The following is a 54,517-nucleotide window of genomic DNA, read 5'->3' as shown; positions in this document are numbered from 1 at the left end:
AAGGTGAAGGAGTATAGAGTTCTTGAGACATTGCCTTAGGTGTAGTTTGAAAACAAGAATTGTACCTAAGGTAATGTCTTTGAACCTCTTTTCTCATGGGGGACAAAAGCTTTCCTTTTAAAAGCGCTAGAGTTTTATCAACTCTAATTTGACCCATGAGTTCTCCTTTATGAAGAGTTTTTCTTTTATGTGTGAAGGTAGTCTCGTTGATACAACCATTATTCATGAAAATTTTAATGCTTTGCAAGGGTTGTCTCAATAAGACATGACAAGTTTCTTTAGGTACTACCTCACATAAAAAATTGGTTTGGTAGTTACCTATAGATAACTTGACCTTCACTTGGGGATATCTTGGTATATATGTAAAATAATCTATGCAAGCCTCTTTTAAGGATTCTTCTTTTTTTTCTATGCTTACAAGTGTTCCTTTACAAAATGTAAGGCTTTGAGGTTGTTCAACAAGACACATATTTTCAAAGGTATTTTTAAATCTTTTGTCTTGTTGAATGACCTTGTGGGAAGGAACACTCTTTTCCCACGCCTTTTGTTTCTCAAGGGTCTTCTCATGCTTTTCTTTTTCTTTTTCTTTTTCTTTAGCTTCCCTTTCGACTTCCTCTCTTTTCTTTTGTATTTTTCTTTCCTTTCTTTCTTTATGGGAAGCAAACAATTTTTCTACCCTCATTTCCCAATCTAGGCAAGCTTCTATACTTTCTTTTCCATGGAAATGGGGTTGGTCCACCCTAACCTCTCTTGGGTTTTCTTGTTCTTTTCTATCTCTTCTATGTCTTCTAGGGGGTGCTTGATAATAATCATTTATTCTAAGGCTTCCCTCCCAAAAAGAATCATGATCTTTAGAGATAGATGCATGAGAAGGTAATTTTTTTAAAATGTGAGACTTCTCATCCTTTGCTTTAGTCAATTCATTAGTTTAGCCTCATTCTCCAATTGTTTAGATGAAATTGATTCCATATCCTTGGAAAGTTGTTTCAAAAGAGATTTCAAGGATTTCACCTCACTTTTAAGAGATTTAGAGGAGTGAGAAGACATGACTAAAGCTTTGTGTTTAGAAATGTTTTACTTTTAAGAAAGAGGAGGGAAGCTAATGAAGGTAGTTTTCCAGGTAAGAGAGGTGAGTCACAATGGACTACTTAAATACCAAGTCTTTGCCTTAGCCAAAAACTATCCCTCAAGACCTTCACACAAATCTTTCTTTAGGTAAATCACTTGAAACACAATGAAGATGTGAAAATCAAATTTTGAATGCAAGAAAACAATGCAAACTATTTAACAAACAAAACAAATAATCAAAGCTTTAAACAAGACTAAACAAAAGCAATTAACAAAACAATTAACAATTGCTAAGCTAGAAAGTTCTAAACTAATCGGCCCTAGGTGAGGCTTCTTGGACACTTGGAGCCCTTGAAGACACACTCACCGTCTAATTGCGTAATTAAACAGGTAATTAACAAGAGTTAAGTAGAAAGAAATTAGATGAACTCCCTTTTGTTGATTTTTCTATTTGCACTTCTTTTTGTTGTCTCTTCTTGGTTGGGCCTTCCAATGTATGTGGTGTATTTATAAGGTGTTTGTTTCTACCCCTTGCCTTTGTTCCTCTTGGAATTAGGTAATTAATTCTTCAATCCAGCACCTATTAAGCAAACTAGACTCCCCTCGAGTCAAATCCCACTCAATCAAGCACCAATTGATAATTAATTCCACCACCAAGCTTAGAGGTCAAAAAATTAAAGCAAGAAACAAATTAATTTGAAAAACAGTACCACACAAAAGGAATTAAATGTGACAACTAGAAAGAGTTCAAAAGAAATTAGACAAGCAAATCAAAGGTACTCAAAGAAAGATGGCACACAAAATGGAACCTAAAGAATAGCACTAGATTTGATTTCAAAATCAAAAACAGCACCACTGAAATAATTGTTGTGGTCCAGAGAGCGTGGTTTTCACTGATTTATGCTGAGCTGGCCTTTTAGAATTTGCTTCTGAAATTTTATATGAAAATAATTCAAGATCTTAACAAAATTCTGGCGTTGATTTCACTCCAAACGCATGCACCATTGTTTTTTAATAAATTTTCTAAAATCAGTGCTCAGTTACGCCAGTTGTAGCGTCAGGATTGCACACTGTTTTTATAATATTTATCATTTTTTTTCTATTTGTTTTTTTGAACTGATTCTTTCTTTTTCCTTTCTCTAACACCTCAATCTTGCAAAATCCAGAGGCTCAGAATTTTATTATGTGGGAAAATAATTTTCTTAAGCAAAACAGCCAGCACAGAGTTATGCAAAACAGGGGATTCTGTAAATTTGGAAAAAACTGCAAGATATACCAAAAGAAAAACACAATGGAATTGGTGAAATGGAATTTGTGTAGATCTAAATACAAATATGAACTCAAGCTAAAAATAAAAAGCACCAAAGGATAAAAAAACACAGCAGATTTAGATCAAGCATTTATACCAAAAACAAGAAACAAATAAGCCAAACAAAGTACTACTATGATTTGATGACATTTTTGGAAGAAACATGACTAGACAAAACACATATAGATTCAGAAATTAAAAGACTCAAATGAACACAATATGAACCAATTAAAATTGCAAAAAGGACTCAAATACCTAAAATAAAACAGCAACACAAACTATATGGAATCCTGCCAAAAATTGCACAAAGATTGCTCAAGAACAATTGAACAAGATGCACCGATTGGAATTTCCAAACAGCACACCAATTCAAAACAAAAATTAAAAAACAGCAAGACAATATGGAAGATGAAGAACAACACGGATTTAAGAAGAACTCAAAAAGAAAATGACAAAGAGATACTCATCTTTGAAGAACCATAGCTCATGATACCAAATGATGGCATTCTCATGGAGCTCTTCTTGGATGTTGTGAAAAATGGTGCAGAAGCTATGGATTGAGGTGTGCAAGATCCTCCTAGGAGTTGTGGTGATCTTGAAGGTGCATGATGAGTATGGAAGAAGGGAACAACACGGATTTAAGAAGAACTCAAAAAGAAAATGACAAAGAGATACTCATCTTTGAAGAACCATAGCTCTGATACCAAATGATGGATTTCGTATGAGCTCTTCTTGGATGTTTGTGGAAGATGGTGCGGAAGATTAATTGAATAGTGAAATGCTGCCAAAATTGTGCCATTCTCACTCCTTGCCTAAAATCTCTTAGGAATAGGCTTTTAATCTTCATTTCACACCTTCAAAGGGGTTGGCCAAACCTCCCTATTTCCACACTCTTCATGCACCTTCGAGGTCACCACACCTCTTAGGAGGACCTTGTTCATCTCTTCCATTAAGCTTCCGCACCATCTTCCACAAACATCTAAGAAGAGCTCATAGGAAATCCATCAGTTTATACTGGTTCACTCTTTCAACAAGAGCTACATCCAGTTCCCAGAAACCACTGGTAATCCACTAAGCAATCAAACCAAATTACAAACACCACACACCAAAGTAATGACCTTGAACCCCTCAAGAAACACACTACCTTTGGCAAACCACACCAAGAGTATTGATCTTGAACACCTCAAGAACACACAACACTCCTTGGCAATACAACAACAGAAATACAGAAGATTGAGAAAAGGATTACACCTTATCAAAGTACAACTGAAAAGAATACAATTGCAATCCTATTCCACTCTCACTTGAAAATCCAAATCTTGATGTGAATCTTGAAAAATTGAGATCAAATATGTCAAACTGAATTTCTCAAAACTTTTTCTTACCCTTCAGAAACATATAACAAACTATTTATATTTTCCAAAGATTGGTTAAAACATTTAATGAAGGAGCGTATTCAGTTAGAAATCATTTAAGACAGATTCACCATTCAAAACTGAATTTTGTTAGGATTTTCAAAGAAACAATCGGTTGAAAACACGAAACAACCGATTGATTTGGTTTGACAGTTAAGTCAACAAAGTCAAACATCTTTCAAACTTTTTCAAAACCTCTAAGAGCAAAACAACCGGTTGATTCGACAAAATAACAGGTTGTTTTTCACTTAGTTGGAAAAACATCTAATTTAAAAGAGGTTTCAATTCACATCAGTTTTAGATTCAGCAAAAGAGTGGATCACACTTTAATCTACCCGGATCACACTTTAATCTACCCAGATCCCACCCACACAGCAGCAACCCCAGCCTTTCATCAAACACCTTGGATTTGGATTCTTCAAAGCTCTTGATCACTCTTGATCAACATTGATGAGAATCAACTAAAGCTGGCTTTTTATAATGAAGAACAAGATCATTCGCCTTCACATTTAAAGTTTTTCTTGTTAATCTTTGCAAAAGATAAAGCCCAAGCCCAAACCCAAGAAGGCCAAAGCCCACAAAAGCCTAAAGACCATCCCATGAAGGGCAAAGCCAAGTTTTAAATGAATATTGTTTAGAAAGGTGCTTAGAGGGAAACATTAGAAACCTCTATTGTTAAAGCATCTTTTAGTCTTTAGTTAAGAGTCTTAGGGGGGGTGTGTTAGTAGATAGGTGTAGGAGTAAATAAGGAGGTGCCAAAGTGAGAGAAGGGATCACACCTTCCTCATGCTTTGTTTTAGGCGCAAATTCTAGAAGCTTTTTAGGAGGGAGTTTTTGAATTTGTGTAGCTTACTTTTCAGCACCTTAGGCTATAAATAGAGGTGCTCTCTTTGTAAAATTCAGATTGGAATTAATCTAAGAAAACTCTACTCAAATTTTGAGTGAACTTTGGAGAGCTTTTGGAGCCTTCTTCTCTAGTCTTATCTTGATGGATCAATGGAGTCCTCAAGTGGTGGCATCACTCTTATCTAGGAGCATTCCACACTTCTAGTGGCGAGATCATCCAACATTCTTCCATCTTCATGAGCACTATCTTCTCCTTCCTTCCTTCTCTTTCAATTGCTTTTGTTGTCTTGTGTTTTTGAGTATTTTGGTTCGGTTTTTTTGTTTTTCCAGCACCTATTGTTTCTGTTCTTGCCTTTTAATTTCAATTTTGTTCGGTTCATTTGTGTGCTTAATCATTTCTGTTCGGTTCCTTTTAATTTCACCTCTTTTGTTCGGTTCAATTTGACTAAAATTGGTTCATCCAATGAGTTTGGGTTTTGATACTAGTTTTTGGTGAGTTCTTGTCTTAGAACAATGATCCAACTCTAAGAAAAGTGCCTCTATCATGTCCAACTCAAGGTGATTCCTAAGAAGGTCAAGAACCTTTCTCTATATGGCTAGTGGAATCACATCAAACATGCTCGATGACAACCTCACAGCCCACCAAGAGAGCTTGGGCAGCCTCACCCTTGTAGACTTCGACCTCGTCAGCAAAGAACTTATCCTTCTGGACAAGCTCTTGTTGCAAGCGGGACAGATCCTCTTGCTCGGCCAGACGAGTCGCTTTCTTAGCGGCCTCCTTAGTCTTGGCCTCCAAGAGCTGCTCAGTTTTCTGGTGAAGGGCTCGGAGGTTTCAGATTTCTTGTTCCAAGTCTCCCATCTTCTGTTGAGAATCTGGTTTCTCTTGTTCGATGGCGACCTCTCGACACCGCATCTTCTTCACGGCCACGTAGCTTGTGGCCAGAGCCTGTCCAAGCTGTTTCATAACCTCTTGCAGCAGGTGTTGGCCGTTGTGGACATCCATTCGTTCCTCGTCCTCAGGGCGCAATAAGGCATCCTCTAGGAGGGAGGCAACGTCGACACCCTGGTCCCAAAGACCTTTTCGCCTCGAGCTCTCCGCACCCACCTCAAGAAGGCACGACGTGATAACAAAAGTGTGCGGAGGCTGCTGTGATGGAGGAGCAGCGTTCGAGGCTACCTGGCCTCGGGAGGGTGAGGGTGAGGGCTAGTGGCTTGAGCCCTCCTCCTCTTTCTGGTAAAGACGAAGCCCGAGGCGGTGTCCTCGTCGTCTTTAGAGGAGGTGGGCGTGACCACCACCTTCGGTGCAACACGGCTGGCCATTTTTGCCTTCCCGGCCAACCTCAGCAGGTCTTCCTTGTTCCAGCAGGTCTTCCTTGTTCAAGCAGGCCAACATGCTATCTGCAAGAAAGATACAAGCAGGGACATGTTATATTTCACAGGAAACGATCTTAATCTTTAAGGTTAGGGTTAAAAGGTGTACCGGTGTAACTTTTTAAAAGGTATGGGTCATACTCGTGGGCCAACAGGTAAGCTGTATTGAAGGCAATGGGAAGGCTTGTGAAGAATTTGCAAACCTCCTGGTCGGCAGGGGCTAATTTGTCTAAACACCAGGTAACTTTCGAGTTAGGCTTTTCAGTCCAGTATAAGGGGAACCCGTCCAGGAGGTCATGGTGTTTTTTGTTAGCTCAGATTTTTAGAAAATGGCCTTTAAAATTCTTGTAAGAGGATTGGAAGAGGGTAAGGATCCCTCTTCCAAGAATGCTGTTTACGGAGACCCAAAGCTAACGCTATAGTTTCTTCACCTCGAAGAGGTAAAGAAACGCATCGAGGGAAGGTTGGACACTGAGTTGATCGCATAAGATGGCAAAGGCATGAGCAAATGCCCAGTTGTTAGGATGCAGCTGAGCTGGGGCTATGTTCAGCTCGGTCAGAAGTTCTTTTTCAAAAACTGACAAGGGAAGACGGAGGTGGACTCTTTGAAAAATGGTGGCGTAAACATAGCAAAAAGGTTTGCCTGGGGATATGGTTTCATCACAACATACGGGTTCATCGGGTGAGCAAGGGTCCAGGAAAATCCAATTGTCCTCCCTGCCAAAGCGACATTTTTTCTTCCTTAGGGCCACTATTTTTTCGTGAGATATGTAGGAGGAGGTTTCAAAAATATGGCTTGGGAGAGGCCAAGGATAAAAGGTTTTATAATCCATAAGGACTCGCAGCTAAGGACAGTCACATGAAGAAAGCAAGATAGTTCAGACCCAACACAATGCAAAACAAGTATGAATTCAAACAGAAGAACAAGGAAACAAAACCTAGCTACGCATTCCAAGGTTCATACAATAACATGCTAATAAACGGGGTTGAAGCATATATCATATATAAATGAAAATAGGGTAATCCTAGGCAAAGCAGGCAAAGGATGAATGATCGGGAGGAAAAGGGAAAAGAAGTACCTTTCGTGATTGATGAAGGGAAGCTCGAAGGAATGAGTAGAATATTTATGCTCGGTTCTCTTTTACCACGAGGTCTGCTCGGTTCTATTACGCCATGAGAGACCTGCTCGGTGTTTGGTCCTATGTAAACCTGGGCCAATCACTTTGGTCAGGTTAGGCCAAAAGCACAAGATGGGTACACGAAGTAATTTCATTGTTGCACCTGTTAAAAGATATATTTGTATGGTAAATATAATCTCGTTATTTCTTTTACAATATTTTCTCTGTTATAAATTTGTTGCATGTTTCTGTTGCATATCAGTTACACGTGGCTAGTTGCTATTAACCCTAGTAATATAGGGAGATGTCAGGTAACAGAAAGTGGACCTACGGATAGCACCCGAAGATCATTGGTGCCCGCGGCAGGTGGTTTTCTGTTACGAAAAAAAGATTAACTATTTTTTAAGTTTCGCTGAGCTCCAGGGGGAGTGGTTGCATGTTGCATGAGTAGTGATAAAAAGGAGAATAGGTCTCCAAGAAAGGTACACTATTTTTGGCACATCTTACTAAATTGTTGCTTTTCAGTGAGCCCTAACTGACTTTATCGTCGGAGTGCAATCAATAGGTAGGGCACCCTCTGTCCCAACGGAGCCTTATTCTAACCGCAACCAGGAGACGTGATTATAATTTTAGAGAAGATAGACCCAAGAGGACGCGTTCAACCTGAAGTCAACTGGTAGTGCAGTAAACCGGCAAGAACACCAATGACTTTAATTTGAGAATTAAATTTAAAATGAGTTTATTTGAAAAATTTAAAAAATTCTATTCAAACGCAGTAGGATACTTAATGCTACAAAAGTGTCAGTTATTTTTGGTTTGAACAATTTATACCAGGGTATTTCTTCTTGCACCCTACATTTTTCTTTCTGCACTTCTACATTTTTTAAAGTACCTAAATTACCCTTGAGAGTTTTGGGTAATTCTAGAATCAGGATGTTCTATAAGCAAAAGTGTTTCTGGAATAGAAAATTCTAAAGACAAAAAATTCATTATAGAGTATTTTTTTGGGAACAATTTTTTTAACTTCCAAAATAATAAATCAAGAATTCACAAAATGTGTTCTGGAAGGTATGTTCTGGAAACATTCTGAACAAATAATCCAAAAATCATATTTAAAAGGGATCAAATAGTCTTTTCCAAAAATAATGGAGTGCAAGGAGAAAATTGTTGGAGGTGCATGAAGAAACACCCTTTAAAGCAGCTCTTTATTCCGATAAAACAAAATCGATGAATACCTTCGAACACAACTCGCAAAAGAAGTATCCGTTGTTGCTGAAAGATGGATCATAAAGAAAGAATATATTATTTTTTCCCCATGTTCAATCCTCAAGTTTCTATTTTTGGTATGAGTGGTTTGGTGTTACAATTAAATTTGTTCATATTTATGTATCTCAGATGAGTGTATATTTAAACTTAGTAAAACATATTTAACACTTAGTCATGATCACTAATTTATGCATATAATCATATTTTCCATTTTTTTATTTATTTTCTTTATTAAATTAATTATTTAAGTCATTTTTTAATATGCATGTTATTTATAGAATTTTGGGTGTCATGGAAATAATTATTCCGCAAGTGTAATGCTGAATGGCAAACCAATCAAAGGTTCAAAATATTAAAATAAAGACAAGAACAACAAAGTTCGTTCTAAAATTATCAGGTATATTAAGCTTTTAACCAGTTGTGCTTACATGCATTATACTCCTTCGAGAATTATCTAGAGCATGCTTTTAATCAAATACTAAAGGGATGATTCAATAAATTCCAATTCTCAACAAATATGTAAACTTGTAAGACCAGATACAAAACATTCTGTGAAAGCTAAAATAAAGTGAAAATGCAAATTTAGTTAACTTTTTGTATCTTTCGGCACATGGGTGCTCTCTTGCACCCATCCTTTTCAAATTTAGAAGATTAATGTAGTGACATGTTAGTAGCATTTCTTGGATAAGGAATTTCTGCATACTTGGAGAATGCAAGAGAGGTAAAGAGGTAACATCATCTGAATAAAAAGTGAATCTCAATGTAATACCAAACCCTTTTCATCAACGCTAGCAGTTATTATACTGATATAAATCATACTACAAAACCAGATGACCAATATAAAAAGAACGCCATAAAACCAACCCATGCATGAATATATTTTGACTATTAGAAAAATTATTATCCATTCCTTATTCTGTCAAGCCCATCAACACTCTTCCTTGCTTTCTCTAATTGATGGTCAATGTTTTTCCGAGACTTCTCATCCACACTTCTCCGAGATCTTTCCTTATTATCAAAAGTCATTCTCAATTTCTCTAACATATCAGCATTATTAGACAGGTTTTTCAGCTTTTCTGGCCTGTCTATGCTCTTCCTTGGCTTTTCTCTACGATCAGTGCTCTTTCTACTTACTTCGTAAAAATCCGTACTCTTTCGAGGCTGCTCAAACTGGTCTGTGCTCCGCCGGAAACTGTATCGTTGCGAAGGAGACTTCTCAACTGTTGTTATAAACTTCTTCAGATGCCTAATATACTCAGGAAAGAGCTCCAAATCACAGTGGTTACCTCCTTTGAGCCACAGTGGTTCGTACTTCTCATTACACAGTTCCCAGAGTTGCTTGCCATGGGAGCAATCTACAATTTCATCTGAAGTACCCTACACAATAACAAAAAGGACTAAATGACATGTGCTTGGTCATCGCTATTGAAAGATTTTAATTTTTAAAAGGATTGGTTATTATCGTTTCTTTGGTTGGACCATGTATGCATTGTAATTTGAACTTCAAATGCTCTTACCATCCTAATTACATGGCAGCACCTTCCATGATCTACACCGGAATTATTACCTCAACTAATCCATTAGGTTCAAAAACATAGCAGAAAAGCACGTAGTAATAAGAGAAACGTGAAGAGTCTGAAGGTATTTCATTTAATTTAGGAATTATGAAATGGTCTGAAATATGGAAAGTATTTAATCAGGAGAATTGACAAATCTTACACTTGAAATGTTCCCTAAAAAGTTTACACTGTCTGCTTGACACGCGTAGACAATCTCAATAATGTCTGATATAGCAATCAAGGCTGAAGACTAGAGGAGTATTCAACAGTCCACCATCAGGCATACACTGTTGATTTTGGCTTAATCCACCAGATATCAGACATAGGTTCAATCATAGGCTTAATCCACCTGATACCATAGGTTCAATCAAGCTGCGGAATCATGATGGATCCACTAGAATTTTGCGGGATGTACGGTACATGCCAAAGTTGAAGAAGAATCTCATCTCATTGGGGGCTTTAGAATCTAAAGGCCTAGTTGTGACGATGCGAGATGGAATTCTTGAAGCAACTTCAGGAGCACTGGTGATGTTGAAAGGCGTGATGAAGAACAATTTGTATTACTATCAAGGTAGTACAGTGGTGGGGACAGTAGCGGCAGCAACTTCTAGCTCTAAGAAGGATGCTGAGGCAACGAAGTTGTGGCATATGAGGTTGGGACATGCTGGAGAGAAATCCTTGCAAATTCTTACCAAGCAAGGATTGTTGAAAGGTACGAAGGTTTGCAAGCTTGAATTTTGTGAGCATTGTGTTCTGGGAAAACAACGAAGAGTGAAGTTTGGCACTGCAATTCACAATACCAAGGGTATTCTGGATTATGTGCATTCAGATGTGTGGGGACCTGCCAAGACTCCGTCAATCGAAGGTAGGCATTATTTTGTCACTTTTGTGGATGATTTTTCCAGGAGAGTTTGGGTGTTTACTATGAAGAACAAAAATGATGTGCTTGAAATTTTCCTTAAGTGGAAAGCTGAAGTTGAAAACCAGACAGGAAGGAAGATTAAGGTTCTCCGAACAGACAATGGAGGAGAATACAAAAGTGATCCGTTCCTGAAGGTATGTCAAGATTGTGGCATAGTTCGGCACTTCACTGTTAGAAAAACACCACAGCAGAATGGGGTGTCAGAGCGTATGAACAAGATACTTGTGGAGAAAGTTCGTTGTATGTTGTCTAATGCTGAGTTAGGCAGAGAGTTTTGGGTTGAGGCTGTGACATACGCTCAACATCTCGTCAATCGTTTGCCATCATCTGCTATAGATGGCAAAACCCCGTTAGAGGTATGGTCTGGAAAACCTGCAACTGATTATGATTCTTTGCATGTTTTTGGTTCTATTGCATATTATCATGTGATTGAATCAAAGTTGGATCCACGGGCAAAGAAGGCTCTTTTCATGGGCTTTAGTCCTGGAGTGAAGGGATACCGTTTGTGGTGTCTAGAGGCAAAGAAGACGATTATCAGCAGGGATGTTACCTTTGATGAATCTGCCATGTTAAAGAAGGTAAATCCAGAAGGAGCTGATAGTACTCCGCAACAGGTGGAGTGTGCCCGGAAGCAGGTGGAGTTTGAGCCGACAGTGGTGATCCCAACACGAAATACCACAAGTGACTCTCCTATGGCAGAAGAAGAGTCAGATGAGGAAGAGGTTCCTACCCAAGAATCTCAACAACAATCAGCGCCAATTGCAGTTAGAAGACAGAGACGAGATATTCAGAAGCCTACTCGTTTTATGGATATGGTTGCCTATGCACTTCCAGTTGTTGATGACATTCCATCCACTTACCCAGAAGCCATTCTGAGTTCAGAGAGTGGTAATTGGGCGGGTGCGATGGAAGAGGAGATGCAGTCTTTGAAGAAGAACAAGACGTGGAAGTTGGCACAATTACCAAAAGGTAAGAAGGCAATTGGGTGCAAATGGGTATTTGCAAAGAAAGAAGAATTTTCTAATAAAGAAGATGTTCGCTACAAGGCAAGGTGGTTACAAGGGCCAAGTTTGAATATTGTTTAGACTTGGTTAATATTTTGCACATTTGAAGTTGGCGCCCGGATGCGCAAATTTGAAGCACTGTAAAGTTTGTTTTTGTTATGTTGTGAGAAGATTTGTTTTAGGTGGGACTTGAAATTAACAATTTTCGGGTGTGTTCTTTCCTCTTTATCTCTTTTATTATTCCGCTTTATTTATTCAATATTATTTGTCGGGTAGCTCTGTTAGGATTTTGTTTTAGTGGGAAAATTGCCCGTTTTTCCCAACATACACATCTAGTACTTGGAACTACATATTTGTGGATTGACAGCGACCTGATAGTGAGTAACACAATAAATCCTACAAACAACAAATTTTGATAGGAGACTCTAAATCTTATACCATATTAAAAAGTGAGTTGAAACTTATCCTTATAAATTCAACTTGTAAAGTGAGATTATCTTTAGTTAATATAGGATAAAAAAAAACTCTTGGCCATTAGCATAGGTGTCAGACTCACTCTCTAATTAAACTCTTCCTGAATAATTTATCTGTACTGGGAAGTTATGTAACATGTTATACTCAAAGTGCTTGGCCCCTAAGAGCCTATCATACATGCCTTACAAAATTTCAATCAGTAAATAATCAAGTGCATTTGATATAATAATTAAGCACATCATCCATATCGAAGTAAACGGAAGAAGAATTCCATGCTTTTCACTGAGAAAAAAAAAACAAAAGGGAAAACAGAAGTAGAAGAGAGAGTATGATGCTGAGAAAATGAAGAAAAAAAGAAGTCGCCCGGTTCACCAGCAAGTGACGCATCAATTAAGAAAATGGTGGCTGAAGGGTTTTTATATAGCAAGTGATTATATATGTTTTTAATAGAGTATTTCTATCATCCTTTCACATTTCTGAACAACAAAAGAAAAGGTGTTTGGTATACTGTGCTGATTCTTTTCTGCCAAATAGAGGAATGAAAATTATTTTTAAATGGTAAAGTCTAGATATATTTAAGAAAAAAATAATAATAGAAGGGATACTAGATTCGGGGTGTGAAGAATAAATAACCAAGGATTAAAAACAAAAGGACGCAGTCAAGTATCCTTGGATGTATAGCAAAGAAAAATGTCAGAAGAATTCAACTAATCCAGAAGCCAAGTCTATACAATTAAATTGACAGATGCAGGTATATAGCACAAGAAATATCTTTGATGAGAACTTACATGAATTATGAGAACTGGACAATTAACGTGAGGAATTTTGTCGATATTCTGTATTAACATAAAGAAACATGTTATTAGATTAAGGAATTCACGTATATGATAAGTAAAAACAGCATGCTACCTTATATATGTCAAACCAGTATGTACGCTTTACTGGATACATGACCCTTAAGCCAGAAAGTATGGGACTGTGCAGAACAACGGCTCTTAATTGAGGCAACCTAGCTGCAAGATCCAAAGTTGGGCCACTGCCAACAGATTGTCCATACAGGATTATATCTTCCTGCTTGGCACCATAACTTTCTTCTAGACACTTGTATGCAGCCTCAATATCTGAATATGTATTCTGCTCACTTGGCTACAGTTCAGGGAAAACAATGTTGTTCATCAGCATGGACGTTTATAATTACAAAACTACCACCATCCAAAATGCACAACACAATATGACATGAACTACCATTTCATGTTAACTAAACACAAACCTTCCCAGACGACTGGCCGTACCCAGAATAGTCATACCTGTATAACATCACAGATTATCGTGAGAAAACCTCCCATTTCACAATATTCACTTTAAACAATTGGTCTACATATAAATTACAAGTATTTTTCAGAATTTTTCACCACATAAATTACAAAATAAATCAATTTCATAAAGTTACAACAATAAGTTATTCTGCTGGTGTTACTCTAGTGCGATGATTCGGAACTTAGATGGCAACACAAAACTGCAGAGCAAGACCGTCCACTGGTCAACTTCTTAAGAAACATTTATAAGAGAAAAAATTAAAAAATAAAAAAGAAATAAGTTATTTTCTATCAATTAAATTTAACATTTTAAAACCTAGTTCTAATTTATATATCAATTTAAATTTATAGAAAAAGTTTAATCTATTATACCTTATGAATAATGAAAATTCTGTCGAAACAGAATCTTATTTCATTTCATTTTATGTCCTTTAATAAGTGTTCATGAAGAAACTTATTCATCCAGAGAAACTCTTAGTTCTCTTATAAACATGTTTATCCAAACAAAGTGTGGCACATGCCATGAGAAACTGAAAGGTAATCTACTCACAACAACCTTACAAACACCTTACATTAAGGTGATTTCCATATACGCAATTCAACCAAGTCCAATAATTGATTTCTTAAAGTAAATTTTTCTAAACACTTTTAAGAGAAAAATAAAATAAAAAAGTTCTTGCATAAAATTAAAATTAGGTTAGGAATAAATTACATATGTTCCAGTAAGTTTAACAGTTTCACATTGTTTAAGAATCGATGCAATTTAAATACATCTTCTCCCCTTAATACTCTGAAGATGTCTTTTAAGAATAAAACTGTGACAGAGTTCTAGCTCCAAAGTGGACAATACATCGGATATGGTAATTGACCCTAATGATGTTATTTAAACTAATTTGAGGTCGGAACATTGACGTCATATGTATGGAAAAGTGGTTCCAAAGACGAACCCCCGTTATCTTAGTCCTCGACTAAAGGCCCTTGTTCCACTACGCGCAATAGTCTTACATGGCTTAGGAGTCTAGGCCAAAGGCAATTTAAATACATCTTACTCCCTTAACTCTCTGAAACACCTTTTAAGGACAAAACAGTGACTAAGCCATAATGGAAAATACCTTAAATGCGGTGATTGATCATAACTGTGTTATCTCAAAGTTTGGAACAATGTATTTTTTAGGGAAGCTAGTATGAAAGAACTTCAATGAATTAATTTATGTACAACTATATTTTAGTTTGTGGAGTAAGTTGATTAATTTTTCACTCCATCTATTGAGTGAGGTTTACACAACAGAACCTTGGTCAAGTATGGAGGAGATTCGGAAAAACCTTTGTTGAGAAAGAAAAACATATTAAGTTATCCTTGTATCTGGAAGGTAATTAGACTCAGTCTAGTTGAAGAATATTCTTGGTGAAACCCAATTTTCCCCTATATGCAACGAAAGCATGAGTGTAAATGGTTAAAAATAAAGACTAACAAGTAATATGGTTGGACATATTTCTCGCAAATTACTTATAGGAAAAATAATACAAAAAAAATAGATAAGTTCGTGTTTAAAAAATTAGTTTATGAATAACTAATCTCAATACGTCTTAGTATTTTCTCAATTTATATTTTTTAATTTGTGGTTAAATTAAGTTTTTTTTTCTCTTCCTTACTTTGAGGATTTGTGAAGAAGATTTTGTGTCTACGTTAAGATATTCAAAAGTAACATCACCCGTCCTAGTATATCCTACACCCACAAATCAGACATTCACATTCACAGACAAATCTAACAAATCACGAATTTCACCCCGTGCTTGGATTTGAAGAATAAAAATGTTGCAGAAAGGCACTGAGAGAAAATGAAAGAGGAGAGGAGTAGAAAAAGGGAGAACCCACCCCATGAGGTTAACGCGCAAGTGGATGCTGAGCTGGATGAAGAGCTCGTACATCTGGCCGAGATCGGCGGCGTTGCCGTGAGAGTAGAGGAGGGTGGAGGTGGCCATGGAGTGGCGAATGTAGAGAGCAACTATCTCCGTGCCGCGCCTCGTCGGAAGCTTCAGGATTTCCACGTTCTCGCGGTGACGGAACGGCGTCAGGAGAAGCAGCCCCGTAAGGTTGTCCGTCACGACCTTGTACGACGGAGGGTTCGGCGGGAAAAACGCGAACTTTGCCGCCATGGATGATGTTACCCCTCCCATCACGTACCACAGAAGCACGCCCGAACTCACAAGGCGCTCTGGTCCTGTTGAAATATGAATCGGATGAGATCTTCAGAGGGTTTCTATTTGCAGAGGATGGGGACGAAAAGGGAAAGGGAGGATGGTGATAGTGAAAGAGAGCTTCTTTGTGCTTGCTGTTAGTTACTTTGCTGTTATGCTGCTTCAAATTTTAATTAATTAACTAATTAATTCACGAGAAGAGAGAACTCGCGCTACCATACCAAAAACCTCGTTAAACATATCTTTTAATTACAAGTTTTTAAAATTTTAAACACTTCAGATTTTCTTTGCTTTTTAACACTAGCTTTAAGGTTAGAGCAATTCTTGGCTTTATATTTTTAACTTTTGGAATAGTGATGGAAGAGCTCACAACAACAATGAAATCAATACTAGTAGTGATGTTAATAGCTGATAACACTGGTCACAAAGTCGATGCTCAGACCAATAACGAGAATTATAACAACATGAATATAATAAAATAAAAGTTTTAACTTAACAGTATAATAATATGCTTTAAAAATAAAAATTCGATTATGAGGGACTAATCACGTTCTCAAGTACTTGTAAGTGGAATTACTCTTTATGAGATGGAAAAAATAGTAACTCAATGTATTAGCGATAGTCATCTTATCACTACACAATTTTCTTTTTATCTTGCTACAAATTTCCAGATTTAAATTACTAATTGTAGAAGAAGTTACAAATAAGAAATCATTTAATCGTAAGGGAATACCAACAATTTATACGATTAACTAATATGTTAGAATAAGTCAAATAAGGCAACAACATCGTTGTATTTCCTCTACCATTCCAACTTTTTCTTTTATTAGTGTGATAGTTTTTCTTATTGGATTTGGTGTTGGACCTTCCGATACATGGAATTTGAGTTATTGGTAAAGACTGAGCTCTTCTTTGGAAAATTTTCGAGCTTTATCATAAAATGTTGAGTGGAAGTTTACTTGTAGAAGACTTTCCAATGCTCAAGTCAGAAAGAGTATAATATGTTACAATTAGAGGCCTTAAACAAGAGGGGAGTGAATTGTTTATGAAATATTTGCAAGTATTGAAGGTAGAGTTAAAAGGTATGAAGAATTAATCAATGAAAAATCTGTTCAACCAAATAGAAAACTGTTTTTAAACTTGATCCAGAAAATCAACCTGTAGTTTTCACGAAACAACCAGTTGTTTATACCAGCGGATTTGAAAAACAAAGCTAAAATAGTTTAATGAGTGTAGGGATAGAGAGATTCGCACAAGATGTTTATACTGGTTCACTATTAACCAAGAGCTACATCTAGTTCTCAGCAAACCACTGGGAATTCACTATGTAATTGATGTGATTTGATTTTTAGATGGTTCCATTTTTGGTGACATTTTTACTTAGAGTTGGGATTTTAGCAATTTATGGTGAAACCTAAGGAAGATTCCCACTGGACATGAACTTAACCAAATGGTTAAGTAAGTGTGAAGGTTCACTTCACAAAGGCAAAGATGAAAAATCAATATAAAGTGATAGATGGAATGCAATGTGGAATGGAAATGGCAATAAGGAAAACATCAATGGTGCTCATGGTCGAACCAAGTTATGAAACATAAGCACATAACAAAAGCAAAACCAAGAGCAAGAATTCAAGACAAAGACATATATGAAATGGAAATGAATTGAAAAGAGTGGAAGAAGATTAGCTTATGGAATGATTGTGAGAGTGGTTCACGCCACTTGGGGTGTGGTAGCCACCAAGATGAGTGAAGAGTCGTCACTTGAGAGTCTCACACTACTCAAGATAAGACCTAGCCAAGAGGATTCAAACCTCACGAACTTCTCACACAATTTGTGCAGAGTAACTTTTCTATTCAAAATTAACATGTGAAATACAATGAGGTAGGCCTTCTATTTATAGTTGAAGGAGCCTTGGAGAACAAGGAGCAAAGGATAGGATGGTAAGAACACATAAAGGTGTGGCTAGGTCATTGACTAAGTCAATGTCGCACCTATAAGCCAAGTGTTCTAGAAAGTAGGTCAAAATCCTACCCTAATAGACCATGTGATAAGCACACTCCCCCCTATTATGCTAAAGACACCCTATTCTACTAAAATTAAAAATAATGACACCAACTCATGCTCAACACCCAAGGCCTGTGCTCTACTCCTCGTGATCCTCTGGGGCAAGCTAGGTGTTGAGGTAGTGGCTGGAGAATCCTGACCTAGCCCGGTGTCTTGAGTCATGCTCTTAGTCATCCTCCTAGGAGGTTGGGCTTGGTCAGTAGGCGCACTCTCTTCTAGGTCCTCATCAGTAATTGTACTATTCGTACGTGCTCGACTCCTCAACCCAAGCACTTAAGTGTAATGAGCTCAGTTAGATAAGTTATACCCAGCTTGGCCTGGGGCACGGGCCCAAAGACGTGTTGAGAGGTCGACCCAGATGTTTGGTAGTTTATACTAAGAAGATATATAATGTAAAAATAACATAAGGAATAACTAAATTAATTAAAGCATATACTTTTAAATGCGAATAAAAGTTGTTGGGAATAATGTGGCATAACACTAAAAAATAAAGGTGCACATTAACAGAATGCTTTACTGTTGAGATTATATTCTTGTTGTTGAAATTATATTCTTATTGTTGAAACAATATTCTGGTTGATGAAAGTTGTTTAAGGAATGTCTATAAAAGGGGTTTAAGACCCCGAGTAAAGGTAAGTGATTTTGAAACCTAAATTGAGATATATAGTTTGAATGCTCTCACTGACTTGATCTTCAGAGTGTGATAAATAGGTGGAGCCCCCTTCATTCCAAAGCGTCCCCAACTCGGTTCAACACCCAAGCAAGGACACTTCAGATAGGAGCTCACTCCTGAATCTGACCGAGGTGAGCAAGATGGGTGAACGGTTGAAATGGCAAGGGAGAGAGGTTGCCTAGGGTGTTGACCACGATCAAAAGCGCACCTTTAGGCATAACTTTTAGAAGGTAGGTTAAAAACCCTAATTCTAGGTGTCTTATCTTGAAAAAATGGGCTTGGTACACGCCCATTTCGCTAAGTACACTCCCTTTTATGCTATGAAGAAGACCAGAGAAAGAACATTTGATGTTCTAGTCTATCCCTAGTTCTTCTTCTGTGGAGGTTCGTCTGATATTTAGTGGGTCCTTAACTTGATTACTAAGATGACTGCTCACAGTGTGAGGGCTTCCTCTCATATATGAGGTTTTAACTGGTAACTAGTGTAATTCTGGGGCTCACCTTACGTGGCCCAATATAGTTGTTTAGACCACCGACGTTCGATCTCTCTCTCTATTGGCGAGGTTCGATGTCGATCTCTGACGTCGATGACCGAGGACTGGTTGGTACATGTCTAATGATGCAAAGACTCCTTTGTATCCTGATTCAACTAACTTCACACGATTATCAACAATATTAAGGTTGATGAATTTGAAGGTAATGAATGGATGGACTGAAAAAAGCTTTACATAATTGCTTCAATTGTTGAAGGACATGCTTCCAAAGGAAATACATTACCCAATTAAAATTACAAGGCAAAAAATACATTGTCAATTGTCATGGACTACTTCGTCATCCAGCTGATTCTTTGCAGTAGAAGAACATTGATAAAGAATTTCTTGAATTTGGAAAAGAATCAAGAAACTTAAGACTTGGATTGCCAACTGATGGAATGAATTCTTTAGGAAAATTAAGCAGTAATCATAGTTCATGACTCGTTTTCTTAGTGATTTACAATTTACCTCATCCTTTGTGTATGAAGCGCAAATACGTGATGTTATTTATGATGATCTTTGGTACAAAACAACCTGAAAATGACATAGATGTTTATCTTAATCCATTGATTGAAGATTTTGAAATTATTTTGGAATGAAGGGGTTGATGTGTTTGATGCGTTTTAAGAATGAATCTTTTCGATTACATGCAATGTTATTTTGTACTATCAATAACTTCCTTGCATATGGAAACTTGTCAGGTTATAGTGTGAAAGGTCATAGAGCATGTCCAATATGTGAAGAGAAGACATCATATGAGCAGTTCAAACACGAAAGGAAGACAATGTATCTTCGACATTGTAGATTTCTAACGAAATACCACCCTATCGTAGATTAAAAAAAATTCAATGGATACCAAGAACGTGAGATTTGTCACACTCCATTAAGTGGCCTTCAAATTCATGAAAAGATAAAATATGTTAATGTGACTTTTGGAAAAATGAAGAAGAAGAAAATTGTGATTGAAATATGGAAGAAGAGATCAATCTTTTCTTTATCTTCCATATTAGTGTAAATTAGATGTCAGACACTGTATAGTTGTAATGCACGTAGAAAAGAATCTGTGTGACAATTTAATAAGAACACTTTTGAACAGTAAAGGCAAAGAAAAAGGATGGTGTGAATGCACGTCTAGATTTGATTGAGATGAATATACAAGAGGAATTGGCACCACGAGAAGTTGGTAATACTTACCTGCAGCGTGTTACACTTCGTCCAAAATTGGTGGAAAGTGGGTTAGCAAAGGTGGTGAACATGCTAGATCATCAAGTGGAGCTAATGCTGATGATGATGGAGAAGGTGGATAATGAGGTGAAGGTGGCGGAAGCAATGAAGGCGATGGATCAAGGATGGCTCATATAGAGCTATGGATTCCTTGTAGGTGCATGAAATGTATGAAGAGTGATTGGTTGGGCTATATCACTTGAAGAAAGTTGAAGGTGAAGATCAAGATGTCTAACCTAAAATGGCTAGACAAGGGAGTAGAAGCTTGCAAAAATTTGGCAACATTTACTCATATAAATTGATCTTACAAAACATAAGCCAAGCACCCTATTATATAGGTGCAAGTGCCTTGGAGAACAAGGAGCAACGGTAGGATGGGGAATACACAAAAAAGGGGCAGCTAGGGTATTGACTAAAGTCAATGCCACATCCTAGGAGCAAAGTTCTAGAAGCTAGGTAAACTTCCTACCCTATGATAAGCACCCCCCTATTATGCTAAATGTACCTTACTCTACTGAAATTACAAAATAAAGAAACTAGACCCCATGGCTTGGGCTTTACTTGTTGTGGCCCTCTTTAAACATATAAAGAAAAGTTTCTCTGCCATCAGTAGCAGAGTCTCGATCTTCTTGAATCCTCTTTGCCATGGACCTAGCTGTTAGGCCTAAACTAGGGACTGAGCTTGGGCCTCTTCCATCATCCCCTCCCTTTTGAAGAGGATTTGATGTGATTCCACTAGCCATATAGAGAATGATTCTTGACATTCTTAGGAATCACCTTGAGCTGGACATTATTGAGACACTTTTCTTAGAGTTGGATCATTGTTCTAAGACAAGAACTCACCAAAAACTAGTACCAAATCCCAAACTCATTTGGATGTTCCACATATTGTCAAATTGAACCAACAAAAAGAGGTAAAACTAAAAAGCACCGAATAGAATTGAATAAGAACACATTTGAACCGAACAAAGTGAAATTAAAAGGCAAAGAACAGAAAAATAGGTGCTGGAAAACAAGAATAGCTGAACCAAACAACAAGACAACAAGCTAGAACAAGGAATTAACAAAGAAGAAAGGAAGGAGAGAAGAATTGCTCATGAAGATGGAAGGATGATTGATGATCTCGCCACTAGAAGTGTGGAATGCTCCTAGATGAGAGTGTTGCCGCCACTTGAGGACTCCATGGATCCATCAAGATAAGACTAGAGAAGAAGGCTCAAAAGCTCTCCAATGCTCACTCCAATTTTGAGTATAGTTTCTTTAGATAAATTCCAATCTGAAATTTACAAAGAGAGCACCTCTATTTATAGCCTAAGGTGCTGAAATATAAGCTACACAAATTCAAAAACTCCCCCCTAAAAAGCTTCTAGAATTGGCGCCTAAAACAAAGCATGAGGAAGGTGTGACCTCTTCCTTCACTTTGGCACCTCCTTTTCTACTCCTACACCTATCTACTAACACACCCCCCCTAAGACTCCTAACTAAAGACTAAAAGATGCTTTAACAATAGAGGTTTCTAATGTTTCCCTCTAAGCACCTTCAAACAAAATTCTTTATTATTTAATACATGGCCTTGCCCTTCATAGGATGGACTTGGGTTTGGGCTTGGGCTTTGGGCTTGGGCTTTGGGCTTGGGCCTCTCTTTATTTTATGTCTTCTTTTAATTTTGAGAAGACTAGAAGGAAGAACTTCAAGTGTGATGGTGAATTGCCTCTTCCTTCATTAATAAAAACCTCCTTTACTTGACTCTCATCATACTCCCCGAGTTGGAGAGAATTCGTCCACGAATTCTGAATCCCTGCATATAACAAAGTCAGTTTACTTTTACAATCAAAAGTGTAAGAAAAAGGAAAACATGACGTAGCAGATGGAACCAAAGGGATTGCAGAAAAGGAGGTCCTATAAACCGACCAAGTTGGAAAAATTTGTTTGGGAAGGATGATGTTTTTTGGAAAAAGACCTCTTAAATGGTGAAACCCATTAGGAGGTATGAAAAAATCATCCCTAACATATTTTAACCAAGGTGGTGTTGAAATAGGAACCTTGGGTAATGAAAAAGATAAAGAAGAAGAAGACCTTGGAGGGTCCATTTGAGGCATAACACGAGTCAACATGATGGATTTAGAGGAGAAAATGGTGTGACTCGGTGTAGTACTTACTTCTTTTTCTTTCTCATTTTCTCTTTTAGTTTTCATTTTTATTTGGTCCTCATGAACCTCTTTGGGTGAGAGGGGTTTTAATATAACCTTGCGCCCTAGGAAGGAAAAAGACATTGTATTGGATAGGCCATCATGTAAAACATGTCTATCATATTGCCAAGGCCTTCCTAAAAGAAGATGAGATGCTTCCATGGGCACAACATCACATAAAACCTCATCTTTATACTTTCCTATAGCAAAGTTAATGAGGACTTGTTTATTCACCATGATTTCACCTACTTCACTAAGCCATTGTAATTTGTAGGGCTTGGTATGAGAGATAGTGGGTAAGGCTAACTTCTCCACAACTCTTGTACTAGCCACATTAGTGCAACTTCCCCCATCAATAATCAAGGAACATAACTTGTTGTTGATAAGACATCGGGTGTGAAAAATATTTTCTCTTTGAGTATCATTCAAAGATTTTGGAATTGTGCCCAACATACGTCTTACCATCAATAAGTCACCTTCACAAGGACTTTCACTCTCATTTTCACTTGATGGTCTAGAAGGTGAAGAATGCCTAGGTGAATTGGAATCATGCTCACTAACTACAATGCCTTCATGCATGTACATACTACGTTTAGAAGGGAAATTAGCAGCAATGTGACCATATCCCAAACATTTAAAACACTTTTGACTAGATGATTTTATTGGGGATTTAAGCCTAGAAGTAGATGGCATAGGATCCTTGGGTTTGAAAGAAGAATCTTTGGAAGGAAATTTTGAAAAAGGCTTTTTGTTCTTCCAAGAATTGTTGTAGTAATCATCTTTGGGAATATTTTTAAAAATATTTTTCTTTGCAAGTTGGGCTTCCACCTTCATTGCAAGATGAACTAAAGAGCCCAATGATGAATACTCTTGTAATTCAACAATGTCTTGAATATCCTTCCTAAGACCACTCACAAACCTAGCAATCATAGCTTCCTCACTTTCCTCTAATTCAATTTTAAGCACAAGCGTTTCTAGCTCTTTATAATATTCATCCACATTTAGCGTGCCTTGTTGAAACCGTTGGAGTCTCAACATGAGGTCTTTCCTAAAATGTGGGGGCACAAATCTAGCGCGCATTTGATCCTTTAAAGAGTTCCAAGAGTCCACGGGAGGACCCTTGTGATAGATAATGTCCTTTACAATTCCATGCCACCATTTCATGGCATAATCACTAAACTCTAGGGTGGCTAGCTTAAGCTTATTCTCATCTTGGATCTCATGGATCTCAAATATTTGTTCACACTTAGCCTCCCAATCTAAATATACATTAGGATCACTAGAGCCATTAAAACAAGGAAGCTTGACCGAAGGTAGCCTAGCCTTTGCATCTTGGTAGTAACCATTGCCGTAGTGATGTCTTTCTCCTTGATGATGAGGTCTTTGTCCATGAAATTGTGGTGGATTCCTCCTTCTCCTATGCTCTTCTTCACGGCCAAAATCATTTGAAGTGGCTCTTGAAGATGGTCTATGAGAATGATGCCCATCATGGATAGAAGGAGATGGTCTAGCTTGTTGGACCTCCATCTTTTGCATTTTCTCCTCCAACTGTCTAATGGTTCTTTGAGCTTCATGTAATTCACCAAGGATTGAAGCTTTGGAAGGAGAATTCTGCTTGTATGATGCATCACTTGAAAATCCAGCCATTTTGGAAATAAAAAACAGCAAACACACAAAAACAGCAAACAAGTTAAGAAACAAAAATTAGCAAAAACAGTGAGTGTTTTAAGCCAAAGTGCCGAAGTGAAATTGAGGCAGAAAAATAGGTCACTCTCAAAGAAATAATGTCCTTGCACCAATCTGATCTTGAGGCCTTGGAATCCTCAAATGAAAGATGTCAAAGCAAGCACACCAATCTCAAGAGCAACCACCACAAAACCAAAGAAACAATAAAGACAAACAAGAAAAGGTATAAGCAAAGAAAGGTAATTGCAAAAGGAATACTATATGTAAGACAAACTCAAAGAGTAAGAATGAAAGACAATCAAGAAAATAAAGAACTCAATGAGAAAAGTAGGCACACAAAAGAATACTTAAGGAAAAGCACTAGAGTAGATGAAGAAAACAAAAATTTAGCTACTGGAATTTTTTTTTTAATGCAAACTGTGCTTGATATTCACTGATTTAACTGGAATGATGTAGAGCGAACTTTATTATGAAATTTAAACCACAGAAACTTCAAGATGTTAACTCAATAATGGCACTGGAATCAATTAAAAACAGCAAGCCAATTAATTGAGATAAATTTTTTAAAATCGCTGCCAGATTACCGTATTCTTTTCGGCAGAATTGTACACTTTTTTTATTTTATTTATCATTTTTTGTGTACTTTGAATTTTTGAATGATTCTTTTTTCTACTCTTTTCTAACACTTTGAATATCACAAATCCAGAATTTCAGAATTTTCCAGTGAGTAAATCAATTGCAATAAAGAAAAACAGTAAGCACTTTTTTTCAGAAACAGAGGAATCCTAATAGGAATGAAAAACAGAATTATGAACTAGCAAAGACATAATGGAAAATGATGTATTGGAACTTGTATAGGTCTAGAATACAAGTATGAACTCAATTCTAAAAAGAAAATGCACAAAGGATCAATATCAATTCAGAAATTTATATGACACCAAAGCAAGAAACAATCAAAGCAATAAAAGTACTACTAGAAGTAATGACAATTATGGAATAACATGACTAAGACAAAACTTGACATGATTACAAAATTAAAAGACACATCACAAATTTTAACAACAAGTGAAAGGAAGCTTAAGGTAAACTCTAGGAAGGATAATGCCATTCCAAAAGAGCAACCATACTCATAAGAAGAATGAGTGCCATAAACCTTTTCACAAGCACTTGGTGTAAAAGAAAAACAGCAAGAATACTCAAGTAAAAATCTAAAACAGAAACTTAAATTGCAAGAAAATTAAAGAGCTCTTGAAATTAAAGTGCACACAACTCAACAATTAAACAAGCATGAACCTAAGACTCATATGTTTCAGCCTCTTCATCTTCACTACCTGCAAAAGGTGTTAGATCCATAACATTGAAGGTAGTATGTACTCCATAATCCTCAGGCAGGTCAACTTGATATGCATTATTAGTGATTCTTTTGAGAACATGGAAGGGACCATCACCCCGGGACTAAGTTTAGACTTCCTCTGATTAGGCAATCTATCTTTTCTAAGGTGAAGCCAAACCCAGTCTCCCTCCTAAAAAATCATCTCTCTCTTCCCCTTATTTATATGTTTCATGTATTTCTCTGTTTGTTGCTGTATTTTGTTTTTAATCCTCTATTCGAAACTATGGTCTTAGGTAAACCATGTAGTCTTACCACTTTTCTAAAGAAGAGCTTAGAGATGTTGCTAGCATCATCCACTTTATGGCAGGGTATGAAATGAACCATCTTGCTAAACCTATCCACTACCACAAAGATGGAATCAAAACCTCTTTGTGTCCTAGGAAGTCCTAATATGAAATCCATGCTTATATCTTTCCATTGAGCACTTATAAAAGGTAAAGGAGTGTAGAGTCCATGATTCATTGTTTTGCTTTTAAACACGAAATGCATCTATGACAATATCTTTGGACATCTTTTCTCATGTGTGGCCAAAAGAATTTTTCATTTAAAAGCTCAAGAGTTTTGTCAACTCCAAAATGGTCCATGAGTCCTCCTTCACGTGATTCTTTTACAAGGAGTTTTCTATGTGTTCATTGGGGTATACAAAGCTTTCCTTCTTTAAATAAGTACCTCCTGATCTTCTTTATAAAGTTCTTGTATGTTTTCAAATCCAAGAATTTGGGCTCCAAGTTTAGAAAAAAGGGCATGTCTCCTTGATAGAGCATCAACCACAATGTTGGTACTGCCCTTCTTGTATTTGATAACATATGTAAATTGCTCAAGAAATTCCATCCACTTTGCATGTCTTTTGTTCAACTTGTGTTGACCCTTCAAATATTTCAAAGACTAATGATCACTATGTATGACAAGTTCCTTTGAAACTAGATAGTGTTCTCAAGTCTGCAAGGCTCTCACAAGTGCATAGAGCTCTTTGTCATAGGTGGGGTAGTTGAGGGTGGCACCATGAAGTTTTTCACTAAAATATGCGATTGGGTGGAGAAGCTAGACTTGAGAAGTCAGGAACAAATCTCCTATAAAAACTTGTTAGACCATGAAAGCTTCTAAAATCTCCTACATTTTGTGGGGTTGGCCAATCTTGGATGGCTTTGATTTTCTCAGGGTCAACATGTACCCCATTTTGTTTTACTATAAAACCTAAAAACACTACACTATCTACATAAAAAGTGTACTTATCTATATTAGCAAACAAACTATTTTTCCTAAGCACTAAAAGAACTTCCCTAAGGTGACTTAGGTGGGACTCTAGGCTTTGACTATATACTAATATATCATCAACATAAACTACTACATATTTACCTATGCAATCCCTAAGGTCATGATTCATAAGCCCTATGAAAGTGTTAGGTGCATAAGTGAGTCCAAAAGGCATCACTAACCACTCATATAGTCCAAATTTGGTCTTAAAAGCAGTTTTCCACTCATTACCTTCTTTAATTCTAATTTGGTGATATCCACTTTTAAGGTCAATCTTGGAAAATATGGTAGACCCATGCAATTCATCAAGCATATCATCAAGTCTAGGAATTTGATGCCTGTATTTGATGGTGATATTGTTGATGCTCTACAATCACAACACATTCTTCACTTGCCATCTTTCTTTGGCACCAACAAAACAGGTACAACACAAGGACTTGGGCTTTTTTTAACCCAACCCTTCTCCAACAATTCCTGAACTTATGATTCTATCTCTTAGTCTCCTCAAAATTAGTTCCATAAGCTGGTCTATTTGGTAGACTAGCTCCCGAAACTAAATCTATTTGGTGTTCTATACCCTTAGAAGGTGGATGTTGTTGCTAATGATAGTCATGTAGCTGCTGGTTTTGCTGGAGGTGAAGGTGCTGGTCCAAGTGTTGGAGAATGCATCACTTCCATGACTCCTTTTGAAAGATTGTTGCTGAGAAGGATGAACAATTTTGCTGATAATCAAAGAAGTCATCATGAATTCTTTGTGGCTCATTTTCAGAATCTGGATGAACAGATTGAAGCTATTTAGAATGAAATATTTGAGTTGTAATATGGGAAGGAAGATTAATGTTTTTTTTTCTTCTTTAAAAATTATGGACTACTTTCTTAAATTCTGTTTTTACCCTTTCTTTCACTCTATTTGTGAAGACAAATAGAAGGAGAATGGTTTGGTTTATGTGTTGAATCATCTGCTGCAAAACTCTGGGCTTAAATTTCTGCTGATGTATGCTTAAATACACTTAGTTTTTTCTGGTTTTTCTGCTCAACAGCTTATGCAGAAAACTTGGTTAAGTATGCCTTGATATCCTGCTACTTTGTATGCTCTGTATTTGCATAAAATTTGTTTAGCAGGTGCTGGATCAAATTCAAATAGGACAACACAAGTAACCAGAGATCTGTCTTCATAAAAAAGGGGGAATTGTTGAACAAGGGCTTTGATGTCTCCAAATCCATGAAGTTTGGTTTAAGGCTTAGTTGTAGCTTGTGTGTGTGGGTTCTGTGTATTTTGAATTTGTAATCCACATTGGTTAAAATCCAAATCTGATTTAAATCAAAACCTTTTGAAAAATATTGTTTTCTAATGAAGTGGAAAAACCACCAGTTGTTTTATAGTTTCAATCGGTTGTTTGACACTTGGTGGGTTTTGAAAAGGGTTTGAAACTGGTTGACTTTGCTGTCAAACCAGTTCAATCGGTTGTTTAAAAAATTCAACCGACTGTATTTTGAAAATCGATAACAGATTTCTGTTAAGTTTGGTAAATTTGCTTTAAATGTTTTAAAACTGAATTGGCTCCTGCTTTAAATGTTTTTAACAAACCTTTGGAGTATATAAATGTTGTTTTACGCTCCTAAGAGATTGAACACAGATTAGAGAATTCAGTTTGAATAAAGTGATTTCAGTTTTCAAAGATTTACTTCAAGCTTTTGGGTTTTCACAAAGAGTGGAATAAGATTGTTGTGTAATCTTTCATTTTGATATTGATCAGGTGTAATCCTTCCTCTTTCTCTCTTGTATTTCTGGAATACTTGTGGTTTGTGCAGAATCAGAGGTTGTTTTGAATTTTGTGGTGTGTTTGCTAAGAGAAGTGTGTGTTCTTGAGGTGTTCAAGATCACTTCTTTGGTGTGTGTGTGGATTGTAATCTATGATTGATTGCATAGTGGATACCCAGTGGTTTCTGGGAACTGGATGTTGCTCTTGGGATAAGAGTGAACCAGTATAAATTAGTTTGTGTTCTTATCTCTTTCCCTGAAATCTTTAATGTCTGTTTTAAGTTGTTTTTATTCACTAATGATAAAAACAACCGGTTGAATCTCAAAAGCAACCGATTGATTTTCTGGAAATCAACTTAATCAGTTTTGTTCTTTGACTTCCTTGATTTCTTTCTTTGTGATTCATCATTGGATTTCATTATACCTTCAAAGTTTGCGAAAATCGTTTATAAACAATTCATCCCCCTCTTGTTTAAGGCTATAAATTCTAACCAATCGAGCATAACATAACAAAAATTTCATATCATGGTTTAAGCAACAAATCATGAATGATCCATCAACATCTGAAACATTAACATGGCTTGCAAACGGTCTAAAGTTTGATGTTTTATGTTGTTCTGGCTATGAAGTAAATGGTTGTTTGTTTTACAGAAAGTCTCGAGATGATTAGAGTACAATGCAAAATAGTGGAGTCACTTTGGAGGCAGATTCCATGCAATTTTCAATGTCAAAAAATCAAAAATCCTATTGTGGGATGAATGCCTTATTATGGTGTCATAATAGAGATTTGAGAAGTTAATTATAACAAATTTACTATACCTGTTTGCAAATGTAAGTGGGTTGACAATAAGACTAATGTCAAAGTTGATGAATCATGAATGACTTTGTTTGACTTTCGAAAGATAGGTTGTGATGACGAACCATCCATAATGGCATATCAAGCTTCCTAAGTTTTCTATATCCAAGATCCCTTGTCTGAAAACTGGTTTGTTGTGCTTGATCCTGCCTGTTGACCAGAACGCTGGAAACTGCCTCGTCAAAGGATCGACGTGTGCACCGCTTCAAACCTCCGTCCTTCTTTGAGATCCACCTCAAGAACCTGCAAAAGAACAGAGCGGCGCCGCTGCGACCGATCGCACTCCAACGCCCAAGTCAGTGACCGAATCACCAAATACTAAGAGAAAACTAGGAACAGGAACCGTGCAAATTCTCTCTCACAGTAAGCTCTATAACTCGCAAGCGTAAAGAGTGTAATCTGAACGTGCGTACCTCAGAAAGTTCGTTGAGAACTCTTATATACCTGGTCACTTTCTCTCTCCTGGCAGTTACAGACCTGGACACGTGGCTCGCATCCAGTCGTACACGTGCCACCATCTGGAGCCTCCTTGACTTGGGCGCTGCTTCTGACTCTCTTTTTGGCTAAGTTACTTATGCATGGTACTGCCCAGTGCATAGCTAACTTGGGAGCGCGATCTCTATTGGAATTGGCGAGTTAGGGTGCTCTCGTACACCTTCCCTGTGGTCTCGCCGGCCGCCTTCATAATCTGCACCACCTTCATCTTCGGCGATGTGCTTGTTCTGGCGATCTCCAATCACTTGGTCGCCTGAGTTTACCATCTGGCGATTTCATCTTCAACTGGGCGATCGCCTGGTATGCTGGAGATCGGAGCACGCCAACTTAATAACTGGCGATTACACGAACCCCCCGACTTCCTTCCCTTCTGCAACTCTGGCGCCTTGTCCACACGCCTACTCTGTGGCTTGGTGCCACGTCATCACTTCCAACTACCAGGGCGGTACAATGCTATATGGAAAAAAACAACATAATGACTGTTCCTGCCGGTTGACTCGATGGCCTTCGTACTTCTAACGACGATCACACGCCCAATTCTCTCTGCCTTCGTTCGTGCTTTCCTTCGATCAAACACCTGAACCTGCAAAGACAAAGGGGCGCCCTAGAGGCCGTTTTCACTCCGACGCTCAAGTCAATACTGGGGCTAGGAAACACCAAAACACTTAGCCATAAAAGCTTTGTGTAAACCGTGTGTGTATCGCGTAAAATGTTGCGTACCTTATTAGGTTTATTACTGCCCTTTATATACTCTAGGGTTTCCACTATTTCCGCTACTCGTAATTAGGGTTACTGAGGGTGTGCCTTAACGTCGCTATCACCCAATATTAGGGCAATCTAGCGCGTAAGGCTCCCTTACTGGAGTGCAACCTCTGACGGGATGACCACCGGGGTACCAACTTGTGCACCTAATCTCTGGGGCCAACCGTCCTGGGAGTGCCCTAGCTGTTCATGTGCCATGCATGCAGCATACCACTGGTACGTAACCCTTACGGGCCTTAGCTCTCCCAATGGCTCTTTCCTTGTACTACGCCTGAATGTGCCATTCACACCACACGCATGGACCCCTCGTGATCTAGGCTTCTCCCTACTAATAACTAGTGTATGGTCTGGGACCCACCTCACGCGGCCCGATGTTACATCGCCCTCACTCTGTTGCGAAGGACACATCAGCACATCCTGGTGATCGACGTCTGACCACTCTTCGACACCTTGGCTCACGTCGCTCGCGAGGCACTGGCCCAGTCCGCTCGTAGGACCCAGCTTATGTGTCTCACCATTACTAGCAGTCAACGATGTCCGAGGACTGGTCGGTACACAAGTCCCCCAGTCTCGAGCTGTTAACTTGTTCAGCGAAGAGACTAAGTCCTCACCCCTGCCCACCTATGTGGCTCTGTGTGATGGGACGTGAATAGTGCATTAAAGTGACGCTTCTCTGTAACCATTTTAATCTGCACACACGTGTCTAGATCAACGACCATGACTTAGCGCCGCTTGTGCTTCTTCGTTTACGTTAAGTTTTTTAAAAACGTGTGCTTCGATCACTGTTCCATCACTTTTTGAAAACTCCTTTGATCGTTTCATCTTCTTCTTTGAACGCTCTCACTTTCTTTCTCAAAAAACAAGAACTTTCAGCCCACATCGATCAAAAGGTATGATCTTTAGGCATTGATTGCTCTTATCTTGCTATTCGGCTACTCAAACATGCGATAATCTACTCTGGAACTGTTTAAATTTCTGCATTTTAGGTTTTCTCTGTTTTGCCTCTATTTTTCTGGGTTTCTTTGAGTCTTTTTTCTTTCTGGTTTTACTGAGTTACGCCATCGCCTTCTTCTGAACCTTCATTTTCTTCCTTTCTTTTCTTGTTTTTTTAGCTTTCTTTGAAATGGCTCAATCAAAAACCACATCCAATCCTCCTCCCAGTGTAGATTACAAAGCCCTCTACCCTTGCACTTCCACTGAACTCCTCGCCGAGACCTCCACTCTAACCTCCAGTGAGGATGAGAGAAAGCACCGGGACGATGAACTTTATTGCAAGGGACGGGTGTTTGGGAGAGAGAGTGGCGCCTATGTTTCGGTTCGTTCCTACGCAAAGGGCGAACCCGTATGCGCGGACGATCGCGCCAACAAAGGAGAGCCTTTCTTCTTCCTTTACTTCACCGTTTTTAAACGGATTAAGCTTCGCCTCGCACTCACGGGCTTCGAGAGGGAACTGCTAACAGAGATTAACGTGGCCCCTGCCCAGCTGCATCCCAACAGCTGGGCCTTCATGAGGGCATTCGTCATCCTGTGTAATCACTTTGGGCACCCTCCCTCTGTCGACGTCTTCCTCCACTTCCTCGAGGCTAAGAGTCCCGAGAAGAACCTCTGGGTGAGTTTCAGTGGAATGGCGGGGAGAGTCCTCCTCACACACTTCCACCAATCCTATAAGGGCTTCAAAGGGAAGATCTTTAGGGTGTGCTGCACCGACCATGACCCCACCCTACTTGATGGGTTTCCCCTTTACTGGGTGGGGCAGCTGAAGCTCAAGAAGCCTAAGACCCTCGAGGAACTGGCCCCTCCCGATAGCGAACTATGTCAGGTCCTTGCGAGCATAGGAACACTGCTCAACTGATCAAGCACGAGTTCAGCTCCTTGCCCCTCAAAGGCTATATTGGTTTGTTTCTACTTCTTCTCCAAGTTACTGCGCTTATCTTTATGATTTTGTATTCTTGACTCTTGTGTTTTCTAGTTGATGGCTGCATATTGTTATCTTCTTTCTCATGTTTCTTGTCTTGGTGCATGCATGGTGCTTACTGAGGAGAAAAGGGTTAGGCTGGCTAATGCGATTGCCCTCCGTCAAGGGGCACTTGGTGGTGTGGGTGCCTCAGCCCCCTCTGCTCCCATTCGTGAAACCGCCATGACCCAAGAGTTGAGCAGCCTGAGCCAATTAGAAAAAGATACCAAGAGACAACTCTTCGACAAGGGTCAGGAGGCTGTCCAGCTGCAGGCAAAGATCTTGCCCCTTCACACCAGGGTGATCGAGCTAGAGGAACAGGCGGAGGAAACTAAGGCCAAGATGGCTAAGCTTGAAGAGAGGGCCACCAACCAAGAAGTGCAACTTGGCCGGGTGGAGGGTGAACTTGTCCAACAGGCTGAAACCTTCAAGAAAACCGAGGCAGAGCTCATCGAAGAAGCCGCTGATGCCTGCGTGCATCCTGAGATGGACACCCCACCCATCGCGACGTCAAACCAGGTTGTAGATGGGCAGCTTGTGCCTAGGGCCCCTCCTTCTAAATTTGCAAACTTTCGCCTGTTGATGCACAATCTATACTTTCATATTTATGAATGCTTGTTTGCCTTTAACTGCTTTCTTGATCTTGGTTTGTTAACTGCTATGTCTTTATCTTACTTTAGTTTGCCTCTTCGTCTTGATCGCTAACTGTCGTGCCTCACACTAACCTCTGCTAACAACGCTTCTGACGATCTTCCATACTTTAGATAGCGCGCTTATCCACTACCCGCTCTACCTTACTCTCTTCATTGTGCTCTAGGTAGCGGCGGCGTGCACACAAACCTTTAACTGACCTCACCTCCGTAACACAAAGGAGAGAGAACCTTTGATAGTCACTCTTCGAACCTGCTTCATAAAACAGGAAAAGAGAGACCCACTAACTGACTTTGCTCCTACTTCAATAAGTAAGGAGATGCTTTCTTGATGCCGCTGGTGAACCGTGTTGTCCTTGTCTTGGCGTTCTCACTCAAGAGGGAGGTGCACTCCGCGCTATCCCGCTTCGAGTCTTCTAACCCAAGGAGAAATTCGTATCTGTCCCCAGTCTGACCACAATGGGTTTGGGGAGAGTTCACCCGCCGGACCATACTGTCTCCACTACGACGCTCTCACTAGAGAGAGAGAGGCGTTCTCTGCGAACCGTCCTGCCCAGTCTCAAGACTTCTACCCCAAGGAGAAACTCATGCCTTTCTCGCCCTAGCGTTCTCACTCAAAGGTGGAGGCGTTCTCTGTGAATAGTGTTGTCTTCCCTTGAGGCTTCTAACCCAGGCGGAAAGGTTCATAGCTGACCTCGCCCTTACCTCAACGTGGCAGATGAGGATTTTGACTGGCAAACCGTACTTCTTACCCCTGGAGTTCTCACTCAAAGGGGGAGACGTTCTTTACGAATCGTTCTGCCAACCCTTGAGACCTCTAACCCATGGGGAAGGTTCTGAAATGATCTCATCCTTGTTGTATAAAGTCAAGGGGGAGGTTTTACTGGGAAACTGCATTGTTTAGCCTGGGTACCAACTTGTGCACCTAATCTCTGGGGTCATCCGTCCGAGGAGGGCCCTATCTGTTCATGTGCCATGCATGCAGCCTACCCTTGGAACGTAACCCTCACGGACATTAGCAGTTCCAGTGGTTCTTTACTTGTGCTATGCCTGAACGCGCTATGCACACCACACGCATGGATCCCTCGTGATCTAGGCTTCTCCCTATTGATAACTGGTGTATTGTATGGGATCCACCTCTCGTGGACCAGCTCTGCTGTTTGAGTCACCGATGCCCGACGTCACATCGCCCTCACTCTGTTACCGAGGACACATCAGCACATCCTGGTGATCGACGTCTGGCCACTCTTCGACACCTTGGCTTGCGTCACTCGTGAAACACTGGCCCATGCCGCTCGTGGAACTCAGCTTACGTGGCCCACCATTACTAGAAAGCTTAAGGCCGGAGTTTGATAAGCAGATCGATAGGGAGTTTGAAAAGCAATTGGTGGGTTTAGGTGATGCACTCCACGCTTTTAATTGTGATGGAAGTGTGGAGAATTAGCGAAAAACTTTGGTAATGGAGGAAAATCGTGAGGTATTGGTGATGTTAGATTTCAGTGATGATGAATGCGTTGAAGAGGAAGGAGGTGAGGCCAACCTTCCAAGGGCCCACTAGGCCTTCTAAGCTTGCAAGTAAGAGGAGATTTGGGAGAGAATGATTCTTGATTCATAATTCTTCATTAACTTTATGTCAAAATTTGAATACAAAGAGTTTATGAAGGGTGTTTATAGATGGAAAGGATGAGGTAGCTTGCTCCTTAAGCTACCTTAACCCTAGTTAAGCAAGCTTAACTAGGGTGAGGTTTGGTTGGCTTAAGGAGAGGAGTATATGCCCTCTTAAGATGCTCTAGAGATCTTTGTTTGCGTGACAGGTGAGGATCTTCTAGAGTGTCTTTGATTCATCTACAAAATACTCTTAAAAGTATCTAAAAATAGAAATCATATACAAGCGTAATCTACTTATTTATACAAATAGTTCTTTTGTCTTTCTTGTTGTGTATGGTGGCTTGGATGGTCCGCCATCAAGCTGCCCCCCTTGAAAAGGATTTGTCCTCACATCCGGTTGAGAATGACACCTTATGTGAAGAAGATGTTTTTATGTTCATCCGGGCTCATGAATCCACATCAAAAGAACAAAAAAGAATTAGGCACAGAAAAAGAAGTGGCGCCAAAGGTAGTGCATGTGTTGTGAGAATTAGATCTGGAAGAAACAAAAAAAGGATGAAAAGAAAAGGTACCTGGAAGTGCCGATGAAGTAATAAGACACAAAGGTTTTGATGAAAACCATTCGACCTCGAAACTTTCAGCTAAGAAGATAGACAAAGATCAAGACTTACTAAAGAGATTGTAAAGTCTTTTTCTTCTTCTTAGCCTTGTAAAAATTGTATAGAGTAGTTAGGAAGTTTTGGACCTTGTATTTTGGCCAAAATAGAGAAGGATGTAAATAGAAAAGAAAGTAAAATGAAAAATAGTAAAACAAAAGGATGTGGAAATAGAATTGTAAGAAAGGAAGGCATGAGACTGCACATGACGCCGATTCATATTAGAGGTGCACTTATTTGGAATAATTAGCACTGATTTGTGTAATGTTAGTGCAGATCTTTTATTAAAAAATAAATTTGATTAGTGGGTGGATTTGTTGGAGAATCTGATTTGAAACAATCCATCATATGGACTTGTGATACATTGGTGAATTTTGTTGATAGTGTGTGATACGACGTGATTTTTTTTTCTTTGGTGCCATCGTGAATCAGTGTACGTGGGGTGCACAAAAAGATGAATTAAAATTTCTGCTGCAGAGGAGTAATTGGGCGCAACTATTTTGGACAAGCTGCATATGGGTCTATGCACCATTAAAAAAATTTGAGTGAATTATGGGGCAACAACAAGAATAGATGCTGGATCAGAGTTTAATGTGATAGAAGAATTTTAATTGGCTGCAGTTACCAAATTGGGCCACGCTCAATTGGGCCATAAATTTTGTTTTGGTTTTCTTTGCACCATTGTTTTTTATTTTTACCTTTTGTAATTCAATTCTATTCGGTTTGATCTTTAGAGATACATTTTAGTAAAGGTTGAGTGTACTCTCGGCGGTATAGGTCATGATCAATGAGAACGAATCGTGTGGTTTGCTGTCTGAAGGTTTTTTCTTCTTGTGTTTCCACACTCGCCTTTCTCTAGGAAGTGTTGGATGGGTTTCATGCATGTTTCTTCCTCAGTAATAGCCATGCACTCACCCATGCACTCACCCGTGCTGACACTTTGATTTTTGAGGATGACATAGATCACCAAATGGTGAAACCCTTTTTTTTAGTTGTAACCAACCTGGAAAGCATGTCGGCTCTAACGTTGTGTTCGTGTTGGATGTGCCCAGTTTGAACATTCTTGAACTTGAAGATAAGATTCCGAACAAGGTGATAATAATTTTGGAATAAAGATTCTTTGACCTTGAACTTTCTGATTACTTGACTGACTACCATTTGGGAGTCATTTTTACAAAGCACCTGTCGAGCTTCCATGTCATGTGTCATTGTCAATCCAGCTAGAATGGCCTCGTAGTCTACCGAGTTATTTGAAGTTTTAAAATCAAACTTCAAAGATTGTTCTAGGAGGATCTCACCCGAACCTTCGAGGATTACTCCTTCCCCACACGATTTGTCATTAGATGAATTGTCCACATGTAGTAACCATTGAAGATTTTCATCTTTAATCGATTTAGGGTTGAGTTCGGCCATAAAGTTAGGTAACTTTTGAAACTTGATTGCCACCCTCGGTTGATACTGGATTTCAAATTCAGATAATTCAAATGCCTACCCGATCATTCGTCCGGCTAAGTCTGGTTTAGCTAGGATCTTCATGATGGGATAGTCAGTCTTGACAATAATGTGATGGTTCTCGAAGGACATTCTCATCTGTCGGGTAGTTATAACAAATGACAAGGCCACCTTTTCAATCATCTAGTACCTGACCCCGACATCATGTAGCACTCAACTGATGAAGTAGATGGGTAGCTCTTCTCTCGCTACCTCTTGTACTAAAGTTGCACTGATAGCCTTTTTGGAGACCGACAAATATACTGTTATTGGTCGTTGTGTGTCTGGTTTATGTATGATCGAAGGTGCTGCCAAAAAGGCTTTAAGGTGAAGGAATATGTCTTCACACTCAAGTTTCTAGTTGAACTTCGCTGCTTTTCGTAAGAGTTGGACTATTGGCTTTGTTTTTTTTGCCAACTTGGGCACAAACCTTGATAAGGCCATTAACGACTGATCAACTTTTGAATCTCCTTTATATTTTCAGGGCTTTGCATTTCAGTGATAACCCTACATTTCTCTAGATTCGCTTCAATTTCACGATGGGTGAGAATGAAGCCTAAGCATTTTCCACCTTCTACTCCGAACACGCACTTCTCGGGATTCAGTCGTATACCATGATCTGTAAGGGCCTTGAAAACTTCCTTGAGATCTTGAATGTGCTGAATGCACGAGTCAAACTTTACGACTATGTCATCGATATAAACCTCCATGCTTCGGTCGAGCATTCCCTTTAAAATTTGATCCATTAGTCATTGGAAGGTTGCTTCGGTGTTTTTTAGGCCAAATGGCATGACTTCATAGTAGAAATTATCACAATTAGTCAGGAAGGAATTATTTCCCTTGTTTCTTGGATGCATTTGGATTTAATTATATCCGGATATACACCTAAGAAACTTAAGATAAGGTGATCGACTGCCCCATCAACTAGGCGATCGATGCTCGAAAAGGGTAAGGATCCTTCGGAAACGCCTTGTTGCAGTCGGTATTGTCCGTGCACATCTTCCATTTACCGTTGGGTTTTTTCACCATTACCACATTTTCCCGCCAGGTTGTATATTGTGGCTTTATGATGAAATCGACTTTCACAAGCTTGTCGATTTCATTTCGTAAGGCGTTGTGCTTCTCTTCACCCATTTTTCTTTTCTTTTGGGCGATAAACTGTGTCTCTTTATTCATTGAGAGACGATGTGTAATTATATCGGGACTTACCTCTGGGATGTCGGAGGCGATCCAGGAAAATAAATCAGCAGTTTCGATAAGTGTTTGACTCACCATTGTGTTGTCAGCCGACGTTAATGATGTTCCCATGTGCATTGAATGAACATCATTTTGGACAGGTATTCGGTGGAGGACTTCACTCGGCTCGATACAAGCATCATTCATTTAGGGATCCAGATCTACTAGAGCAACCATGTGCTTCTTTCAAGGAGTTCTTAGTTCTCGGGACCGAAATCAGCTGGGCCCTAAAGACCTTTGCGATTGTTCTCTTCTGCAATCGTAGGACTGTCCCCGTGGTGACTTTTTGTTGCTAGGTTGGTTCGACCTCTAAGCTAGAAACATATCACTCTTGTGTTACCTTTTGTTCCAGATGCACTGTGACTATATCGCCCGAAGTAGATGGAAACTTCATGGCGAGATGTGGAGTTGAAACTATTGCTCCAAGACGATTTATGGAAGACTGCCTGAGCAGAATATTGTATGAAGTGTTGGCATTGACAAGTAGATACCTTATTTTAATGGTTTTGCAAAGGTACTTATGTTAGAATGTATGACTTTAAACTAGAGGGGGGGGGGGGGGTTGAATGGTTTAAAGATGTTTTTGAAAACTTTTAAGCCTTGAATGAAATTACTTCGAGAATATCTTGATTAAGAAATCAGTTTTTCAAAACACAAAGCAAAAAGCACAACACCAGAAAAACAATTGGTTATTTCGCATAAAGAATTGGTTATTTATACCAGTTTACAAATATAAAAACTGAATTTAAAGAGTTAAGGGATAGAGAAAATGCACACAGAGATTTATAATGGTTCACTCTAAACCCAGAGCTACATCCAGTCTTCTCAGAAACCACTAAGGAATTCCACTAAGCAATCAAACCTAAATCACTTACACCACAAGCAAAGAAGTGACCTTGATCCCCTCAAGACACACATTTCTCTTGGTCAACACACCAACACTAAGAATGCTGATCTTGATCCCTTCAAGAACATACAACACTTCTCAGCAAACACACAAGGTTTCTTTCAACAGATACAAGGATTACACTTGTTTACAGAACAAATCTGAAATCAAAACAAGCAGAAAATCCTAGCTCATACTCTTTGATCAATCTCAATCTCTAAGCAATCTCAACTTTTCAAAAACTCAAAATCAGTGAAAAACTCAAATCTGTTTTTCTGTATATAATCAAAGTTGTTGTTTGTTATCAAATCTTAACAAACTATTAATTGCATTTAAAGATTGGTCAAAGCATTAAAAACTGGAGCGTAAACAGTTAGAAAATCATTTAATGCTCAGTCAAAGCACAAACCATTTTTCTGTTATGGTACCAAAACAAACAATCGGTTGTTTCCTCGAATCAATCAGTTGTTTTGGTTTTGACAGCTCAACCATTTGAAAAACAGTTTTCAACCTTTTCTAAAAACACCTAAGTATAAAACAATCGGTTGTTTCGACAAAACAACAGGTTGTTTTTCACTTACCTTGAAAAACACTTTTCTTTTAAAGGATTGAGAGTGCTTATGCTTTGGATTCAATCAAGAGTGGATTACATATTAAATCTACCCCAGATCCTATCTAAAAGGACAGCTCAGCAACAGCAAGCACAGCCAGCCTTCATCATCCTTCAAAGGGTTGGGATTCTTCAAAGCTTGAACAGCACTTAGTTCAACAACTTACCCTCACCAAAAGTGCTATATAAGTCAGTATAGCCTCGCGTATCTACTCGTTCACCAGAAAAAACCTATTATCTGGTCGTCATATGGTTGGATTTCTATTTTTGGGATCCTCATTCTTTTGATGGTTTTCCAATACAAAATGTCAGTCGAACTCCCTTGGTCCACTGAGGTCTTGGTGATGGTGAAGTTGTTGATTTCGAAGGTGATGACAATGGGATGGTCCTAGGTTGGGTCGATAGTTGTGAAGTAGTCATCAGTAAAGAGCATTGAGGGTATTCTCGGTCGATCTTTGATTGTGGTCCAGTGCACTGATTGAATAGCCCACATATGCTTCTTCCGAGCAGATCTCGAACACCCTCCACATGAAAATCCTTTAGCAATTGTGTTAATCACCTCACGACTACTTCTTCGCGAAGGCTTGACCCTCTTAGGGATTGTGCTCCTTTGTTGTTTTTTTGTTGGGCGTCAGTCATCATTGTGATGACACCGAGAGTAAGATTCCCTCCGTTCATCCTTTCGAGGGTATTTCTCCCTCTTGGGGTATCTATGAAAATTCTTGTTCGTACCTTGGATGATTTTGCGCAAATGGTCAACTTGAATGAGCTCTTCAATCTTGTCTTTTAATGCCGGACATTCTTCGGTTGTGTGACCAAAGTTGCAGTAGTACGGGCATTGCCTAAACGTATAAGCACCCTTTGGGCTTTGTAACTTTCTGAATGTCGGGATGAGATCGACATTCAATGCTTCATCCATGATTTCCCTCCTATCAACATTCAAAGGGGTATAGGTGTGAAACCGAGGGTCTCGATTTTTTTTGTACCCAGCGGATTGTTTGACGTTTATCTGCCACTTCGATCCTCTATTTTCCTTTATCTCCATCATTATTTGTTAAGACATTATTGCAATAATCATGCAATTCTTCTAGTTGAATGAACTTATCTGCCCACTACCTAAGTTTGTCTAAGTTTTTTGTTGGTTTCTTATATAGTCTATCAGTAAACGACCTGATCGTAGTACAATGACCAATTGATGCATGGCCACCTCTGGCCTGAGGTCAGCTCTGGGTTAACAAGTGCTATTAACGTAAGATGATGTAGGTGACTTGTTGGAAATGTTACCTGAGTGTCGAATTTGGATAATAAAGTTTTGAAGCTATCCACTGAGTCAGGTGGAATGAAAGTCTCGTGAACCAATTGAGTGTCGCTCCTTTGAGCGAGGTGGAAACACTCGACACCACACTGATTTATCTCATGTGTAGAGGCTCGTTTGTGTTTTATACACATGAATGTGCTAGTCCGGATCCGTGGTATCGTCATACCGATCGACATTCAATCCCTTCCAATTGGGATGGAGTTGTGCTTCCATGATTTCATCTATGAAGGGATGTCCCTTGGGATAGTTTTCTATGATGTACGCTCTGTATGTGATCGGAAGACTGATAAGTCTGAGTTCGGGCTGTACTCGTTCTCTCTTGGTTTTGTGTGTGCTCGCTTCTCGAAGGAGAAGGTTGCTTTCGTTGTCTACGCCCGGTTGTGTGCGTAGGATCGACTAGTTGCGACCTCATCTCTTCATTTTTTCTCTTTGAGGATTTGCATCTCCTTTTCATTCTTCTAGCGAACGGTTGCCTACTCTATCCTCTTTTGGCACATTTCTTCCATCTCTTTCTATAGAGCTAGGAACATAGTGATCTGATCCGCTACTAGCATCATGTTGTTCATCATTTGTCTTGTCGAAACCATTGTTGCTTTCTTTGACTCTATCTCAGCCCCACGGTGGGTGCCAATTCTACTTGTATAGACAAAGTGGGCCTATATAGTACCTGAGATTGGTGATAACAATTGTTGTTGGTGTCGGTCGTTCTCCTAATGGTTGTGTCTTTGGTCGCACTCCCTTGCACTTTAGTTCTTGCACTCCTTTAGACTCCAATCCTTCAACTCTTTAGCTCCTTAGCACTCGGTCGGGATAAACTTGCAGAAGATTCTCTGATGATCAAGTAACTACTTTGTCTTGAGAGTGTATGATGTAAAAATGATAAAAATGTACCTTACTCCTTTGTAGAAGGCTTATTCATAGTGTTTGGTAATTGGCTATTTGGTTGATTGGCCATATCTGGCGCATATCATTAGTGAATCAGTGTTAGTTGATTTTTCGAGATGTTGCCCTGATTTGTAGGAAGACATATCTGGAGCATATCTTCAATAAATCAGTGTTAGCTGATTTTTCGGGATGTCACCCCGATTTGTAGGAAGACATATCTAGAGCATATCATCAATAAATCAGTGTTAGCTGATTTCTCAGAGTGTTACCTGAATTTGGTGGGTATGACCTGGATTTATAGGATGTTTCCTTACTTATCATTTATTGTCAATTTGTTCTTTGACGTTGTTGATCACCTAGTTGATCGGTCAATGAGTTTAAGGGACATGACTCATTCGACCCTGACCAGTACAATCACTAATCTATCCGCCAAAGTAAAGAGAGATAATTCATGTTGCCTAAGATTTAACAGAGTATATTTAACGCAGTTATTATCTAATTGTTGTGGGTTAATTTCATACTGTATTATTAGGAGAAAGGCATCAGATTTTTCCGTTCTCGTTTCTACCATCGGATTGTGGCATAAAATATTCTGAACTGAGTTGCAAGGAAATATGGAAAAAAGCAAGGAAGAATTCCATACCAACGGCCTTCGACACGTTTTCTACCTACCACCATGCATGGTTAGAATATGGTTGCTTCTCTTTGAGTCAACATTGACGCTTAATCAGAGGCAAAATTAACCCCAAGATGTGACAAAGATGCCAAAGATCTAAATCTAGTCCATCTACTTACCCCGATTACTTGCACTATAGTTTGGGGATCTACTTATCATATATTTGGTGTACATCATTATTCTTTCTCTACTTTACACATTTACACTTATCTCGAAGCCTTCATCAATGACTTTATACAATTCAGAGTGACGGCGAGGTTTCTTTCATTGCCTAAAACAGTTAAAAAGTTTAGATGCGACAGCTTTGTGTTGTCTTGTCACTGCAGAGGTTATCACATACTAAAGTGAAGTGGTAGGGACAGCGGAGAAGGGACAAAAGAAGCTTAAGGCTTTCTAGCTTGCTTCCTCGCTCCTAACGTCCCAAGAACTTAATTATGCGGAAAGAAAGGAAGTTGATTCAGGCGGGGTTATTCCTTTCGATGTATTATATGTAGGCCTATCACTTGCACTTGAAACGCAACTACCCAAGCCTTATTATCTCTCCTTCGCCTCAAACCTAGAGTTCTTCATCTGCATTTTGTTTTGTGTACCCACAATGAACAGCATTGGCAAGTTGGGTGCTATGCAACAACTGATAAATGGTGGAAGAATGATGCCTGCAGCCGCAATATCTGATGACAGCGTTTTGGTGAAGAAAGTATTGACAGAGCATAATCCTGAAGGGATTGAATATGATGTCAGGCCCCTTCTGCGTATAGTTGAGGATGTTCTAATATGTTCCACCTTGACTTCTGAAGGTCCTACAACGGTATGATACTAATCAAATAAAAGGTTGATTATCTAAGTGCCAAGCAAATTTTTAATGGACTGAAATCAGCTGTCATGTTTCCAGTTAACTTTCTGCTCCCTCGACGAAAAATAAAAGTTCAATATGTTTTTATAGCCTTTATGTTTTGGAGTGAATTCAATTTGGGTTCTTCAAAGTGTAAAAAAAAACATTCAGAGTCTCGTTGCTTACGGACTAAAATGTATTATATAAATTTGAGAGAACAAAACTAAATTTATCAGATATTTTAGGGACTAAAAACATTATTAAACCATTGAAAAAAGACATGCACATGGTTTTAATTAGTACGTCGTTTTGTGTGAGATTTTCCTTTTTCTGATTAACCTGTACTGTGCAATCTTTCAGGGTGCCCTTGCACGTGTTGATAATGTGGAGGACAAAAGCTACCATCCTGGGCAAACAAACATGCTAGAGGCTCTATCTGCTAAGATTGATAGGATTTCCTGTGAGGTGATATCCTAAACATTATGTGCAATCACTGAAAAATGTTAAACACGACTATCGCAAGAGTTTGAGCTACTAACTGATATTCTGTTTTTAATTTGTAAAACGGATATATACTAGTAAACACTTGAAACCTTATTTTCATCATGATTGGCTCATGCTGTCATAGCCGGAACATGGCTACATGCATAATTTTCATAATGGTTTAATTATGTTTTCGGTCTCTGAAATTTGGGGTAAATCCGTTTTCAGACCCTAAAAAAGCTTCATTCTAATCCCAAATTTAGTAAAAATATGGTTTTAGTCTCTACAAAATAAATTTGAAGGACTAAAAAAGAGTTTTAGAAAACTCGTTTTACTCCCTCTAATTTAATGTTTTTAAGACTAAAGTCATAATTTTTGAATTTTGAGGGACCAAAATAACTTCCTGTTAATTTGAGTGAATTAAAATAAAAATCACTCTATATTTAAAGAGACTGACATAATGAAGTCTTTCCATCAATGGAACAACTTAACAATATCAAAACCAACATGAAATTTCAGATTCCCTACAAGACTCTCTGTGGTGTAGATGTACACTCCACTACAGTTGCCATCTTTGACATGCTTACAATCTTCAAGTGGGATGTGAAAATAGTGCTGGCCTTAGCTGCTTTCGCTCTAACGTATGGTGAATTTTGGCTGCTGGCCCAAATCCATGATAAAAACCAGCTTGCCAAATCAATGGCAATTCTGAAGCAACTACCTAGTATCATGGCGCGTGCAAGCTCGCTGAAACCACGGTTTGATACCCTTAATGATCTAGTTAGCATCATAGTTGAGGTGACCAAGCGTGTCATAGAGTTCCATGATCTGCGATCTCAATATATTACGCAAGATATATCAGCCTACACCACTGCCTACAACTATATCCCAGTTGCTTCTTACTGGACCGTTAGAAGTATTGTGGCTTGTGCAGCTCAGATTACTAGCCTCACTACCCTAAGCTATGAGTATGTGTTTTCCAATCATTTTCAAGTTTTTCATGCTTGTTAGAACATCCATGGTCAGCATTTTGAATTCTCTTTATAAATGAATACACCTAAGCGCATGAAAATGGTCATATGTATGAAGAAGTTCTATCTCCAACACCGGGTGTTAACTACCTATGAAAGAGTTTTTAAATATCACAGACACATAAATAATATGTCAAAAACACTGTTTCAGGATATTCGCATCCACTGATGCTTGGGAGCTATCTACTTTGATTTTCAAGCTCAGAAACATAAATGACCATCTCAGGCAGCTGCTAAATAGTTGCCACGAACATATTGGTAGGCCACTTATAATTCCTCGTCTCTATCTATCCATATTAAATAAAACTGAGATATCAATAGGGAGTGTGGGCTAGTTGGCTTATTTTATACTTTCATTCTTAATTACAGAAGTGTTACATTGACTTTCAAAATTTTGTATAGGAAATAGTGAAAAACCAGAAAACAATAAAAGTTGCTTTTACAGTTTTCTGAGTAAAATTTTATAGATAGGAAACAAAGAAAAAACAGTGTATAACGTCATTGTAATTAATAATAAGATAAAAAAATCTTAAACCAAAAGACCCCTTAGCTATCCGACTAATTTAATATGATCATTCAATGTAGGGAAAAAGATGGATGCTGAAGCTTACCAAATGCTGCGAGATTTGTTTTCAAAACCCCACACTGACAACATGAAGGTTCTCAAAGCTCTGATTTATGCACAGGATGATATTCTACCTCTATATGATGGTGTTACCAAGAAAAGGGTTTGATTTTCTAACACAGTAACTACCTACATATGCATTAGTATTATGTGAAATTGTGTTGGTGATGCTTATATTTGTATAATTAATGGAAACAAACAGGTTAGCCTTGAGCCATTGAGAAGGAAGAATGTGCTGCTTCTATTTTCAGGCATGGAGATCTCCACCGACGAGCTTATGATTCTTGAACAGATCTACAACGAATCGAAGACTCATACATCAAGAATGGAAAGTAGATATGAGTTGGTTTGGATACCAATTGTGGATCCAAACTATGAATGGATAGAACCAAAGAAAAAGCAGTTTGAGAGCCTTCAAGAAAACATGTCATGGTACTCAGTGTATGATCCATCTTTGATAGGCAAGCCAGTCATCTGGTTCATCCAGAGCGAATGGAAATACAAGAATAAGCCAATTCTTGTGGTTTTGGACCCACAAGGGAGAGTTTCTTGCCCCAATGCTATTCACATGATGTGGATTTGGGGAAGTGCTGCCTACCCTTTCACAAGTTCTAGAGAAGAAGTTCTATGGAAGGAAGAGACCTGGAGACTTGAATTGCTAGTAGATGGCATTGATCAAGATATTTTGAACTGGGTAAGCACTCTGACAATCAAAACACTTATTCTCCTTTTAAAGAGTGATCAAGCTATGTTTTTTTCACTATATACAGAATTCAGCCCATTCCATAGGAAGGCCATGAAAAGCTTAACACCACAGCGCCAATCCAAAAGCATAATGTTGCCATCTCCATAATTAAATAGTACAGGACTAAATGAGCCAATTAAGTTTAACTGGAAAAATGTCAAGTATGGCCACTAATTCACGTGGAGCAATGAAATGTTACTATGTGTAGTTGTGACTGCACACTGCAGTCTTTGTTGGTAGCTTAACAAAATCAACATGGATTGATATATGTTTTCTAGAATAAATATTAGCAATGCACTTGCTCTCTTTTCTAGAACACTATTATTAACTAAATTTATGTGTGTAGTCAACTACATAAAATGGTTCTCGCTCTATTTAACGAGTTTAGAGAATAATGTAGAATGCGTTACTAACCTTCAGAAAAATAACAAATGCCAATTTCTGATTGCACAGATTAAGGATGGCAAATACATTTTCTTGTTTGGGGGGGATGATCCTGAATGGGTAAGAAGATTTGTGAAGGAAGGCCGCAGGGTTGCAATGGCTACTCAAATACCCTTGGAGATGGTATATGTTGGGAAAAGCAACAAAAGGGAGCAAGTGCAGAAAATCATCGACACAATAATTCGTGATAAACTCAACACTCAATACTGGTCAGAGCAGAGCATGATATGGTTCTTTTGGACCCGTCTTCAGAGTATGCTCTTCTCCAAACTTCAACTGAAGCAATCCGATGACGACGACCATGTGATGCAAGAAATCAAGAAGCTTCTCAGCTATGACAAACAGGGTGGATGGATTGTTCTGGCAAGAGGGTCTCACATTGTGGTCAATGGGCATGCCACAACCGGGTTCCAAACCTTGGTGGAGTATGATGCCGTGTGGAAAGATCATGCTGACAGGGAAGGGTTTGAATCAGCTTTTAAGAATCACTATGACAAGGTTCATTCGGTTGTTAGTCCTTGCAGCAGATTTGAATTTTCTCATGCAATGGGGAGAATCCCAGAGAGGCTCACATGCCCTGAGTGTCGGCGCAACATGCACGTGCTCACCACCTTCCAGTGCTGCCACGATGAAAAAATTGATGAGGACTTTTTTGTCAGCACTGTTACTCCTCCCACCAATTGATCAATCATTGTTCATCCACTATTGCTGCCTGTGTTTCTCTGAAATTTCAACCACGTGTCTATGTGTTTACTACATCTGTTTGTTCTTTTTATCACAAATTAATGTAATAAAGTGAGTTGTCAGGTTTGGTCTCCCCACTCACTCATGAGTAAATTATTATGATATGTCATAAGCTTGTTCTTATGCATAAACTAAGTACTTTGTATGATCAATAAAGTTACAGTTTTATTAACTTCTTATAAAACAATCTTCATCATGTTTTTGTTTTAAGAAAATGTTGTAAAGGGGAGATTATTAGGACATAAAATGTTCTCAATATCTATACAATAACTAAAAAAATATTTAATATTTTCGGAATTTTGTTATTTTTTTTCAGCATATTTTTATTTTCTTTTTTATAGGTTTTGGTTATTTTAAGTAGAGATGATCAAAATATAATTGGTATGATTGATATTAATAAAATGTTTTTCTATTTTTTTACATAGTTCAAGTCTAAGTAATTAGTCTTACTCATATTTACTCATATTTAAAAGGAATGTAACTTCTCTTAAACGCAGATCATATGACCTATTAATCATTAATAAAGAAATTCAAAACAACTACCAACTAAAAATAAGCAAATATCTACCAACTAAAAATAAGCAAATATCTACTTGTGGTACTTGAAATTAGTTGAGAAAAATTCAAATTTTAAAAAATATTAGTTAATATTAAGAGTATAACAAACAACTAACTACTCTTTATAAAATACATCTTTCATTATGAACAAAAAAATTTTAACTTAAATGATTTGGATTAAAGAATGATGTCCATCATGAGGCCTAATAAAACTTTCCCTACCTTCACGAGATAGCAATATTGCAATTTGTGTTCCTTCGAGCCATGAATAATCAAATCATCAATTAACAAAACCAAAAGAACCTCTTCATTTTACTTCTCCTTCAGCACTTTGCTGAGAAAATTCACCCGTGAAAGGGTTAGAAAATTCCATAAAACCCTAAACCCTATTCTATATCCTCCCTAAACCCTTTTCTAAATCCTCTTCCGATGATTCCACTTCGAAGTGTCCTGACATATGTTGAAGATGGGAAACTTTGATGTGTCAAATCCAAGTGAAGCCTGAAGCTGGGTGATGTTTAGGTTTAGGTTTTGGTTTGGGGTTTAATATCTTTGTAAGATTAGTTTTGAATCTCAAGCAAAGCTCATTTCAATCAGTTTTAAAGATTAAAGTGTTTTTCCATGCAAAGGAAAAAACAACCGATTAAAATGTCGAGATAATCGGTTGTTTGTAACTTAGCTGGCAAAGAAGGTTTTAAAACTGTTTTATAACTGATAAGAGCATTCAATTGGTTAATTCATCGTTTTAACCGATTAAATGTATGTGCTTGTAACAGTTTTTTGAAAATCTGTTTTTAACTGATTTGCTCCAACGTTAGCATTTCAAGTATTATAAATATGTTTTTATTCAAACGTTTAAAGATATATAAAAGACGAGAGATTGATGAAACAGAAACTTTTGATACTCTGAGTTGAGATTGATTTGAGAAATTACCAAAACTGTTTGTGAAAAGGTATTTCATCAAGTTTTAGCAAGATTGCCCTGTGCTTTGCTGTCTTTCAAAGAACTGATCAATAGGGTGTTGGTGTATTGTGTTTTACCAGGTGTTTTCTAATCCTGTTCAAGTTCTTGTAATTGTTCATATAACATTTTGTATAACAGTATAAAATCCTGTAAAGTCAGTGTGATTCTGGCCTGAGGTGGTTGTTGTGTGCAAGGAGGGTGAGTAGGCTTTGTGGGATTCAAAGTCACCTCTTTGTGTGTGGTGTTTGTGTAATCTGTGATTGATTGCATAGTGAAAACTCAATGGTTTGACTGAGGACTGGATGTAGCTCAGTGATTGAGTGAACCGGTATAATCTTTGTGTGTAATTATCACCACCACCATTACAAACAACAAAAAGAAACAAAAGCCAAAACAAAAGAGGTAGAGAGAAAGGACCTCCGTAATTCAGCGAATTCCACCAAAAAAACTCGTTTTTGTTTATGAGTAACAAGAGGGTAAGTCTAGGGAAGAGGGCAAGAACAAAAGTTGTTACTTCTTGCAATTCTCGATTTTTAACATCCTCATTTTCATTGAGGAAATTGGTCTTGCAGCATCTGGTATACCCCTTTTCGAATTATTAGATATGTTAGATATTTATGTTAGATATTTCTACCTATGTAATCTAGCCAATATTTTATGCATGATTTTTCTCTATATAAACATAATCCTATGTGCTCATTAGACACAAGGGATTTATCTAATTTTTTTATTTCCCTTTATTTTAATAAGGCATCTAAAGCTAGGGAAAAATCCTTACCTTCCTAGTGAACCCACTACTCGTCGAAATTTTTCAATGATGTTGCCGCTTTGATACCTTTATTTTCGTTGGTGTTTCACATCGACAAGATTTCCCCGTCGTACTTGTTTTGGATATGGGCTTATCTTGTAAATGGAAGCCCTCTAAGGTGCTTCTCTCTCATCATAGGCTTATCTAAATTGTAGCCTTGCTCTTATACCACTTGATGCAATTCTTCTTGGGTATTGGAATGGAATTAATGGAAGGAAGCATCTAATGGTCATGAAAGTTCTTGGTTTGAGTATGAGGTGCAAGGGCCAAGGAAGAGGTTAGGCCAACTTCCTTGAGTTTGTAAGAATGCAAGAAACACATAGAGAGAGACTTGGATAAATGTGCTGAGAATTTTAGAAACACAATTTCATATATCAATAAAGTCTAAAATTTACATGCGGGTTGTCTCTTACTTATAATCTAAGAGACTCCTAAAAGTGACTACTGAGTTCTCAAAATACTCTCCACTCCTAACATGCCATGTGGCAATCCTATGCATAGAAAACTCTCCTTTCCTAGCTTGCCCTGTGGAAATCTTATTTAGAAGAAGCTTTCCATTCCTAGCTTGTCATGTCGCAATTCTGTTTACAAGAAGCTCGCCATTCATAGCTTGTCGTGTGTCTTGAGTGATTTGGAGAGTCATGGAAGGAGACACCTGGCTTCTTAAAGAGCTTGAAGAGTCAACATGCAAAGGAAGAGACGCCCAAGGTAGTATTGTTTGGAGAGAAAGAGATTCCTATTCAAATGATGGCTTAGAAATACAAAGCCAAAAAATACTATTATATTATTTACATTTTATTCAAAAGCTAAGGCATATTATTTTAGAATTCTTCCAAGTTGAACCTCTGCTCTTACTTGAGAAAAATGGTGGCTTTTGCAAGGATGGTCCTCCATCACCTCTTCTACTATAGTTGTCTAAATTGCTCCCTAAAAAATGTTTATTGTGGGGCCTATTTGATTTGGCACTTCTTCATCTGATAGCTCAGGATAACATGTTATTTCCAATGAATTTCTCAAATGGTATAAGGATCTTGAGATCTCTAGCTCCATTGCTTCTATTTCACACACAGGTACATCTTTTTGCGGCCTCAATCTAATGGAGGACCATCCCAACCACCAAAACAACCACGTTCAGAAGAGTAGAAGTTTTGATTAGAAGTTATTTTTCTAGACAATTCTCCTTTTGCAACCTTGTAAAAAATGTATAGAATGATTAAGATTTTAATTTTAGTCTTTAATTTATGTATAGGATTTTTGAGCCTTGTATTTAGGAAATTTTAATCTAAGATTGTAGGGATTAAGAGAAGCCAAGAGGGATGCCTACATGGCACACACAAGAACCCACATAAGCTTCCTGTTGACCAAGAGGGTTCGATGAATCCAATCTGTCTTAAAGACTTGAAGTTGTGTGTGTGTGTTTGGTTAGGTAGATTTTGATGTATAACTTTTCATTACATTGTGATCCAAGTTACTTGAATAATCTTCTTGAAAAGTTTTTTTTCTTCTAAATTTGTGTATTTTTTAATCAACTGATTAATGTTTTAATTAGTGGAAATTACTTTTATTCAAGTTTGTTGATCATAGTAAGTATTTTTAACAAACTGATTTATCGTATCAACCTCTTAAAAACAATTACGGTTTTTAAGGATTAATTTTTTTTTCTATTTTTCCTTTTTTGTTTAGTGAATCAATTAATTATTTCGATAAAAGAATCAATCTAATATATGTTGATTTCATCTATTAAAAGAAAATATTCAATTATTTCAAAAATCAATTAAATGTTTTAAACAAAATTATGTTATATTAACCAATGTGTTTTTAATTGATACAACTATTTTTGTTAAATGATCAAAGTATTTCTGGAAACATTATTACCTTATATAAGGATGAAATTTGATCATTTCAAACAATGATTTTTACACGAGAGAAAAACATGAAGTTTTAAAATCATTCTTGGAGATTGAGTTTGCTTCTTGGTTCATTCTTGTTTTGTAAAGAAGGCTTATAGGTTTCCATTTCTACTGTACTTCATTTGTAACAATCCAGGTGTATTAAAACCTTGTACTTTCACTGTATTTTGTTGTTAATAGATTCAAATAGGATTTTTGAATTCTGTTGTGTGTTCTTGTAGGGCTCAAGAGAAACACTCTTGACTGTTTTGTAAACATTTTTGTGTTTTTATTAGTGTATTCTCAGTGGTTTGTTGAGGACTGGATGTAAATCTTAGTGTAAAAGTGAACCAATATAAATCAATTAGTTAAATTTTTGTAACAACTTTTTAATATTTTGAATATATGCTTGTTGTGTTTTTTGTAATGAGTTGAACGGATAAATCAATTAGTTAATTTTATTAAGTTTTCAATTTGATTTCAGTATTTGCGAAAATATTTTGAAAACAATCTCTTTTTGGTTTAGGCCACATATTCTAACAATTGTCATCAGGAGCTAAGTTCTTGTATGTTCTTCAAGTTTCGAACCTAATATTATTTTAAATGCCTGAAAAACTACCATTTGGTGAGGGGACTTCCGTAAACAGACCACCACTCTTTTGTGGTGTAGATTACTAGTTCTGGAAATTCATAATGCAAATCTTTGTTCAATCAATTAAGATAGGGATTTGTGATACTATTATAAATGGTCCTTTTATACCAAAACATGAAACTAATAAAGTGTTTGATGAAAAATCTTGGTCTTCTTGGACTGAGACTGAGGGAAAGAAAGCTCAGTATGATTGTATTGCTAAAATCATTATAACTTATGCATTAAGTTTTGATAAGTTTTTAAGAGTGTCTTAATGTTCTTTAGCAAAGGAAATGTGGAACATTCTAAAGGTGACTCATGAAGGAACAACTATAATGTGAAAAGAGCAAGAAAGCATGCCTTGATTCAAGAGTACAAGTTGTTCAAAATGCTAAAAAGGGAAACCATAACAGATGTGCAGAAAAAACTTACTCACATAGTAAATCATCTCATTGGTTTTGGCAAAATCTTTCATAAAGAGGTTTTGAACATCAAAATCCTCAAATGTTTGGACAGGTCATGGCAACCAAAGGTCACTGTCATCTTTGAGTCAAAGGATTTAACAACTATGACCACTGCATCACTGTTTGAAAAAAAATAAGGGAGCATGACTGGAAATGAACAGGTTGAATTAGCAAGAAACTGAAGAAAACCAAGTCAAAGGGATTGCTTTGAAATTTGTTGTCCAAAAAATAGATCAAGAATCTAGTAACTACAGTTGATGGAAGAGGCCCCAGCAACCAAAAGAGTGTCTAGGACCAACCTTGTGTGAAGGGCAACCACAAGAGCTTCTAGGACCAACCTTGCATAAAAAGCAACCAAAAGAGCGTCTAGGACCAACCTTGCATGAAGGGCACCCATAAGAGTGTCTAGGACAACAAGGTCCATGACCAAGAGAGTTGATGTTCCAAGAAGGCCCATCAAGCGTTAGCATAGTTTTATTTGTGGTGCAAATAGCATAGCATTGTGAACCTTGTTTAATTGTGCAAATTAGGATTAAGTTTGGATTACCTAAATTAGTTACGGTTTCTAGAACCTACCACACTAATCTAGGCCGGGCATGTGAAGGCTAGGTGGCCATGTGCTCCCATGTGCCATGTGCTCCATGTGCTTCCATGTGCTCACACTTGCATGTAATTTGGCTAGCGTTTCATTTATATTTGGCTCTTCAAATTCCAGCCCTCCAATCCTATATAAGGAGGTGCTTGACTCTCATTTTGTAAGATTAAATTGAGTATTGTTATGCTGCCAAACTTGAGCCATACATTACTCCCTTGCCTAGAATTTAGGTCTTAATCTTCAATACTTTCACCTTCCAAAGGGGCTGACCGAACCTCCCTAAATTCCCTACTCTTCCTGCACCTACAAGGCAGCCACACCTCTTAGGAGGGCCTTGATCCATCAACAAACCACTAAGCTTCACGTAAACCACCCCAAAAACACGAAAGAGAAGAGCTCAATGCCATCAACAGTGATATGGGAACTCTAAACCTGCTAACAAAAAAAATTGGTAAGTTCTTAAGAAATAGTAACAAAGACAAGTCACAGTCTTTAAACAGGAATAATCCAAAGAAATCATCTGATTTAAATTATTCAAATTATACTTGTTTTGGATGTGGGAAGCAAGAACATATCAAAATTGAATGTCACATTGCATGACAAGACAATGATCAATCTTCCTTTATCTTAACATCAAGGGGTGATGAGGAGGCAAATCTATGCTTGATGGCTAAAGATGCTTCTAACATGAGTAGTGTAAGCTCTAACTCCTCTGAAAATTTTGAAAATTATAACCAATTGCTTGATGCCTTTAGGGGAACACATGAAGAAGCTAATAGGATGGATCTGTTAAACAATCGGTTGAAAGGTTTAAATAATTGGTTGGAAAATAAAGTCAAGTCTTTAGAAAAAGAGTTAAACAACACCAAAATTGATTTTGAAAATTTAGAATTCATTTATAAAAACTGATGTGAGTTGATTTTAGGATTTTTCATTTAGGGGACACTTTAGATTTATGATTGAGATTGTTAAACA

The 54,517-nt window shown here is 38.1% G+C and overlaps 3 protein-coding genes across 4 annotated transcripts; 1 reads left to right on the top strand and 2 right to left on the bottom strand.

The window, feature by feature from the left end:
* Positions 1–9,115: 9,115 nt before the first annotated feature.
* LOC137824421 (uncharacterized) lies at positions 9,116–16,145 on the bottom strand. 2 transcript variants are annotated; one of them, XM_068630061.1, is made up of 5 exons: positions 15,545–16,145; positions 13,623–13,659; positions 13,262–13,498; positions 13,141–13,188; positions 9,116–9,770 (listed from the first exon to the last, which is right to left on the bottom strand). In XM_068630061.1, exons 1-5 carry the CDS (start codon positions 15,844–15,846, stop codon positions 9,294–9,296), a joined length of 1,101 nt encoding a protein of 366 aa, XP_068486162.1. In that variant the 5' UTR covers positions 15,847–16,145; the 3' UTR covers positions 9,116–9,293. The 2 variants fall into 2 exon arrangements, with proteins under 2 accessions (XP_068486162.1, XP_068486163.1); XM_068630062.1 differs by having other exon boundaries at positions 9,116–9,760.
* A 21,897-nt stretch (positions 16,146–38,042) lies between these two features.
* On the bottom strand, positions 38,043–38,501 carry LOC137825169 (uncharacterized). The gene has a single exon (XM_068630843.1). The coding sequence runs from the start codon at positions 38,499–38,501 to the stop codon at positions 38,043–38,045; it is 459 nt and encodes a 152-aa protein (XP_068486944.1).
* A 4,494-nt stretch (positions 38,502–42,995) lies between these two features.
* LOC137825907 (protein SIEVE ELEMENT OCCLUSION B-like) lies at positions 42,996–47,838 on the top strand. Its single transcript, XM_068631711.1, has 7 exons — positions 42,996–43,537; positions 43,922–44,026; positions 44,564–45,012; positions 45,227–45,333; positions 45,661–45,803; positions 45,903–46,394; positions 46,899–47,838. Exons 1-7 carry the CDS (start codon positions 43,325–43,327, stop codon positions 47,571–47,573), a joined length of 2,184 nt encoding a protein of 727 aa, XP_068487812.1. The 5' UTR covers positions 42,996–43,324; the 3' UTR covers positions 47,574–47,838.
* The last annotated feature ends 6,679 nt before the right edge of the window (positions 47,839–54,517 follow it).

The sequence above is a fragment of the Phaseolus vulgaris genome, chromosome 8 (genome assembly GCF_000499845.2).
Source record: "Phaseolus vulgaris cultivar G19833 chromosome 8, P. vulgaris v2.0, whole genome shotgun sequence".
In the NCBI taxonomy this organism is placed as follows: Eukaryota; Viridiplantae; Streptophyta; class Magnoliopsida; order Fabales; family Fabaceae; genus Phaseolus; species Phaseolus vulgaris.
Note: the sequence above shows the minus strand (reverse complement) of the source record. Positions and strands in the feature narration are given on the sequence as shown.

Bases quoted from the DNA above. Each gene is read 5' to 3' on its own strand.
- LOC137824421 (XM_068630061.1), bottom strand. From the start codon at position 15,846: ATGGGAGGGGTAACATCATCCATGGCGGCAAAGTTCGCGTTTTTCCCG. The intron at 13,499-13,622 runs GTTTGTGTTTAG...CCTGAACTGTAG, and splicing joins ACGGCCAGTCGTCTGGGAAG to CCAAGTGAGCAGAATACATA. The intron at 13,189-13,261 runs GTAGCATGCTGT...ATGTTAATACAG, and splicing joins ACTGGTTTGACATATATAAG to AATATCGACAAAATTCCTCA.
- LOC137825907 (XM_068631711.1), top strand. From the start codon at position 43,325: ATGAACAGCATTGGCAAGTTGGGTGCTATGCAACAACTGATAAATGGT. The intron at 45,334-45,660 runs GTAGGCCACTTA...CATTCAATGTAG, and splicing joins TAGTTGCCACGAACATATTG to GGAAAAAGATGGATGCTGAA. The intron at 46,395-46,898 runs GTAAGCACTCTG...CTGATTGCACAG, and splicing joins ATCAAGATATTTTGAACTGG to ATTAAGGATGGCAAATACAT.
- LOC137825169 (XM_068630843.1), bottom strand. From the start codon at position 38,501: ATGAATGATGCTTGTATCGAGCCGAGTGAAGTCCTCCACCGAATACCT.